This window comes from Ixodes scapularis, unplaced genomic scaffold, assembly GCF_016920785.2.
Source record: "Ixodes scapularis isolate PalLabHiFi unplaced genomic scaffold, ASM1692078v2 PGA_scaffold5__190_contigs__length_132052651, whole genome shotgun sequence".
Lineage (NCBI taxonomy): Eukaryota > Metazoa > Arthropoda > Arachnida > Ixodida > Ixodidae > Ixodes > Ixodes scapularis.
Genome location: NW_024609880.1, coordinates 63,107,137 through 63,179,225, shown reverse-complemented (window position 1 = coordinate 63,179,225; position 72,089 = coordinate 63,107,137). Strand labels below are relative to the sequence as shown.

General features: G+C 46.6%; 2 protein-coding genes across 2 annotated transcripts in view; both read right to left on the bottom strand.

Moving 5' to 3' along the window:
* LOC115311482 (sepiapterin reductase) overlaps window positions 1-4,342 on the bottom strand; it is a 16,645-nt gene extending 12,303 nt beyond the window's left edge. The window contains exon 1 of the mRNA XM_040211676.1: window positions 3,784-4,342. Coding sequence (XP_040067610.1) covers window positions 3,784-4,342 — 559 coding nt within the window. The remainder of the gene's footprint in view (window positions 1-3,783) is intronic.
* A 15,254-nt stretch (window positions 4,343-19,596) lies between these two features.
* LOC120840902 (sepiapterin reductase-like) lies at window positions 19,597-38,875 on the bottom strand. The gene is made up of 3 exons (XM_040211675.1): window positions 38,296-38,875; window positions 23,645-23,788; window positions 19,597-19,715 (listed from the first exon to the last, which is right to left on the bottom strand). Exons 1-3 carry the CDS (start codon window positions 38,873-38,875, stop codon window positions 19,597-19,599), a joined length of 843 nt encoding a protein of 280 aa, XP_040067609.1.
* Window positions 38,876-72,089: the final 33,214 nt, after the last annotated feature.

Below are 72,089 nucleotides of genomic sequence, written 5' to 3'. Positions count from 1 at the left end.
CGCCCTTGGTTGCTTGACTGGCCGTGAACCAGAGGAGAGGTGGTGAGCTCAGAGAGCGGTCACGGCTGCCGCACTCCGTGTCGACGGCTCGAGAGGGCGCCACTAAAGCACGTGATGGATAGGCTGTATGAAGCCGGCAGCCAGAGCGGCTCGCATTACATTTGCTGCGCGGTTAAACACTAATTCGGCATGACACTTCATTGCCCACAAACGACAGCAAACACGGGGTAAAGATCAGTTCAGAATGGCAGCCACTCCGCGCGGCCATACCGCCGACAGGCCAAACCCCAAGCCAAAGCTGCTCGCCGAAAGCCTTGGGAACGTTCGGAACTGGTCGGATCCTCCAGTGCGTACGACGGCAGCGCCGCCGCGTACATCCGGGACCTTTTTACGCTCGCTGTTCGTTGTGACTGATCCCACTACACCTCTCTAGTATGGGCCGCCTTTTCCACCGCTTTATTGCGAGTATGTCGACGGGTAATTTGATGTTTCCGTACTATTTAAACTGCATTTGTTACTTTTCTGATCTAAAATAGTGAACAAAAACTACTTTTATAAATAATTGAAACGGTTCGCGCCACTTATATTTCGCATTTCGACAAAAAAAAAAAAAAAAACGTGTTTAGCGGCTCTGACCACTAGTAAGCCCAGGACCTAAGACGTCACATTTCGCGCGCTTTTGGCACCGGGGGTCGCCCCCGACGGTGGAGGAGCTTTCCGCGTCGTCCGTTTAAAATATGACGCACTGATATTTAGTTACTCTCTCCGTGCCTGCTTGCTTACCCGAACCCCGAGGGACGTGGAAACCGCAAAAAAAAAAAAATTACACCATCTTCCCGAGGGGAACCATGGGGTGATGCGGAGCATCGTTCCATCACACTTCATCGGAAGAACGAAGTGAAGTGGAGTCAACAGCGGTGAACTGAACGCGCGCAGAAATTGGTTTGCTCTTTATGTTTATACAGCCTTGACGGAGGTGCGCCTCAACGGGTAATCGGTCTCTTAGCTGTAGATGAGAAATTTAGCCAGTGCAGTACAACCGCTAACCTGGGATTCTTAACGTGCATCACGCAGTAGTCATCACACGAACGCGCGCCGGTACGAAACTCATCCAGATCAAAACGGGCGGGGGTGGCGGGGACTCGAACCCAGAAGGTACCCAGCGCAAGTTTTCGCTCCACGCTCCGAGCTGCGACGCGTTAGCCCACTCGGCCACTTCCTCCCCTTGAACGCGCGCAGCGCGCTATCCCTGCTTATATTCAAACTTGAAGGAGAAGAAACTAGAGGAGGAGAGATGCGCCGGCGCGCGCGGTGTGAGTAGAAGCGAACGCACGCGAAGTGCACGCAGCTGGTAGCTGCGTGCACTTCGTGCAGCTGTTGAAGAGAGAGAGAACGCATGCGCAGCTGTTGGAGAGAGGGACGCAGCTGGTAGCTGCGTGAACTTCGCGCAGCTGTTGGAGAGAGAGAGAACGCACGCGCAGCGAGGAGTGTTGCGCATGCTTTGTGTGAGTGCGGACTACGACGCCGCGGGACATAGCCCGAGCAAGAGATGCTCCGCATCTAAAACGGTAGGCGCTTAAATATGATTGCAGGGCTCCTTTAAGCACAGTGAAGTTAGAGCGAACGGTCATCACGTACGCGAAAGACAATGGGAACCACGCTACTGCAGAGCATCTGCGATACCGTGTGATATGGTGGCGAAGACAGCGGGAGTAGGTATTCAAGGGCGCCGTGACCCTTAAAAAGTGTACGGGACGGCGCAATAATGCAAAAGTTGGCATCCGGGACTCGAGAAGAAGATCTGTGAGTTTGTATGCAGCTAACTGGACGGGGCCACCCAGGGCTCGTCGAGTCGTAGCGAGAGCAACTGGTTGACCGTGGCGCCCGCTGAGAATTGACGGCGAACGGAATAATTTTTTCTAGGGTTAATTTTGTAATTTCGGAACATTTCCCGAATGTACCCCCCCCCCCCCCCCCCCTTTCTTGAACATCGAATGGACTAATTATGGTAGCAATGAGAAATAAAGATGGAATGAAAATCGCCATTGGGGTCAATGACCCGCTGTGATCTGACCCTTCCCAATCGTGGTTACGTCCGACGGAGCTCTGGGTTCCGCGGCACGTTCGACATGGGTCCGGATACGTCCGACGTAGCTCTAGACTCCGTGTTTCGGATACGTCCGATGTACCTTTGCACAGTGAAAAAAAAAACTATTATTTATTTTTGGTGTTTAAATGTATAACGGTTCCTGGAGAAACTGTCCTCCAAGTAGCGCGCTGGGATGAGCGCCAGAAGTTATCGAGCTCGCCACGGCGTAGCTCCGTAGACGCCTGCCGGAAGTCGCGGCTTTGACTGCATTCAAGTTGATCGAAAAGCTGTTTCTCTCCCCGTGAAGCTTCGCTTAACCTGAAATACCCCCCTACACAGGTTAATTCAAAACAATGCAGCCGCACGCGAACAGCACAAATAGAAAAACACCACAACGGAAATACTGGTTACGACGGGCCGTACGGGGAAGCAAACACATGGCTTGGAACCGCATTGGAGCGGTTTGAATTATTGGCTTTTGAATAGTTACGTCATGAGCGTTCCATTTTACTAAGAGATTCTACCCCTGAAACGTTCAAGTTACTTCTCAGAGGTGTGACATTGCTGGGGAAAATATCAACATGTTGGGAACATTTTTTTATTACTTAGGTGGTAACCGAGAAAATTCGTATACCTTCGAAACGATAAAAGGCGGAAACGCAGAGCACAGATGTAATGATCGGGAAAGTGTGGTGTTATAATGACGTTTGTATGTGTGTGTATGTGTGTGCGCTCAATGTATATATGGAGCTCATGCCTAATTATATGTGTGAATAGTGAAGTTTTCCGAAATGGAATGGTGGCGTGAAAAAAGAAAAAACTTTTTTTTATGAACATGAATTGGGCGGTACCTAGCGCCTCCTGGCCTAGCTACTTGCAATTACCCTTCTTGACCCTGTTATCTGGTGGCAAGTGATTTAAACTTTTTCCCGCCTCGCAATAATTTCTGGTTACCTTGCGACATTTGCCTCGAACTTGCTCTTTTGAGTGAGGTTTAAGGTTTTGCGAATGGTTTACCATTGCTCCGTGATCTGCGGTTGACGAAGGAACTTGAGGTATAGCAAAGGTAAGACGTAAAGTGCGCGAAGTAACTGGGTATCGGTTGTCTCCTTTTAACATCGTAGTGCTGACGACGAGAAGACTGACTGACTTCTTTCGAAACGCAAGTTTCTTTACCTGCGGGGGAAGCCACCTTAGGAAATAGATGCAGTTCGCAGAAAGCTCGTGTTACACTTTTAATTGTTGCTCCTCTAGCCCCGTGCAATTGATGTGTCGTCCTCGTTACGCCTTATTCAACTCGACTTGCTCGATTCGGGGCCGCCATAATGGGATGAAGGCGACGGAGGAACTTTGCTCCCTTGCTTTCGGGACGAAGGCTTCTCCCTTTCTAAAGAGACATAGGTACCAGAGCGTTCCTCCCTTCATGGAGGACTCTAGATACCTTTTTTCCTAAGAGTGAGCAGCCTTGATTTACCCTGTCCCCTCTTTCTTCTCCTATGAAATCTATGGTACATGGGAATTCGGTGTTTATTAGATAAATCCAAATTGACGAAAATTTTACCAGCGGGTGCTTTTTGGAGTTTTTCGGATTTATCCGAAAACACGGAACTATGGTTTTAATCTATTCGGGCCTTTTTTTATTTAAATTTCATAAATAAATAACATTTTAGTGTGCCCGAAACCTGAAGACTTACCTGTACAGTATAGGCCGACCTTCGGTACTGCCATGATCCCCCCGATGGACGAGACGTTGACGATGGTTCGCGTCGGACCCGAGTCAGAGTCATAGCGCCGGAGGAACGCCGCGGTCAGCGTCATGACGGACGTTAGATTCAACAGGTAGTAGTCGCCGATCGCTCTCTCGTCGTCGTATGACACGGCATAGTCGGAGCAGTTTCCAATCGTCGCGGCGTTGTGCACGAGCACAGCCCTGTCCGGATCCGGGAGTCGAGCCGACGCTCGTTCCAGAAGGTCCTGGTAGTCCCGGAAAAGGGCCCTGGAGTGGTCGCAGGTCTCGACGCTCACGTTGACTTCGCGTCCCAGAGCTGCGATAATCCGCTTTGTTTCTTCGAGACCGGCCGTGTTTCGACCCGTAATGACGAGGAGCGATCCTTCCGCGACGTGTTCGGCGAAACTGGCCGCTATGCCCCTGCCAATGCCTCCGCTGGCGCCTGTCACAACGATGAGAAACTTCTTTCTCAAGAATGCAGTTTCTCCGCCTGGGCTTCCGCGAGAGCACGCTGCCTCAGCCATTTCCGCTCTCTTCAGCTCCATTCCAAAAAGGGAAGCCCTACTAACACTCGGAGCGATATACAACTGCTGCTATATAATTAAACACAGTCCAGCTGCGACGCTCACATGCAGAAACACGTCAAGGCTTTGGGGGCTGTTGTTTTTCACCAGAAGCTTTCATAAAATGTGTAGCGGTACGATCGCTGAACTGCTAAATCATATCATTTCGGCAACCTGCCGTATTTTTGGAATAATCTAACGTTGCATTACGCAAGATGATTGAAGAGTTTCAGGGACGGTGTCACCATCCTGGCGGCCGGTCGCCGAAAAAGAAAGAGGGGGACAGGTTCGCTGGGCGTTGGCTTTGTGTAAATGCGTTAGCCGCGAATGTAGGCTTGTAAACTTCGGTAGCAAGAATATTACGCGGCTATAGTGTTCCAATACGAGCAATAGAGGTGACACGATCTGCTACGACTAGCTACGACCACCGGCCGCAGCGACGCTGGCGTCGAAGGAGCGCAACCTGTGTACTATGCAGCCAGTCGCCGTCGCCCCACGCAGATCGTTTGGCATTCAGGGCTTTCCGCCCTGGGTTCTTCATTTGTACTTGGAACCAAGTATTATATCTTGTGCTTGTGTACGTGCTCAGTGGCTGGACATTGACCTCACAGAGCAGTTCTTCAGACTCGACAGCGACTCAAAGTTGACGGCGGAGGGGCTTGCAGCAACGCTTTCTGTTGGTGCAAGGTTCAGTTGACCCCTCTGCATCATTACAGTAAGGCAGTCTCAAGCCACAACAAAGAGCAGTGAATATGCAATGCATAATAACAGACACCAGTGTCCAGGCGTATAGTCCGCAGAAGCCAATTTGAGACTAAAAATGTTTTTGTTTTGTTTAGATAGTTTGCATTTGGTGTATATAATCCGCAGGGCCTGATTTCCGCGCCCAGTGCAGAGTCCGCCAAGCCAGTGCAATGTGTCTTTGTTCTTTTTTTCCTAGGTGGTGTTTTCTTCAGAAGTTCTTCGGCGAACGCTATTGATCCTCAAGAACTGCCCTTGAGGCCCATATCCAGCCACTGAGCACACGCACAAGCACAGAAAATAACACTCGGTGCCAAGTACAAAGGAAGCACCTGGGCGGAAAGCCGTGATTGCCAAACGAGCAGCGTCGGGTGGCGGCGACTAACTGCGTTGCGCCCCTTCGACGCCTCTATCGCTGCGGTGGGTGGTCGTAGCTAGACGTAGCGAGGTGGCCTTCACTTCAAGCAAGAAATCTTGCCATACCGTAGTCAAGATATGTGTGCAAGTGTTCGACGATGTGGGCTCTCTCACGTTGGTGCAGTTGTCATCAAGAAACATATCATATCAACAATGTTTGCGCGTTTGAGGCTGAAACTATAACGCGTACTTTATCTAAATCTAAATTTAGCGGTCTGCGGATACAAATATTTTCGTTAACATTGCTTAGATGATGTAACCATTGAGGCCTCGTATTAAATGGTGTTGCGAACTTTTCGGTTGTGTATGAAAACTTGTTTTTGCCCCAATAAAATACATTTTCCAAAGGACACGTGTCTTCTGTTGATACATATCATCCCATTTGCAGAGGCAAAAAGAAAATCAACCGTGTACATCTACTACTTAGCATAAGCACCTTTTGTCATTCATTCTTGAGCACACTCAAATATCAGCTTAGGTTGCTCTTGTTTTAGAAGCTTTGCCCTGTTTTATAAAAAGAAAAAAAAAGTTAAAAAAGGTTTACTTTTGTTCTTCTTCTGGCATTTGATACAGACTTGTTTGTCAGCCGATCACACGCAGCAGGTATCACCGGGGTACATAACTCTCGAACGACCGATAAAACGATTGCTATGACAATAAAGCTTTCCACAAGAACCAAAAGGAGACTTGTAGGGGTGCACAAGCACATCGAAATGAGATTGGCGCTGCCGGAGCTTGTTTAGACGTAAAAACAGGATGATCGGCGACCAGCTGATCGCAATATAACACCAAGGATACTGATGTTTCGATACATTGAACGCAGGATAAAGACCTCAATGGCTTTTTTTTCCATCCAACCGCTTTCTAGCACAATTAACTAGAACAACCGAAGAGTTCGCAACACCGTTTAATGCGAGGCCTGAATGTTACATCATCCAAGCAACGTCGACGAAAACGTTTGTAGCGACAGACCGATAACTTTAGTTTTTAATAAAGTACGCGTCTTTCTTTGGACCCGCGTACATTTGGTTCAATATGATGACAGCTGCACTAGCGTGAGAGCTCACGTCGAACACTTGCACACATATCTTGACTGGGGCAAGATTTCTTGCCTTCGACTGGCTTGAACACTTCATTTGTAACATCACGCTAGGTCTTGGTCGAAGCGATTATCGTCTCGCACATGGCAACAAACAAAGAACGACACGCTTTGTTTAATTTATACGCTACCGGTGTTCGGGCGTCGCAAATCTATCCCTCTCTTTTCCACAATGTTGGATCGATCGGAGCGCCCCCTATATTCGCTGAAACTCCTCAATAACCGCGAGGTCTTGTTTAACCACTGTGTCGGACGAGAAGCCATCGAGTTGACGCGGCATCCGGTATTCTAACCTTATTTTAATTAGGTCGGTTTTTGTTCTTGTTTAAACACGTGGGAAGCGTAAAGAAAAACAACGGAATAACACTTTAAAACCAATTCCCGTTGGGAAAAATTACAGGAGGACGATTAAGCTTCGCCTTTAACAGTGGAACGCGATTCCATAAACTTTCGCTCGTTCCCAAGCCGTGTAAGCGTGGCTGCGTGGCCTATGTAAAACCGAAATTAACATTAAAACAAAAAAAAAGAAAAAAGTGGCTTCGTCACCCAGTCGGTGGTGTTTTTGCTTCGGGCGCTCGCACCGTACGGACGAAGAATGGCTAGCTCCCACGGCAAGGAGCAGTGGTAACGGCCGAGTCTGACCGCGGCTTATTGATGTTTGAACGACTCATGATTACCGCGTATAGTTCTTTCCCCTCTGCCACCTCGAAGTTTCTCTGAAAATACCGTCTTCCTCCACTGCAACGTGACCGGTCGTCTTTACCGGGCGGACCACGTAAGGGTAGAACTGGAACGAGTAGACGTGACGAAAGAAATCGCGGCAAGTGGTGCACACCGAATAAATCATTTGTAGATGCTGACACCTCACAATGCGGCGGCCAAGAAACGGATAGTGCACTCTCAAGAAAAAAAGGGTGTAAAGTGTGTATCGTTACACCCTTTGTCTTATACACCAACTCATGTTTACAAACAAACCGGAGTGCCCCTAGCGGACGCCACCGGCGCCGCAAATGCGCGATGGACGGTGGGCAAGAAGCCCGCCGTCACCCATAAACAAACCATTGAATTACGTTGTTTTCGGCGTCGGTGGGAGTCCCCGTGCTCTTTTTCGCGTTGGAATTGTTGATTCTACGTCCTCCTAACAATGTGTGACTACTTGAGCGGCTTCAGCAAAATTAAAGAGGCAAATCTTTTCGTGAATAATGTGACTTGCGGCGATTCATTTCATGCGGGCGCCGCCGAATGGGTGCTAAAGTTGCTAAAGCCTGACACCCACGATGAGATTCTGCTTGCTGTTTTCAGTCGCGACGTCGCTCGGGCTGCAAAAGCGTGGACCGTAGCTGAGATGGTGGACGTCGATGCTGAAAACCGCAAGTAGAATCAGGCATTATACACGTTTTCTTGTATCTAGTGTCTACACTTAGCCTACTTACCCCAACCAACCTTCAAAAGTGTTTTGAGGCTTGCACTTACTCCTTATCGCAATTACCGGGTCAACGTTTGGTTTACGGGCCGCGGTCATTTGAGCAAGCTGACGACAAAAAGCGGACAAGTTTGAAAGAGCAGACGACAGTTCGAACGGATTCGCAATGGAGTGCGGGCAAGAAGCACCGCGTCCCGCATCAACAAACCATTGGAATGTCACGTTGCCGGCGTCTGTGTGAGTTTGCTTACTCTTTTTCGCGTTGGAGTTGTCGATTCTACGTCGTCATAGCAATGTCTTACCACTTTAAACGCCTGAGCGAAATTATCAAGGTTCGTTACGCCGCTAAACTTTGCGTAAATAATTTGACGTGCGGCAATTCATTCGCATGAACGCCGCAGAATGGACGCCAAACCCATGATAATATTCTTCTAGCTACTTGCGGTCGCAATGTCGCTCATGCTGCAAAAGTGTAGAAGGTAGCTGCGAAGATCGACGTCGATACTGAAAATCGAAAGTGGGAACATACCAAGCGTAACAAGTCGGTGATGGCCACTGGTACCAATGATAAACATCTTGTATCTACTGTTTAAACCGAGCCAACTTAAGTCTTTTGAGGCCTGCAACTACTTCTTGTTTCAACCACCGGGTCAAAGTTTGATGTACGGGCCGCTTTTGTTTTAACGAGCAGACGACAAAAACCAGGCTCGGAAGAGCTGACGAAAGTTCGAACGATCAGGCGGCCGTTTGAATTTGAAGACGAACTGAACCCGCGGGTGGTCCGGACAACTTGGCGGTTTTCTCTCGATCATGTTGGAACACAACAACTACATCTGGCGAGCACAAAGTGTTGCCCTCACAAGCAATGGACCTTTTCCGAGAAGCGTTCTGCGCACGGGCGAGCGCCCGACGCCAAGCGGTGGAAGTCGGCACGAAAAATCGAGGAAATATGGAATGAGGCTGTAGATCGACGAGTAGAACACGTAATTGCAGCATATATATAATTGTGTTACACAAAAAAAGAAAGTGGACGAAAACAAAAACACGACGTTTGGGGTGACGCCACGGATTTCCCTCTTTAAAGTCGCGTTGGGCACGCGACGCAGCTCAGAGAGCGAAGCAACTGGTAGCGTAGCTCCCGTTATCGATTGTTAGCGCAGGTAGGTCACTTCCTCGATTTTTAGTTCGTGCAGCCCCCGCCTGGTGCCGTCGGTATTTGGAAAAGGTCCATTGTAGTTCGAAATCGACAGCGTCCGGTTTGCCCTTTTCACCGCTACTATGCACGTTCTCGGACGAACGGAGGGGGCAGGAACACATGAAAACTGATCTTCAAACCTTTCCAGACTCTGTTGGTACAGCCCTGTCGCAGCATTTTGACGAGAAGGCAGGTTTTTGGTCTGGTTTCTCCCAAAAGAACGCAGGAATGCATGTCTCGCACCGCGACTTCTAACCTCCACTCCAAACCGGAATTGTGACCGACGCGCCACCACCGCGGCGTGACGTAGGAGAGTTGAGTTCGTGTATAAAGGATGCGAATTTTCACGCGTATTCATCACCAGAGAAAAGTGATTAGTGTTAGCAATCCTGAACGCTCGCAACGTCTATCTGATCACGAAATCATATTTCTACGTTGCTATATCGGTGCTTAGATTACATCGTCTTTTATAATCGTAGAAAAGGCGTGTGGCGATATTTGTACTATTGGCAAAGTCGTGTATTAGAATCATGATCGTCCAAGACGGCGTACTGCATCCTTTTCTGGATTTTTGTTTTTCATCCACTGTACCTTGCAAGCCTATCATGAAAAAAAAAAAAAAAAGCTTTAGGCTATAAAAAAACTGTCTGTTTATACTCTATTACGGCATTGAGTGGTAGTACGTCCTCTTTTTAGAGGCGCCGCTGAAACAGCTGACGGCGGCGTAGAAGCGGTCGCCGTGCTGACGACCCGCTACGCTTGTTGCAGTGGTTGCAGGTGCGCGCGGCGCAGAGCGGTCGCTTCGGTTACAACGGACGCAGTAAAGGTAACGCGCTCGTTGTAAATTTCTGAACCAGCGTTCCCCGTCCTCCCGAGGCGAAAGTGAACGTGGCGAGATCGTTTTGACACCACGTTCCAGAGGTTCGCCGCTATGGCAAACGTTGGTTTGGTTATGACTTGCCCCAACCGCAAATCGAAAAACGACCGAGAAGGTCTGCGTTTCGTCGTCCTAGGAACCCGAACATGACTCCGAAGCGCTGCTATTGTCCACATTGCACGTCGGAGTGGCGGCATAGGAAATCATGCCCAGGTCGGCTGTCCGCCGAAGAGTGGCAACCTCTAACGGCGTCAGGTCCTCGAGCGTAGAGAACTCCGGCATGATCGAAGCTCGAATGACAAAAAAGTTCGGCCGGTGCGGCCACCTCGGGATCACTGCGCGACGGAACGTCGTCCAACACCATTGGCCCGAGATCGTTTTGATATGCGTGTGATGACCAATGAGAGTGGTTTCGTTTTCGGATGAATCCGAGGTTTGGCGGCCTTCAATCACATTTTTCTTTCTTTCTTTCTTTCCTTTCTTTCCGGATTGACCGGGAGGTGGGCAGAGACTAAAGGCGTGATGCCTGACGAGGTCTCTGTCCCCTTTACAGTTCTAACACAGCAGTGCAGGGTACATAGATTTTTGATCGCAAAAATTAGAGAAAAGAACCTGTAAAATTCTATTCGCAACTCCAGCGCGCCGCTCGCCCTCCCGCGGACGAGCGGAGAACTAGAAGAACGGGGACGGGAGCAGCGCCGGCGGCGCGGAAAGGGCGGCAGGGGCTGTCGGCCTTGATGCATGAAGCCGTTGTAACAAAAAATTGAGCGTGTTAAAATAGGAATTCTTGTGCTCCACCTCGCAACAGCGTTGCACGAAGGACCGGGATGTCTAATTTTATTAGGGACTTTTCGTATATTGCACGCTGCGGATTGCTGGTCGTGTGCATAACCGCCAGCTCGATCTGCACTCAACGTGACTGCAAACGCTCCCGCTCAAAATGTAGAGCTCTAGTGTTCGGTCTATAAAAAGTATGTTCTCTGCCATAAGTAGGGAAAAACTGGTAGCGCAACGATATGTCGAGCAATACATGTCGGAAATGGGTTTGCGTGTTAAGGCTGTAGGGAACATGACGATTTATTCCAAGCACTTTTAAAAGATAGAATACAGATACAGAATACAGAAAGATAACACAGACGCGCTTAGAATGCCCGAAGCATTCTAAGCGCGTCTGTGTTAGCCAGCCGTCCGTGACGAGAGCTAGGAACGGGCAGTTTTTGGGGAGAGGGGCCACAACGTCGCAAATAACACGGTACAAAAAAAAGTGTACGGTATATTAAAATATGCATGTTGGTAGAGAAATAAATAAAACCCCTAAACCCCTAAACAGGCCGATTATGATAATAGGCTATTTTAGCATAGCGTTACCGCAAGCTACCGTTGGCCACCATAAGCAAGGCAAGGCAACGCTCCTGACACGCGCTGAAAATTGTGCTTCAAAGGTGCAGCGCAAGCCTCCGGTTGTAGTTCTACACCGCACGGTAGCCTGCGATAGCAAACTTCCTATAAATAACCACAGGGGAGTTTGATCACGTGTTGCAATACACTAAAACCAAGACGGTGAGCAGCGAGTTGCGAGCATGTGACACGAAGGCATCAATACTGTGAACGCTGCTCTTCTGAAGCTTGTCGGTCACCGTGCGCGGCTCACTTTTTAGAGCACTAATGGCCATGGCAAGGAGCAAACACGATATCTTCATCAGCCTCAAAAATATTCTGCCACAAACAGTGACGTGGCCAGTGAGTAAAACGCCCTCGCCTACCACAAAGCTTCGCAAGTCGAGGTTTTTGCCACTTTTAAATATCAGCATGCTCATTTTGCTAACGCGCATCAACATCTCCGTCACATGTAATATGATCCTGCCCTAACCACTTCGCGTTGTCAGACGAATAAATCATTTTTATTGCACTGACCAGCGTCAGCGAGCAGGCGCACGGGAAACCCTGGAGAATCTATCCCCGTCTCTTCCGCCATCTTGGAACTACCGCCCCGCCACCTATAGGGCGTTGGAGTTGCGAATACAACTCAAAAGAAATAAAGAAATAAATTAAACAAATAATCACCGTATGACTATATTTTTTGGTTTTTAGGGACACTTAGGGCGTCTAAATTCAGTTATCATCATCAAAACACGAACTCAAAAACCACTTGAGTGCCCCTTTAATGTAGGGAGCCCAGAACGATTCAGGAGTTCAGTCACCGAGACGTTTCTACCATAGGCGTGATAAATTAATCGAAGCGCCTTCCTCTGTACGCGTTCGATGCATTCGGTATCAGTTTTAGTGAGGGGGTCCCAGACTACGTCACCTGACTCTAGTAGTGGTCTTACAAGGGTTGTGTAGGTTGCCGACTTTGTTTTGCTAGTGCCAAGTTTAAGCCGGTATCGTAACAGCCATAAACTTTTTGTAGCCACCGAGACAATGCAATTAATATGGTTCTTCCAATTTAGATTTGAAGTTATAATTATTCTTAGGTACTTAAATTGCATAACTAGGGTAATTTCAGTGTTATTAATTTTATATCTGTACCTGAGTGGTTGTTTTTTGCGTGTAATAGTCATATGTGTGCACTTAGCGGTACTTAAACTCATTTGCCAAGATTGACAGTATCCGGAAACGGCTACTAGAAAATCGTTTAGAGTTACCTGGTCGCCTATTTGAGTATGTAATTGAATATTTACAAGTGAGTATGCTAAGTTGACACAAGTGAACTATAATGCAGACCATTTCAACACCCGTATTATGAGAAACCATGGTACGCCCTAAAAAAAACAATGCTGGAGATGTAGAGGGGACGCTACAATCCCTACAACACTACTAAAAGAAAAAAAAAAAAGTAAGGCGATATCTCAAATGGACGGCCTTAGTTTCGGAAAAAGAAGTCGAGATTGAACCGGGCCGACGAGGCGCGTGGCCGTCAAGATACCTAGTTTCCTCCTCTCTTCGCTTCGCTCCCTCAATGCTAGGGATGTCGCGAACCACCCCAGGTTCGATTTCGATAGGTTTCGATATTTGCGAAGCGAACTGAGGTTCGATTTCGAAAATTTTCGATATTTTCGTACCGACCGAGGTTCGAATTCAAAAAATTAGAAAACTTTCGATCACAGTGGAGTTTCGAATTCGAAAATTTCGAAGCTTTCACGGTTTCTAAAATTTCGGATTCGAATATTTCGAATATGTTTTTACTTCAGGTTCGATAAATTCGAATATTTCGAAATTCTTTGGAAATAAAATTCGAAAACTTCGAACGCTTCGAATTTTTATAGACATGAAGTTCGAACAATTCGAAGATTTCGAATTTCTTTCTGCAAAAAGTTCGAAAAGTTCGAAGGTTTCGATTCTCTTTTATCGCTAAATTCGAAAAAGAAACAAAAAAACTTCGAAGATTTTGATTTCCTTTCTAGTCCAAGTTTTCAAAGTTCGAAGTCCGGTTTTCAAGTTCCTCCACAGTTTGTTTCAAATAACGTTTTTACGACTCACTGGTTTTCACAAGATCAAGTTTAGAAAAGTTAGGGTGTGATATCTAGATTCTCCGAAGTTGGTCAGGCAGTTAAATGAGACGACGAGTGTCCCGGATGTGCTGGAATATTTGGTAGTGCAGAGTGACGTGTGACCATAGATCAGTAATTGTGACTGCCAGCCCGGGGGGGGGGTATTTAACCTGCATCACGCAGTAGTGATCACACGAACACACTGTTTTACGAGACTCATCCGGTTCGAAACGGCCAGGGGCGACCAGTAGGTTGAGGCTCAGAAAAACCTTGTAGCGACCTGGCAAACTACCTCGCCACCTCTTGCACGCTGGTAGTAATCCGATCGAACGCCGCCCGAATGACGCTGGCATTTAGTAAGTTAAGTTTGTAATTGTCCTGGAGGTTTATTTTCTGGGACGGAGGAATCGCCTCGCAAAAAGCCGACACAACTCGAGGTCGAGGAGCGTTCTACCATACGAGTGGCGTCGGAAGAGGAAAAACGGGAGGAAAGAGGGTGGGGTCTTCAGTTTCCTTCCCCCCTTCCAGATATTTCGGACTGTTAAAGAAAACAATACGGGGAAAGAGGACGTGGTCGAGCTAATTTTAATCTGAAATGTATGCATATGTATAGCTACTGTTGCTCTTCACTGCATAAAAGATTGCGTAGATGGTCATTGTTAGAAACTCGTCAGAAGGCACTACTCGTCACATGCTTAGTGGTTCGGAAGTTCAAAGCTACGTCTTTTCAACCTAAATACCTGTGCCAATAGTTAAAAAAAAAAAAGAATAAATGCGCGGATAAAAAGCTGGAGAAAAAAAAACTATCAAGAATTCGCCGGAAGTGTTGTATTCTTGCATATTCAGAGGTTCAGAACTTCGAAACAAGTTCCTTTTACCAAAATGTGTACAGGCTAAAAGCAACACGTCCCAGGAACGTGAAGCGAAAAAAAAATGTTTTCTTTTAATGACGTGCTGAACTTGAACACTATTATAAATCTTCTCCCATGAGTCAATTGCGTGAAAAAACAATAAATACATTATTTTGGATTCTGCAGATGGCAATGTCCGTGGTGTTAATTTAAATGCGATACCTCAAACAACTTAGACGAAAATAAATATCAAGTTTAGGGCATAATTGCATGTAGATACAAGTTTGGACATTTCTTCGAAGCTCACGTTGAATAACAATAATCACATCTTAAGACGGCACTTACCTCTTTAAAAAAGAATAACATCTCCACCATAAATAGCTTCGGCCACAGCGCGCTTCAAATCTGGCACAAACGATAATCGTCAAAAACCCGTCGTCCTTCCTCGCCCCTTCGGGAATTTATTTCTTTAAAACTAAGCACGCCAAAACATTGAAACAAACGGCATTGTCTTCCGTAAGGAACGCAGCACCGCGTGTAAAAGTTCGAGAAAAAAAAAAATTACGAATGTACCTCACTACTTGAATTCAAAAGAAACCGTCCGCCGGTCTTTCGAAGTTCGACGAACGTCGAACTTTTACCTTAACAGTTCGAAGTTCGTCGAACTTCGGACTTTTCAGGATTCGAAAGGTCGAAACTTTTCGAATTCTCTTGATAAACAAGTTCGAAAGTTCGAAATTCATCGAACTGTTTGGTCAGTTAAGTTCGGAAGTTCGACAAGCATCGAACTTTGCAGCGCAATAAGTTCGAAAGTTCGAAAAAGATCGAATTTTCTAGCATAATAAGTTCGACGTTTCGAAAAGCGTCGAACTTCTTACCTTAACAAGTTCGAAAATTCGACTTTCGTCGAATTTTACGATGTAGACAATTCGAAAAATCGAAATCTTTCGAACCTTTTGAACCGCTCGATTCGATCATCGAAACTTCGATTCGAAAAAAGTTCGCGGCATCCCTACTCAATGCCGCGAGGCCGTTCCCTCTCCCTCTCAGAGAAACATGACGTCAACATTCCTGCCAAATGCGCCTCTTCTTTTGAAAAATACGGTCATCCGTTCGATATATCGTTGTATGAGTGATGTTTTGGCGTTTGTAACATCCCGTTGCACGCTTTTGCCGCGTGTTTTTGGGAATCCAGATTTCGGTTCAGCATCCCCTAACGGTATTCCAACGCCTCCTCCCTTTGGATTTCGGTCTTGGCGAACTATTTCGTGTGAACTTGGTGTCACTGCTGAGTCGGGAACGATTTCCTGAAGTCACGTCTTGGTGACGACCTTGACGTCTGGGTTGTAGGTCATAAGAAGACTTTCGAAATCTTAACTTTTATTGACAAGGCTTCTGGCGTTGAGATTCAGCAAGGAAAACGGTTTTAGATTAGATTGTTGCGTTGGTGTTACGAAGTGCTTGTGATAGATGGACTGATGAGAACGATCATTAGTTGGAAACTGGCGTCATTGCGCAGGAACTATACTCTGTTTCACCTTGTGTTGTACCGCAGGAAAAGCTACAAGCGCGAGCTCCTTGCTCTAGGGCACATCTCGGCGTCACATGCTCTCGTGCACCAAGGGCAGCTGTCAACGCTATGAGGTCGCGCTTCTAGCCTTCGCTGCGGTACGACATAAGGTGGAACGGACTATAGTACTCTCTTGTTCCAAGTATCGTCCCACTGAAATAGCTTTCCGTTAATGCGTATTATAAAAAAACAAAAAAAAAAAACCTTGTCCCCGTTTTATTTTTTGTTCCTTTGCACTTTCCCAGAGCTGTATACGAATTGTCTGTACACGAGGCGAAAAATCCTCCGAGTTGTTGTACACTGTGTTCTTCCATTTTTTACAGTTCTTTATGATCCGAGTCTTGTCCCTTCCGGCAACCAGTTTAAAAATAACTGGCCGGCATTTATTACTGACCGGTTTTCCTATTCTATGTATGCGTTCAATAGCAACGTCACGCACTTCTAGTAACCTTGCAGGTATATCATTGGCAATTATATGTGCTTCCGTGGTTGCTGTTCCGCATTGGGTTCGCTAACACCCTAAACTATAAGGTAATTCCTCCTACTTCTGTTTTCCAAGTCGTCTACTTTTCTGAGAAGACTCTACTGTACTTTGAAGCTCGTCGACTTTACACGCGTAACGAGACGTAACGAGAGACGCTTGACGAAAGACCGTCTAACTTATACTGTCCATGGAGGTCAGCTTATTAGTTGTTTCATTTAGTCGTGTTACAGTGTCAGAATTACTGTTTAGTTAACGAATGTCCTCAATTTCTGCAATGGTTGAATCAGGGTTTGGCTCAACATCGCCAAATAAGGGGAACAAGTCAACAAGACAATCGCACGCTGTACCAAACATAACAACCAGCGATCGTGGGAACGGTAGAAGCAGAAAACACACGTTGTTGCTACGGTAAGTGAGAACCGGACGGTTGTCTCTCACCTGAACGAAAAACAGGAGGGGATTTGTGAGACCCGTTGTCCCACAGCTTTCGCCGCACCCACTGATCGGGGACAGTCGTGCAGCCGAATATATGATATCGTGGAAAGGTGGCGTAGAAAAATGTGGTGCACTCTGCGCCATAAGCGTTGAAATCCAGCCGAGGCATATGTGGTCGCTGCCGAGAATATCCTTGAGAAGAAGCATGATGTTCTGCTGCGTCAGTATTGTTGGACCCGTGGGGCGCCTCACTTGAAGAGTGCTCGGGACTGACGAAAAGAAATAATCTACCACCCGCGAGGTATAGTTCCTCCATTTTCGTAAAAGAGGTCCGCGCCTACCAATTTCAATGAATGATTCGGGAGCGGTGTATGTATAGCAGGGGCTCAGTACCAGGCTTTCGGTGCATCTGACACATTGGACATCTTGAGACGTAGTCCTCAACACTTTGGCTGATTCTAGGCCACCAAACTGATTGGCTGGCTCGAACTCTGCAACGACCTACGCCCTGATGACCCCTGTGCTGGCTTTCCAGCACTTGGTCCTGCATGCTCGGCGGGATAAGGATGCGACTTCCCCTAAGAAGAAGTTCCTTTGACTACCGTGAGATCTTGGGACACGTTAGCATCTTTCTGTACTGCAACTGGCAGTGACACGCCCCTGGACCACGTCGCAGAACAATAGTTTCTGACTTCCACCGTAGTTGGATCTCACTTATCCTCTCCAGCATCTTGTTAGCAGCCAGTAGAAGTTCTACGTTGAGTAGCTCGTATTCCGTCAACACTACTTCTAGGCTTCTTGGACTGCTGGTGTCCGTTATTGCCCCCCCCCCCCCCCCCCCCCCCCCCCTGTTCAACGTTACTAGAACACCCTGTTGGGAAACTCAGCGTTGAAACCTGGGCAGCTGGCGGAAAACAAACGGAAAAAAGCTCTTTTTGTAGTAACTTTAATTGGAGTTTAGTACAAAGAGAGGGGCGCATGTTGTTTTCTATAATCTTTATAGTTTGCAACGTTTTGCGGCACAATTAATAGTTTTTATACAACCATGCCTCAGCGGTGATTTCAGGAAGCGCGTCCCGAGCTGGGGTGCATCTTAACTTCGGCAGTAATTCGCGGCGGGTTCGTTTGGGATACGAGGGTGGCACCCCTGAAGTCCCTTCCACCGTATATGTTTCGGCATAAAAATGGACGATTAAAGCCAAAACAGAAGTCACAGCGGACGCTATCGAATACAGTGCTCCGCGCAGTTCCCCGAGTGGCCGCTGCGGGAAAAATAGCGGCGTTGCAATCGCCATTAGCTCTTTTCCCGCGTACGGATCGGTGCCACTTTTTTAGAGTCTATGGCAGTTTCCCCACTGAGGGGTTGTAGTAACATTGCCCCCACCTGATTACACGAATTGGCAGGGTACATGTCATGCACGCTTAGACCGGGTGTACACGTCCAGTAAGCTCACTATTGACGTCACCGCCTACAGGATATCCCCGGCAGCTTTCTCCGACAGTCACTGGTCAACGTGAGCCTAGGAAGGGTGGACAAGCAAAGAAAAAAGCAATTTAGTTGGAGCTTGTGGAAGTTTAACGAAAGTCTGCTGGATGACGAGGCCATCTGTAAACGTATAAAAGACACCATAGCCGAAGCAGCCCAGGATCAGGACATTGACGCGATAGTTTGGGAAGACATATAAAATTATGTGCTTTGAATACAGCAAAAGAAAGGCCAGAATGAGACGAGAAGAAAATTATGCTCGGTTACAAGTCCTCCGAACGGATTATTGCCGAAGAGATTGTAACGCCAGGTATTTTCACCGAAGAAATTCGTGACTGTAAATCGCGCTTAATTGCTGTCATGGAACTCGAACACAAAGGTGCGATTATCTGAAGCAAACTTCGACCCCTAGAAAAAGAGGAAGGCCTCTGCAAATTCTTTTAAACTGAGGAGCGACTGCTAGCTCAGCACAACAGAATAGACACCCTCCACGCGATCAAAAGTGTGTTCACGTGCCAAAAATGATATCGAACAAGTATCTGCACGAGACTTTCGACAGCTTTTCACCACATTCGACCACTCGTGCGCACTGGAGAGGAGATTGAGAGCATGGGAGGCTCTGGAAGATCGCCAGGTTTATCGGCCCTGCATACGTGAAATTCAGAGTATCGGTAAACTAGCTAAACGTTCGTGTAGTCGGAACGTTTCATGTATGCAACACAATTGCCTAGCAATTTTTAATCCTCCACACTTAGCTGTCGCTGTGCACCAGCGAAGAAAGGATGACGAACGTGATGTCGAGAACATGCGGGCGGTTACGCTGGCTCTCCAAGATTTTTTTTTAATGCGGACGTTACGAGGCAGCTTACAAAATGAACACTTTATTTTCTTGACACATCACACGTAGAGAGAGAAGGAAAGATGAGACAATATTGAATCGAGGTTGTTCGTGACGTCACTTTACTTCTACTTCTTCCTCAGATGTTCATCACCAACACCTGAGGAAGAAGCTGAGGTAGAGTGACGTCACGGCTTCAATTCAATATTGTCTTTAACTGATAGAGCAAACCAGTGACCGAGTGTGACTTTGCCCCATCCGTTGGCCAACACCGCGCGCGGTTCAACCTGCTCAAACTCGATCCAACGTTAGGGAGCCTCCGAGTGTCTGACGTGATCCCCCGACTTGAAGTTTCCGTGTTCGAGGATGCGAATCAGTCGACCGGCTGTCACCTCCGGGCTTATGACAGTGCCAGTTTTGACTTTATCTGTAGAAAAGAAGAGAGGCGTTTAATGTATAGTATTCATAACCGATGGCTCTTAATTCGCTAGCATATTTATTATAGCTCCGTTTCACTCCATTTCTGACAGAAGCCCACCGGTACGACCCAATAGAGCCGACCAAACACTGCCAAAAGTACATCGTCACTGGGACTCGTGGTTTTTGTGCGCTTACCATCCCCGGCTAAACCAATCGCGCACATAAGACAACAAAGCGCGAAGGATCATGGGGCATTCACTGTTCATGGAGGTTAATGGCTATACGCTTTCAAACGGGCGGTAGCTTGTGCCACCTAGCCTTAGTTTAACAAGACAAAGATAGCGAAGTCGCACAAAGACGACAAGCGCCGTGACGATGCACTGTTGGGGCTCTTACAAACGAAACGTCTTGGTTGAGCTGAAAATGGGTGTCTTGATCTTGTGCACTCTAGCCGAAACTAGACCGGATGATTTTGTTTTCTTCTAAAGGGCGCGATTTTACGAAACGCAATTTCAGTTCCGGTAAGCCGTGAGTGGTCATATGCTGCAGGTGAACGCTTTCCGCGATTCTTCGTTAGCGTCGCATGCACGCGTGGAGGGAGATCGAGAAGGAACTGCTCATTGAAGGAACAAAAAAAAAAAATGGCAACCATAAGGGGAGCTTGGCGCTATAATTTCTAAGCACCCAGTGACATTAACAAAGACCTGGGGAGCACAGAATGTGTTCACTTCGCAGAAATTAACGCCACGCAACTCGAAGTTACTTGAATTGGTCACGCCACGTCAACTTCCCTCGCTGAATTTGGCGGGGAAACGGATGTCACGTGGCTCGATGTCGCGCGGCGTTGTCCCGTGACGGCTAGTTCTCCGTTATATTTAGCGAGAAAATTGACCTCACGCGACATCGGTTTCGCGCTAAAGTTCGCGAGTAAATAGACGTCCCGTGACGAGGCCTCATGACGGTCACGTGACTTCTGTTTCCCCGCTAAATTTAGCTGAGAAACTGACGTTACGTGATACTAATTTTTCCGCTGAATTTTGCGGGGAAATTGGCTTGACGCTCCTTCGTGAATATCCTTCGTGGCGGTTTTCACGTGGAATTACGGCTTCTGAAAGACAATGTGTGTTAAAGAATACTTTCTTGCGTGTCCGCTCTGGGACAATGGTTTGCAAGTCTGCAGGGTTTTAGGTCGTGAAAAGATAATTCTATAAATAAACCAATGAACCATTGAAACTTTTCACAACGGTGTCTTTAAGTGGTGCATTTATTAGAGTTAAATTTTCTGAGCGTAGATCTCAGAAGACTACTTGAAGCCTCAAAAACAACTAATTTTTTTTTCGTTTTGCTTTTATAGACAAAGACAAACGGCAAAAACTGTCGGGTTGACACTGTTAAGGACGTTCACACTCTTGCGACCTCTTAAAACTGGGTTCCTTAAAGCCTCTTACAACGAGAGGACACACTGGCGCCATCTATTGGTTAGCAGTGTAAACTTGGCGGTCCGGCATATTATCTATTTCTCTCGCGCAATATCCGTTCTTTCTTGGCTGGACAAACTTTTCGTCAACGTTATAAACGGGCCTTCCTTATTACGCACATTTGACTTCGGAAATACTGCAAAACCTTCGCTCTTGTGAAATGCAGCTCCAGGGTCACCGCATAGATGGCGCCAGCGTGCGAGTGTGTTCTGTTGTCCTAAGAAATTTTAAGAGGTTTTAACAAGTCTCGTCTCTCTCGGTCGTACCCGGTTGCAAGAGTGTGAACGGGCCTTTACTCCCATATGGTACCACAGACGCTCCGACCTGATAGATCTGCTTTGGGGCATTCTTCTTAAAAAAAAAGCTTTCACGTTTTGGCTATATGTTGTGTCGTCTGCTAGTGACAGCGCCAACCAAACGGTTTTTAAAAGCCCGTTCACACTCTTGCGACCGAGTACGACCGAGAGAGACCAGACCAGTTTTTAAGCCTCTTGCGATCTCTTCGGACCAGCTCCGCTGCTGCGCATTCGGTTCTATGAAGTCGCAAAAGGCTTAAAAACCGGTCTGGCCTCTCTCGGTCGTGTTCGGTCGCAAGAGTGTGAACGGCGCTTAAGGCGAAAGCATTAACTGTCCCATGAAACGAGCCGACGTCATCAGCTTTGAAGTCGCGCCAAACGGCACCTAAACTCCTTTCTTCAAGTGAAGCCGCTATGTCCCAGCTTTGAAACCCCGCGAAAAGCCTAGCCAAACAGTACCTATAGTTTCCCCGATCTTAAAGGAACGCAGTGAAGCAGATGGATTTCGGCTTCGGTCCCACTGCCTGGCGCGCGTCATATGGTGAATTCCGCTCGCAGATCTCGAGCGCTCCAAAAGCGCTCCATTCGGAGCGCGCATATTCCGCTCGCAGATCTGGCTCAAGTTGGTCATCTTCCGCTCGTAGATCTCTGGCAGCGCCCGCTCCACGGAGCGCCCCATACTCCGCCGAACTTGCTCTGCGGGATTTCACGGATCTCTCCGGAAGTTGACAGAGCGGCCCACGTGATTTCCGTCCAAATCGGCGGTGCGCATGCGCGGCGAGGTTGGAGAGATCGGCGGGCCGGTCGGGTCGTGGAGTTGGATCTGTTCGGGTGCGTCGGTTGTTTACTCTGGATTGTGACGGCTCGAACGCTTCCACCTCACGTAGATCAGAGATAAAAAGCCGAGAATGTGGAGCGTGGCAAATCGTAAGCGCTGACATCTGTGATCGTGAGAGGAAGAACGAGAAAAAGAACGACAGAAAAGCCGGAGGCAGGCGCAAGGTTAGGCCTATACATTCTGCAGCCAGTGATTGTTTACCTTTTAACACAGCATTCCGTCGGCGTTTTCCCGTGAAATAAAGCAAGAAGTGGTTAGGCAACGACCGCGCAAGTGATGGTTTGTTACCTCCCTGTTTATTAAAGTCGTACTAGAAATCTGAACTCCACCGCTGGCAATCGCTGTCCGTGCCCCGCCGCTTTGAGGCGGCCGAAAGGTATGTGACGGTGCCGAACGCTGACGTCTTCGTTATTTGTGACATGGGCGCCGTGGTACGTATAATTTCGCCCGGCCTGTGTCGCGTGTTACTTCTGCAGCTAAGCAGTGACAGTCGTCACTGGTCGTCGGAAAGATCAGCCGGCTGAAGCGTTGGTGGGCTGGTCAATTTCGAGCAGCGGCCATTTTGTACGGCGGAGAGAGAAGAGGTGTGGGGGAGGTCGCTCCAAGAATGCAAGTTTATCTTCCCCTGGTCGATTCGGAGCGGGTCCCACGGAGCGGAATTTCGCCTCCCTCGCGGATTTTGGAAAGCGCTCCAGATCTACGAAGGAATTCACCAATAGTTTCAAGGAACGGGGGCTTCCATTCGCCGCTGCGCGTCAGTTTCAATGACCGCCACCCCATGGCGCTGCGTGTCCGCGCCGCGAGAGCGCCGCTCCCAGGTTAGAGCGGCGAGGAGAGCTGAGAGAGCGCGCCCTCGCGCGACGCAAATACGCCGCAGTCTAAAAAAGGGGGGAAAGAACAAGCACGGCTTTCGCCTTCACAATTCATAAGAAGTGCTTAGGTGTACCTGGAGCCTTTTGTTTACTTACACATTATTTTATAGGACCTGCACTCATAAAATTTAAGTCGGATAAATGTACCGCCTAAAGACATTTTCGTGAAAAGTTTTGAATGCCCTTCGTTCATTTTTATGTATTTATTTATTTATTTGTACACACTGCTGGCCCGTGGGGCCGTGGAAGGGAGGAACAAACACACACACAAAAAAAGAATATGATTCATACCTCCAACAGAGCTACGAACAATAAAGTAGTTACAAGATTAAATAAAAAAAAATTTTTTTTACGCCCGGATAATGCTTTGAGAGACTCAGCAGGTTTTTGCTACTTGTGCACAACGCACATTCTGCGATTCTGAAAAGAGCAGTCAGAGGCGCGTTCGAAACACCTTAACTTCGTACCTTCATACTGGGAGCCAAAGAGTTCTTTGAGCATGGCTGTAGCCACCGCTCCTGGATCGTAACTGCAGACGGTCACCGACGGGTTCTCTGCGGCCACCACTCTCATGAACATCTCCCGGGCTGCCTTGCCTGCAGCAAAGGAATCGACGGCTCGAAGAACTCGTGGCGAAACAACGAGCCATAGGCGCCGATTACGAAAAAAACGAGGGTGCCAGAGCGCCCCTCCCTCCCCTGCCCCCCGTCCTTCTTCCGAGCTCTTCGGAAAACCAAGCACCATCGCCTCCGGAACCTTAATTAATCTCATCTGTGGGCCCCTGCCCGTACATATCGATAGCTGGCGCCCAGTGTATAAATAAAACTTTCACTGACCGCCCTGCTGGCGCCCAGTGGCTAAATTAAAATTTATCTTCTAACCAGCTGTAGTCACTGAGTGACCAGAGCTGTTGAGTGGATTTATCTTTGTAGCCATTCACGGCAGTCCTGTTCGAAGACCCTACGTAGTATTGGCAGAGATGATAAAGGCTAGTGCTTGAAATTCCTTCGAAAGCCATCAGATGTAGTTGCGAATGACGACAGTGGCACGTCTAGCGGCCGTGGAGCCTACGAAAGTTGATGACAAAGTGTGTTTTGTAAGCCCCATTTGTTTTTCCCAAACGTCGAAACAATTCATTGCGGTCGGTGGGCTTGAACCATGGAATTCACTGATCACGACTGCAATGACAGATAAGCTATAGGATCACAAAAGCAGAAAATTGTTTAGGTATCATGCCGTCAGCATGCTTATCCTGCATATCCTACGTTATCCAAGGGATTACACACGTTTGGGACGTCTCTCTCAAGAGACGCCCCAAACGTTTCCCGGGAAGGTAAGGGGCCTGGGAAATTGAGAACTTTCCGCCTATGCAATGAGCCGAGTCCGTGGCTGCAAATCTCCGACGGCGAGCTTCCGGAGTGTGGAGCGATTTGGCGCCGTGCCTTCCACACTTTCAAGATTGCCGGTCTTCGCAGACCGTAAGTGTGAGCCCGTCCTGGGCATCCGTATGCCTAAACGGCGCACTCTCACAAGGCGCCCGGTGAATACCCTTTATTAGCGGCGAGAGGTTTTTGGTGGCGCCCTCGTATGCTCCCTCTCTTGAAGTCATTATCTTGAGAAGAACAAGTCCGATGGTGTTTTGTAATTAGCATGGTAGAAGCCTGAAATCATCGAGCCCTGAAACCAACACTGCCAACGCCGCCGAAATGGATGTTCTTACGTTACTGTTATTTCGGTCTATGAGAAATCCTTTGCTGACGTCATAGTCAGCATTCAGCCAATCGTGGAAGGCCGACCACAGCGACGCTTTTGATCGCGCACGTCACCAATAGGTGAAGGCGCTGTTTCCAAACTTTTGGGGAGGGGATCGAGGAGTGGCCGCTCCTTAGCGGTCACCTCTGGAACTAACGCTGTGTGGCAAACAAAAACCTTCCGATAGCAGTCATTAGTGCATTCGCTACCGTGGAAGACGACGACGCAATGCTCTTGAAAGCTATTCTTTTCTCCTAAACGCACCTAGAATAGATCTAGTTTCTTCTTACGTTCAATGTCAGCGAAGTCATCTTGGAAGGAAAAACAAGCACAAGTGTGATCACGCGCAAGCGTGCCGGGCCAGCCACGTCGTGTCGGCCGCTCACGCTGTACTCCGTGGACGGCTCGACGTCCGTGTTTTTTTACAGTGAAGCTGTTATGCCCTAGGATATATTAATTGGGGTTGTGTGGATATTTAGACTGCGTGTAGTTGGTCAGCCATTTCAAAGTTGCGACGAGTCACTCGCTGTAAATGACAAATTTAGCCAGTGGAGTACAACTGCTAGGCTGGGGTCTTTAACGTACACCACGCAGTAGTGGTACACGACCGCATGCCGGTACGATGCTCATCCGGATCGAAACGGGTAGGGGTGGGAATAGACCGATCTCACCAAGCGTTCGGCGCATGCGTGACGCCGCCATAACTTTAGTTCGCAGGAGGCAGGCAGCAGTGCAGAAGACGGCTCGTGCCGCCTCATGCTCCGCACGCGCACAGCTCCAGCGAGGTTGTCGCACGTGCAAAAAGACTAAAGCTTCTCGATGCATGGCGGCAGCGGTGGCGTAGACAAACTGACTGGTGAGGTCGGTCTACACACCGATCTCACCAAGCGTTTGGTGCTTGGGCGAGGCAGCCATAACTTTAGTTCACAGGAGGCATACGGCAGTGCACGAGACCGTTCGTGCCCAGCACGCGCAGAGTTCCAGCGAGGTTGCCGCACGCGCAGAAAGACTAAAGTTCTCTCGATGCATGGCGGCAGCTGTGGCGTAGTCAAACTGGCTGGTGAGATCGGTCTATTGAACTCAGGGGTGCTATGTTGCGCTTAATAATCTTATCGGGAAGGGGGATTGGTGGCCGAGTGGGCTAGCGCACACCAGCTCGGAGCACGTGGAGCGAAAGCTCGGGCTGCAGAACCCAAAAATCCTGGGGGGGCTATGTTGCGCTTTTTGCACTCCCAGGAGACTAGGGAGAAGGAAGTGACGTCAACGATTAGAGCAAACGCAGATTTGATGTTGTCAGAAGAAACCAAAATCAACATACAATCTGCATTTGCTGCGTTGTTGACGTCACTTCCTTCTCCCTAGTCTCCTGGGAGTGCAAAAAGCGCAACATAGCCCCCCCAGGATTTTTGGGTTCTGCAGCCCGAGCTTTCGCTCCACGTGCTCCGAGCTGGTGTGCGCTAGCCCACTCGGCCACCAAACCCCCTTCCCGATAAGATTATCTAGGGCGGCGCGGGGACTGCATTTCTTTCTCTATATCCGGCCCTGATTGGCTGCAGGATCCTTAAAAGCCAGATTGCTTTTGTAATAAACCCACATCGTCTTCCAGCAGCAGAGAGTCTTTCTGTTCCTCGGCAGCCGTTCCGTCGTCGAAACCGCCGGAAAGGTAACAGCCATGAGAACGTAGCACAAAATTGTCGACTCGAGTAGACGGCTGCGCGTGATCGGGAAGCTCAGCTTCCTTTCAAATTCCAAAGGTGGACCGTACTTCTTCCTTCAAGTTGTCGTTGCTAGTCAAAGTCACTACCATATTGCCGAGGTCTTGAGGCTCTGATGGTCTGCGAAGCATTTAGCGCGGAGAAACTGCCCGGCGGGGATGAAATAATTCGCCTCACAGCACATTATCGTGAGCCTCGGTTCACCTTGAACCACTCTCAGGAGCATACGGTCTCGCAGTTCTTTTTAATATGCAAAATCAGTTCGATTGATGGAGCCAAGCTCGACGGTGTTCGGGAGGTTTTGAGTCGGCAAAGGTTTGCAACTATACATGGCTTGCACTGACGTCGCATCAACCGCCACTGCTCCGTACCATGTTCCTGTGCCCGCACCTGCTGCAGCATATATCGCACCTCGGCAAGCCTTGCCGGGAAGACAGATTCAATGGTGCGAAATGTATGCGGCCGAAAATACAAAAACAGAGCATGGTAAGGAGAAATGGCGGCTGGTACGGTGCCATATGACGTCACGTGCAAAGCATACAGGTAGGTGATAGCCAGGTGGTTTAAGTCGGCGCTGGTTTAACGTGCTAAGAGACGGGGAAGGTGCTACGTGTTGCAATCAGTTCGGTTGCAGTCGGTTGATGGGCAGGTTGGCCCCCAAGCTTCAATACCATCATCTGAAGGATTGGCAAGAACCCAATCTCTCTTGGCAAGTTAACGCCAAGTTCAAGGATACTATGTCACCAAAGTTGCACGAGGTTTTACCTGCTCGCATTTGTTGAAAACAGATTGGCTGTGTGTATGTTTATTAAGCCTAAACTTAGTGTGCCTCGACGGGCGACTTGTCTCCTAGCTTTAGATGAGAAATTTTCCCAGTGCAGTACAACCGCTACCCTGGGGTCTTTAACGTGCACCACGCAATAGTGATACATGACCGCACGCTGGTCAGAGTGTCGAGCCGAAATTTTTATCGGTTCGGGTTCGGGTTCGGGTTGGGGTTCGGGTTCACGGCTTTCGGTTCAATTCCAGTTCAGTTCTGTGGAGAAACGATAATGGTTCAAGCCGGTGTAAACCGGTTTGAACCGCTAAAGTGAGAACATATTTTCCGCGATGTTTAGGCAATAGGCACTATATACCGTCATGGAATGACTAGCGTTAAAGTTTCTTTTACCGTTTGTGCAATCATCTTTTCTATTCCGTATCAAAAATTAGAAACTGCGTTATTGAATTTCGACGTAACAGTAAAAAAAGACAAAAAAACTTGTTTAACGTACAATACGTCGTGTTGATACGACTCAACATTCATTTGTTTACCTCAGTCACATGATATATTTTACCTCAGACGAAAGGTTGTCGTGAAGTGAGGTAGGTCACTTATAATACCAATAGGGAGTTTTAGAATAGTGCACGCTAAAGCTTTGCGTACGCAAAGAATAGCGTCGTTGCCACTGCGCATGCTCCGAACGCAAACCAGGTTTTGCGCTTTGCGTGCGTAATTTTAGCGTGCGCTATTTCTTGGAAATAGCGTGCGTACGCAAAGAGTGTTTGCGCTTCTCCAAGGAGGATTCGTGATGAGAACTTGGCTAAAGCCAAGACGAGCACAGTTAAAAAAATGGCGGCTTCCAGGATTATGTTGGCGGCTGCTTTGGCGCGGCGTCGTGAGTGCGACGTCGGCGGCATCCTAGCGACTGCGATTTTCAATGCGGGACGACATTGCACGTGGTTTGGCAACGACCCCCGGCAACTTGATGCTTGCGACGCGCGAACATTTCTCGGCGAAGGTACGATGTGCAAAGGCCAGTACACGAGACCTCTCTTGCCGAGGCGACGCAAGCGGACGCGACCGGTCGACCGCTCGCGTCGCATTCTCACGTTTAAACGAAGCTAAAATAATACTCTGGACCAAAAAACTTTTTTTTTCTTAAGTTACAGCATTTCGTGAGTCAAATAAAAATTGTGACTGTATCTTGGTGGCGTCGCAAGCGCGAGACGCTTGGGCTTTGGCGTCTCGACGGAGAAACGCTATTCTAAAACTTTCTCGCGTCGCATGCGCTAATACAAGCGCCAAATGTAGCGCTAGCGTGCGCTAAAATTGCGTACGTTATTCTGAAACTCCCTATTATTTGGTACAAATTTGCGTCGCAGTCTTAAAAGTTGAATAACAGTAGTGCTCTTGAACTAAGGTATCAATTACAGTGCATAAAAACATGAAATCCCCCCCCCCCCCCCCCATCATCACCGTATTTATCCTGATATATAGTTTACAAATTACGTTTCACAATATATATGATGACGCAACTGAGCTAAAGGCAATCATATTTTTAAAATGTCTAGAAAGTTTTAGGATAAGCCCTTTCAGTCTACCTTCGATAGAAACTCTGAGCGGCAATCACAACGCTTGTTTTCCTAACTCACAGTGATGCAGTCGAAGAATCACGCAGAACAAAAGTTATCAAAATTGTTAACCCTAATCTGTACGTACCTTCGAACTCGAATCGAAGGTGGCCTAATATAGAGCGTACCCAAGTGAATTTTCTCTTACGGGAATAAACTGGCATGGCCTGGTTGTTGAGGTTTGTTCTGAACAAGATGCCGGTCAATTTAATATGAAAATAAGCGTCATTCTTAATAAATTATAATTTTTTGTTAAACAGAACAAAGCAGTGTTTGATGCTCTACTCGACATGGCAGCAAGTACCGATGGTCTACTCGACGTGTTCGCTCTCTTGCTGTCTGCGTGCGTAATGAACATAGTCTCGCCACTCGCCACCGCGTATTTTCTTTCTGTCCAGCGTACAAACACATACAATTAGTGTTCATCACATAAAAGAGGAATTGAAAAACTTCTATAGTATGTTGGAAACGTTGTTTATGTGTCAGGAACACATATATACTCAAATCAACTGCAAAACCTGAAATTTGTTAGATGCTCTCTCAGATGACTGATGCCCGTGCCTATCGAGGATAAAAACGCTGGTAAAGATTAGCAGAGCATTTTTCAGATAATATGGAGGGGGGGGGGGGGTACTTATGATGTAGATCTTTAAGTTTATCTGGGGGGGGGGGGGGGGGGGCTTTATTTCTCTTGTCAAATATTCAGTCAGTAATTAAACATATCTTTGTCAACAAGAAATTCGACTGTATGAAATTCACCTAATCGCTTATGACCGACAAGAGAGGACGATGCTCGAAATTACTCCAGCTGGTGCGTCACTCCGCGTAAACGTGTTTTTTTGTTCGCTGTTTAGCAGTGGGAAGCACCGGGCCGGGGGATGCCAAAAGAATTGTGCAAACACGATAGACACGAGGGATCATATACGAAATGCGCAGCAGGATAGATAGTAAATGGTATTCTTTTAAATAATCCCGTACAGAATGCCTTACTGCAAAACAATATACATAGAGATGCATGCAATGGTATTCTTAATTATACATAAATAGCGCGACGTACAAATATTCTGATATTTTTAATATAAATCACATTTAGGTACCAGCTGGTATCAGCTCCAAACTTCGCGAAATACGGTTTCGGGTGGCTAATGTTATATTCGGTTTTACGTGCGCTTGTTTGGGACATTACCATTACAATTCTTTCATCAGTCATCCCTTAAAGAGAATATTTCAGGCAGTCTATTGAAATCTTATCCACTTTTTGCCGACTCTTTCAAATCCTATCCAGTCATGTCGTGCGCTCTAACATTTTAATAGGTTGCCTATCATCGCGAGACTGCTATATATGCATACTACAGATCTTGAATATCTAATTTTGCTGGTGTAGCGAACATCGCATTTCATAGAAAACTGAACTACTGTCGAGACGGTTATAACGAAGTCAACGGGAATAGTAAATCACTTCGCTATATCCGGTATTTCGTTTTAACCGACTTCGGTTAACAAAGTGCCAAAGAGAATGGGAAATCGTGATCGCTTCTCTGTGGCCGCTATTTCGTTATAACCGAGTTGGTTATAACCGGTCTCGACAGTATTTAACATGGTTTGCACGTGACGTTATCGCAGTCTAGGCTGGAGATTAGTGCGATTTGTTTTTGCTGAGAAGATAAAATCTGGTGTGGAAAAATGCACTGTGCAGAAGGTACGCGCTCAGCAGCAAAGCCGCTACAATAGACCCTTTCCGGAATTCAGCATCATCTGGTGGCTCAAATGGCAGTTTATATTTTACCATACTAATGGCGGCAATGAACCTGTAGTCTGCAGTATTTTCTCGGGCACCGTCCCTTTCGCAAGTCCGACAAAAGACAATGTGCGCTTCACTCACTCTAAGAAACAATTTGAGGAAAAGGGTAGCAATGGCGCATTTTCTGCCCTTCTACTGATGCGCCTCTAAGCGGACACGACAAGGGAGGAACGAGACGTTTTCTCCTTTTTAGGCAGACGGGAGAAAGCTTCCGCCCTCCCGACTCATGTTCTTTCGGTTTTGTTTTTCGAGCACGTCGCACACGTTGTTTAATAAAAAGTTGAGTTGATTGAGCTTCAGCGGCAGCGAAGGCCGCCTGTAATTCCGTCTTTCCGTCCAAACGTGCACAACATTTCGGTTGCATTTACATTTTTACCACTAATTTATCGAAGGAGCAAACGAAGCCGCTAGAAATAGCAATGTTCCGGAGCAGCGCCGGCTGCGCAGCGCTACGTACACTGGGCTAAGGTGGCCGCCTCCGGATTGCGAAACGACGACATTTCGACGTTGACAACGTTATGGAAACCGCGGAAACTGCATCCCAGACAGGTAGGTTTTGCTGCCGGGTGCCTGGGCGCCTTCTGTGCTGAGTTCGGTTCTGTTTTCCGATGCCGAGCGCCAACCGGCAATCAACGTGGTTCTGTATTTCTGCGTCTCGGCAACTTAGCGGCCACATGGCGATGGCAGTGTTGTGCGTTGTAAACAGAAGACTGGAATTAACGCCGATGCGACCGTGTGTTCGGGTATCTGTGCGTGGTGTAACAACAAGATGAGATGACGTTAACTGTCGGGCATTGATTCCGGTGGTCGGGCGGTTATCGAGAGGGGCGGGGGGTTACAGGTTGACATTCCGATTTACGTGAAAGAGTTTAGGATCGCTTCGAAGATTACGGTGCAATCGATCGACCTGCGGATAGTCATGTAACGCCGGTCTGAACCGTATATCGTACATGGCCAATGTGACTGTCGTCTGCGATGCCCCGTTGTCTCTTCCCCGAGAGCGATTGCGCTCTGGGGAAAGGACTGAACAGTATGAAAATATGACGGAAAGTACGTATACTTACTGTTTGGAATTTTCGAATTAAAAAATGATAATAAATAAAATCGCAAAAACAAAACAAAAAAAACAGTGTGTCTAAAGGAACGTCGAACGTACCCGGAACGTCGAATCTAAAGATACGTCGACCATATTGCAAGCACCCTAATTCTGCACAAGAAATGAGAGATCGGAGACATGCGACGTCTGCTCTCCATCTGGGCTGAGCGTCCGAAGCGTCGCTTGTTTCCTTTCCCCTTCTCTTTCCACGTATTAACCACGCTTTTAGTTTTGTGCCCACCTTTACGCGCTGGCAACACACCACTTTTTGGTCCCTAGCACTCGGTTTCGTCATCAGATCTTAGATGGCGGCAGACAAGGGCACTTGCGCTACCGCGCAGGCGCCAGTAAGGCTATATGCTTCTGTTTCGGTTTCGTCCCCATTCGTTCGACTTCGTCGTCTGACTTGCAGGCGCGCCTCTTTTTTTGTTTACGCGGTTCAGTTCATTTGTTCAGGCGTTCACAACTTTCCTTTGCAACATGACTGAAAAGAGGACTTTTACTTAAAGGGGCACTGCAAGGACGTTTTTTTACTGGTTTTTAATTTGTACCGAATCTGAGCGCACTGAACTTAAAAAAAAATAAAAATTCTTTTCTCAAAATTCGCATTACTTTAAAAGTTTTAGGCACATTAGAATTACAAAAAACAAGCAAAAAATAGCCCCATTCATGACGCCCTTGGTTGCTTGACTGGCCGTGAACCAGAGGAGAGGTGGTGAGCTCAGAGAGCGGTCACGGCTGCCGCACTCCGTGTCGACGGCTCGAGAGGGCGCCACTAAAGCACGTGATGGATAGGCTGTATGAAGCCGGCAGCCAGAGCGGCTCGCATTACATTTGCTGCGCGGTTAAACACTAATTCGGCATGACACTTCATTGCCCACAAACGACAGCAAACACGGGGTAAAGATCAGTTCAGAATGGCAGCCACTTCGCGCGGCCATACCGCCGACAGGCCAAACCCCGAGCCAAAGCTGCTCGCCGAAAGCCTTGGGAACGTTCGGAACCGGTCGGATCCTCCAGTCCGTACGACGGCAGCGCCGCCGCGTACATCCGGGACCTTTTTACGCTCGCTGCTCGTTGTGACTGATCCCACTACACCTCTCTAGTATGCGCCGCCTTTTCCACCGTTTGATTGCGAGTATGTCGACGGGTAATTTGATGTTTCCGTACTTTTTTAACTGCATTTGTTACTTTTCTGATATAAAATAGTGAACAAAAACTACTTTTAGAAATATAGAAACGGTTCGCGCCACTTATATTTTGTATTTCGACAAAAAAAAAAAAAAGTGTTTAGCGGCTCTGACCAGGAGTAAGCCCTAGACCTAAGACGTCACATTTCGCGCGCTTTTGGCACCGGGGGTCGCCCCCGTAGGTGGAGGAGATTTCCGCGTCGTCCGTTTAAAATATGACGCACTTATATTTAGTTACTCTCTCCGTGCGTGCTGGCTTACCCGAACCCCGAGGGACGTGAAAACCGCAAAAAAAAAAAAAAAAAAAAAAAAAAAACAATTACACCAACTTCCCGAGGGGAACTATGGGGGGATGCGGAGCATCGTTCCATCACACTTCATCGGAAGAACGAAGTGAAGTGGAGTCAACAGCGGTGAACTGAACGCGCGCAGAAATTGGTTTTCTCCTTATGTTTATACAGCCTTGACGGAGATGCGCCTCAACGGGTAATCGGTCTCTTAGCTGTAGATGAGACATTTAGCCAGTGCAGTACAACCGCTAACCTGGGATTCTTAACGTGCATCACGAAGTAGTCATCACACGAACGCGCGCCGGTACGAAACTCATCCAGATCAAAACGGGCGGGGGCGGCGGGGACTCAAACCCAGGAGGTTCCCAGCGCAAGCTTTCGCTCCACGCTCGGAGCTGCGACGCGATAGCCCACTCGGCCACTTCCTCCCCTTGAACGCGCGCAGCGCGCTACCCCTGCTTATATTCAAACTTGAAGGAGAATAAACTAGAGGAGGAGAATGGACCTTTTCCAAATACCGACGGCACCAGGCGGTGGCTGCACGAACTAAAAATCAAGGAAGTGACCTACCTGCGCTACCATCGATAATGGGAGCTACGTTACCAGTTGCTTCGCTCTCTGAGCAGCGTCGCATGCCCAACGCAACGAGGTAGGCCTAGCGCGACTTTAAAAAAGGAAATCCGTAGCGTCCACCCAAACGTCGTGTTTTTCTTTCCGTCCACTTTCTTTTTTTTGTGTAACACAATTATATATATGCTGCAATTACGTGTTCTACTCGTCGATTTACAGCCTCATTCCGAATTTCCTCGATTTTTTCGTGCCGACTTCCACCGCTTGGCATCGGGCGCTCGCGCGTGCGCAGAACGCTTCTCGGAAAAGGTCCATTGCGCCTGCGCGCGCGGTGTGAGTAGAAGCGAACGCTCGCGAAGTGCAAGCAGCTGGTAGCTGCGTGCACTTCGCGCAGCTGTTGAAGAGAGAGAGAACGCATGCGCAGCTGTTGGAGAGAGGGACGCAGCTGGTAGCTGCGTGCACTTCGCGCAGCTGTTGGAGAGAGAGAGAACGCACGCGCAGCGAGGAGAGTTGCGCATGCGTAGTGTGAGTGCGGACTACGACGCCGCGGGACATAGCCCGAGCAAGAGATGCTCCGCATCTAAAAAGGTAGGCGCTTAAATATGATTTTAGCCCTCTTTAGCACAGTGAAGTTAGAGCGAACGGGCATCACGTACGCGAAAGATAATGGGAACCACGGTACTGCAGAGCATCTGCGATACCCTGTGATATGGTGGCGAAGACAGCGGGAGTAGGTATTCAAGGGCGCCGTGACCCTTAAAAAGTGTACGGGACCGCGCAATAATGCAAAAATTGGCATCCGGGACTCGAGAAGAAGATCTGCGAGTTTGTATGCAGCTAACTGGACGGGCCACCGAGGACTCGTCGAGTCGTAGCGAGAGCAACTGGTTGACCGTGGTGCGCGCTGAGAATTGACGGCGAACGGAATAATTTTTTCTAGGGTTAATTTTGTAATTTCGGAACATTTCCCGAATGTACCCCCCCCCCCCCTTTCTTGAACATCGAATGGACTAATTATGGTAGCAATGAGAAATAAAGATGGAATGAAAATTGCCATTGGGGTCTCAGTAAGGGACGCTATGACCCGCTGTGATCTGACCCTTCCCAATCGTGGTTACGTCCGACGCAGCTCTGGGTTCCGCGGCACGTTCGACATGGGTCCGGATACGTCCGACGTAGCTCTAGACTCCGTGTTTCGGATACGTCCGATGTACCTTTACACAGTGAAAAAAAACTATTATTTATTTTTGGTGTTTAAATATATTACGGTTCCTGGAGAAAATGCCCTCCAAGTAGCGCGCTGGGATGAGCGCCAGAAGTTATCTAGCTCGCCACGGCGTAGCTCCGTAGACGCCTGCCGGAAGTCGCGGCTTTGACTGCATTCAAGTTGATCGAAAAGCGATTTCTCTCCCCGTGAAGCTTCGCTTAACCTGAAATACCCCCCTACCAGTCATGGGTAAGTTACTTTTAAAAAGTAATTCGTTACAGTTACAGTTACTTTCACAAAAAAGTAACGAAGTTACCGTTACAGTTACCGCAACAAAAAAGTAACTCGTTACAGTTACAGTTACTTTCAAAAAGTAACGACGTTACTTTTCAGTTACTTTCCTATAACACAAAAATTAAGGAAAAACTAATGTTTGAAAGAAAAAAAATATAGACACGAATCAGTCTGGCTTTCACCATAGCGGTAAATTCAAACTTAATAATTTAGCTGGAAAATTAGTCAATATTATGAAAAGAATAAACACAAAAATTGAACTGGATGTGTTTTCTCAGATTTGAACACGAAGTCTTGTTGTCAGAGTACTCCTTGTTGCAAAGTTTGCATACTGCGGTTAAATAGTTAGCAACCAACTTCACCACAGAAAAATACTCTGTACGCCGGCCATGCTTGTTCTTTGTTCTGTTTTCATCAACATCCCTATCCTTGTAGCACTAGCACATTGCTGGCTCGTTGACGGTTGCGCTGTGTTCGTGTACTCCTTTGATATATTTCAGTTCGTACCCGGCAAACCAGAAACAAGCCCTGCGCAAACAACAGTAAATTTTGCCTCCACCGCTGAAACCACGCCGGAGTAGTGGCGCAAATCAAAATACGAAACATGCGCAGTGCGGAGTAGTGGCGCTAATCAAAATACGAAACATACGAAGTTCCCTCCGCGTGTATTGTTTCACGGTTGATTCACCCGATTGAAATGCGTGCGCAGAAAAGAAAAAATCGCAACGGAGGTAGTGCTTCAATATACTAAGATGTAAGTGCTCAGTCACAAAGTACAAGCAAGTGCGTAAAGATAACTACATTCTTCTTTTTTTTTTCTTCATCAAATCTACACGTGGCTATATTCGGATAGTGACTCGCGAGAAAGAACGTATTCTCAAGTTTGTGCAAGGCCAACTGACACTCAAAATGACGGAACAGACACTTTGGAAAGTGCAAGGAATAGCTAGATTATACTCGTTTAATGATATATTATTCACAAAGAACTGAAAAGTAACGACAAAAGTAACTTCGTTACTTTCATCGTTACCTCAGAAAAAAGTAATAGAACTACAGTTACAAGTTACATTCTTAAAAAGTAACTCGTTACAGTTACAAGTTACCGAAAAAGTAACGAAGTTACAGTAACGCGTTACTAGTAACGCGTTACTACCCAAGACTGCCCCCTACACAGGTTAATTCTAAACAGTGCAGCCGCACGCGAACAGCGCAAATAGAAAATCACCACAACAGAAATACTGGTTACGACGGGCCGTACGGGGAAGCAAACACATGGAACCGCATTGGAGCGGTTTGAATTATTGGCTTTCAAATAGTTACGTCATGAGCGTTCCATTTTACAAAGAGATTCCTCCCCTGAGCCGTTCAAGATACTCTCAGAGGTGTGACATTGCTGGGGAAAATATCAACATGCTGGGAATATTTTTTTATTACTTAGGTGGTCACCGAGAAAATCCGTATACCTTCGAAACGATAAAGGGCGGAAACGCAGAGCACAGATGTAACGATCGGGAAAGTGTGGTGTTATAATGATGTTTGTATGTGTGTGTATGTGTGTGCGCTCAATGTATATATGCAGCTCATGCGTAATTATATGTGTGAATAGTGAAGTTTTCCAAAACGGAATGGTGCCGTGAAAAAAAAAATCTTTTTTATGAACATGAATTGGGTGGTACTTAGCGCCTCCTGGCCTAGCTACTTGCAATTACCCTTCTTGACGCTGTTATCTGGTGGCAAGTGATTTAACCTTCTTTCCCGCCTCGCGATAATTTCTGGTTACCTTGCGACAGTTGCCTCGAACTTGCTCTTTTGAGTGAGGCTTAAGGTTTTGCGAATGGTTTACCATTGCTCCGTGATGTGCGGTTGACGAAGGAATTGTGGCTTGAGGAATAGCAAAGGTAAGACGTAAAGTGCGCGAAGTAACTAGATATCGGTTGTCTCCTTTTAACATCGTAGTGCTGACGACGAGAAGACTGACTGACTTCTTTCGAAACGCAAGTTTCTTTACCTGCGGGGGAAGCCACCTTCGGAAATAGATACAGTTCGCAGAAAGCTCGTGTTACACTTTTATTTGCTGCTCCTCTAGCCCCGTGCAATAGATGTGTCGTCCTCGTTAAGCCTTATTCAACTCGACTTGCTCGATTCGGGGCCGCCATAATGAGATGAAGGCGACGGAGGAACTTTGCTCCCTTGCTTTCGGGACGAAGGCTTCTCCCTTTCTAGAGAGACAGGTACCAGAGCGTTCCTCCCTTCATGGAGGACTATAGATATCCTTTTTTTCTAAGAGTGAGCAGCCTTGAACTACCCCGTCCCCTCTTTCTTCTCCTATGAAATCTATGGGTCGCAGCTTTCACTTTTACAAAAGCACACTCCCTGCTTCCTCTAAGAAGCACATATGGCCCAAACTGGAAACGGGAACACTGACTTTTGTCGTGACCCGAAAGACCTGTTGTCATGATGAACCTTGACGAGCTAAGCGGTAAGATTACAGTTGTCAATGGTACGTGATTTGAATGAAAACTGGGGTGATATTCTCCCAAGATCATTTACCCTGTGCGCTGTCCAAACATTATCTTAAAATATCGTTTTTTTTGTCGTTTTTTTCACTGGTACATTGAAATTCGGTGTTTATTATATAAATCCGTATTGACGAAAATTTTACCAGCGGGTGCTTTTTGGAGTTTTTCGGATTTATCCGAAAACACGGAACTATAGTTTTAATCCATTCGGGACTTTTTTATTTAAATTTCATAAATAAATAACATTTTAGTGTGCCCGAAACCCGAAGACTTACCTGTACAGTATAGGCCGACCTTCGGTACTGCCATGATCCCCCCGATGGACGAGACGTTGACGATTGTTCGCGTCGGACCCGAGTCAGAGTCATAGCGCCGGAGGAACGCCGCGGTCAGCGTCATGACGGACGTTAGATTCAAGCGGTAGTAGTCGCCGATCGCTCTCTCGTCGTCGTATGACACGGCATAGTCGGAGCAGTTTCCAATCGTCGCGGCGTTGTGCACGAGCACAACCCTGTCCGGATCCGGGAGTCGTGCCGACGCTCGTTCCAGAAGGTCCTGGTAGTCCCGGAAAAGGGCCCTGGAGTGGTCGCAGGTCTCGACGCTCACGTTGACTTCGCGTCCCAGAGCTGCGATAATCCGCTTTGTTTCTTCGAGACCGGCCGTGTTTCGACCCGTAATGACGAGGAGCGATCCTTTCGCGACGTGTTCGGCGAAACTGGCCGCTATGCCCCTGCCAATGCCTCCGCTGGCGCCTGTCACAACGATGAGAAACTTCTTTCTCCAGAATGCAGTTTCTCCGCCTGGGCTTCCGCGAGAGCACGCTGCCTCAGCCGTTTCCGCTCTCTTCAGCTCCATTCCAAAAAGGGAAGCCCTACTAACACTCGGAGCGATATACAACTGCTGCTACATAACTAAACACAGTCCAGCTGCGACGCTCACATGCAGGCACACGTCAGGGCTTTGGGGGCTGTTGTTTTTCACCACAAGCTTTCATAAAATGTGTAGCGGTACGATCGCTGAACTGCTAAATCATAACATTTCGGCAACTTGCCGTATTTTTGGAATAATCTAACGTTGCATTACGCAAGATGATTGAAGAGTTTCAGGGACGGTGTCACCATCCTGGCGGCCGGTCGCCGAAAAAGAAAGAGGGGGACAGGTTCGCTTGGCGTTGGCTTTGTGTAAATGCGTTAGCCGCGAACGTAGGCTTGTAAACTTCGGCAGCAAGAATATTACGCGGCTATAGTGTTCCAATACGAGCAATAGAGGTGACACGATCTGCTACGACTAGCTACGACCACCGGCCGCAGCGACGCTGGCGTCGAAGGAGCGCAACCTGTGTACTATGCAGCCAGTCGCCGTCGCCCCACGCAGATCGTTTGGCATTCAGGGCTTCCCGCCCTGGGTTCTTCATTTGTACTTGGAACCAAGTATTATATCTTGTGCTTGTGTATGTGCTCAGTGGCTGGATATACCTCACAGAGCAGTTCTTCAGACTCGACAGCGACTCAAAGTTGACGGCGGAGGGGCTTGCAGCAACGCTTTCTGTTGGTGCAAGGTTCAGTTGACCCCTCTGAATCATTACAGTAAGGCAGTCTCAAGCCACAACAAAGAGCAGTGAATATACAATGCATAATAACAGACACCAGTGTCCAGGCGTATAGTCCGCAGAAGCCAATTTGAGACTAAAAATGTTTTTGTTTTGTTTAGATAGTTTGCATTTGGTGTATATAATCCGCAGGGCCTGATTTCCGCGCCCAGTGCAGAGTCCGCCAAGCCAGTGCATTGTGTCTTCGTTCTTTTTTTCCTGGGTGGTGTTTTCTTCAGAAGTTCTTCGGCGAACGCTATTGATCCTCAAGAACTGCCCTTGAGGCCCATATCCAGCCAGTGAGCACACGCACAAGCACAGAAAATAACACTCGGTGCCAAGTACAAAGGAAGCACCTGGGCGGAAAGCCGTGAATGCCAAACGAGCAGCGTCGGGTGGCGGCGACTAACTGCGTTGCGCCCCTTCGACGCCTCTATCGCTGCGGTGGGTGGTCGTAGCTAGACGTAGCGAGGTGACCTTCACTTCAAGCAAGAAATCTTGCTATACCGTAGTCAAGATATGTGTGCAAGTGTTCGACGACGTGGGCTTTCTCACGTTGGTGCAGTTGTCATCAAGAAACGTATCATATCAACAATGTTTGCTCGTTTGAGGCTGAAACTATAACGCGTACTTTATCTAAATCTAAATTCATCAGTCTGCGGATACAAACATTTTCGTTGAAATTGCTTAGATGATGTAACCATTTAGGCCTCGCATTAAACGGTGTTGCGAACTCTTCGGTTGTGTACGAAAACTTATTTTTGCCCTAATAAAATACATTTTCAAAAGGACACGTGTCTTCTGCTGATGCATATCATCCCATTTGCAGAGGCAAAAAGATAATCAACCGTGTACATCTACTACTTAGCATAAGCACCTTTTGTCATTCATTCTTGAGCACACTCAAATATCAGCTTAGGTTGCTCTTGTTTTAGAAGCTTTGCCCTGTTTTATAAAAAGAAAGAAGTTAAAAAAGCTTTACTTTTGTTCTTCTTCTGGCATTTGATACAGACTTGTTTGTCAGCCGATCACACGCAGCAGGTATCACCGGGGTACATAACTCTCGAACGACCGATGAGACTATTGCTATGACAATAAAGCTTTCCACAAGAACCAAAAGGAGACTTGTAGGGGTGCACAAGCACATCGAAATGAGATTGGCGCTGCCGGAGCTTGTTTACATGTAAAAACAGGATGATCGGCGACCAGCTGATCGCAATATAACACCAAGGATACCGATGTTTCGATACATTGAACGCAGGATAAAGACCTCAATCGCCCCTTGTACGTTGTTGCTGTCATACAAATTTCCATCCAACCGCTTTCTAGCACAATTAACTAGAACAACCGAAGAGTTCGCAACACCGTTTAATGCGAGGCCTGAATGTTACATCATCCAAGCAACGTCGACGACAACGTTTGTAGCGACAGACCGATAACTTTAGTTTTTAATAAAGTACGCGTCTTTCTTTGGACCCACGTACATTTGGTTCAATATGATGACAGCTGCACCAGCGTAACAGCTCACGTCGAACACTTGCACACATATCTTGACTAGGGGAAGATTTCTTGCCTTCGACTGGCTTGAACACTTCATTTGTAACATCACGCTAGGTCTTGGTCGAAGCGATTATCGTCTCGCACATGGCAACAAACAAAGAACGACACGCTTTGTTTAATTTATACGTTACCGGTGTTCGGGCGTCGCAAATCTATCCCTCTCTTTTCCGCCATGTTGGATCGATCGGAGCGCCCCCTATATTCGCTGAAACTCCTCAATAACCGCGAGGTCTTGTTTAACCACTGTGTCGGACGAGAAGCCATCGAGTTGACGCGGCAATCGGTATTCTAACCTTATTTCAATTCGGTCGGTTTTTGTTCTTGTTTAAACACGTGGGAAGCATAAAGAAAAACAACGGAATAACACTTTAAAACCAATTTCCGTTGGGAAAAACTACAGGAGGACGATTAAGCTTCGCCTTTAAGAGTGGAACGCGATTCCATAAACTTTCGCTCGTTCCCAAGCCGCGTAAGCGTGGCTGCGTGGCCTATGTAAAACCAAAAATAACATAAAAAAAAAGTGGCTTCGTGACCCAGTTGGTGGTGTTTCTGCTTCGGGCGCTCGCACCGTACGGACGAAGAATGGCTACCTCCCACAGCAAGGAGCAGTGGTAACGGCCTAGTCTGACCGCGGCTTATTGATGTTTGATCGACTCATGATTACCGCGTAGTTCTTTCCCCTCTGCCATCTCGAAGTTTCTCTGAAAATACCATCTTCCTCCACTGGAACGTGACCGGTCGTCTTTACCGGGCGGACCACGTAAGGGTAGAACTGGAACGAGTAGACGTAACGAAAGAAATCGCGGCAAGTGGTGCACACCGAATAAATCATTTGTAGATGCTGACACTTCACAATGCGGCGGCCAAGAAACGGATAGTGCACTCTCAAGAAAAAAAGGGTGTAAAGTGTGTATCGTTACATCCTTTGTCTTATACACCAACTCATGTTTACAAACAAACCGGAGCGCCCCTAGCGGACGCCACCGGCGCCGCGCATGCGCGATGGACGGTGGGCAAGAAGCCCGCCGTCGCCCATAAACAAACTATTGAATTGCGTTGTTTTCGGCGTCGGTGGGAGTCCCCGTGCTCTTTTTCGCGTTGGAATTGTTGATTCTACGTTCTCCTAACAATGTCTGACTACTTGAGCGGCTTCAGCAAAATTAACGAGGCAAAACTTTGCGTGAATAATGTGACTTGCGGCGATTCATTTCACGTGGGCGCCGCCGAATGGGCGCTAAAGCGTGACTCCCACGATGAGATTGTGCACGCTATTTTAGCGTGGACCGTAGCTGAGATAGTGGACGTCGATACTGAAAACCGCCAGTAGAATCGGGCATTATACAAGTCGATGACGGAAACTGGTAACAATGATCAACTTGTTCTTGTATCTAGTGTCTACACCTAGCCTACTTACCCCAACCAACCTTCAAAAGATTTTTGAGGCCTGCACTTACTCCTTTTCGCAATTACCGGGTCAACGTTTGGTTTACGGGCCGCTGTCATTTGAACGAGCTGACGACAAAAAGCGGACAAGTTTGAAAGAGCAGACGACAGTTCCAACGGATTCGCAATGGAGTGCGGGCAAGAAGCACCGCGTCCCGAATCAACAAACCATTGGAATGTCACGTTTCCGGCGTCTGTGTGAGTCTGGTTACTCTTTTTCGCGTTGGAGTTGTCGATTCTACGTCGTCATAGCAATGTCTTACCACTTTAAACGCCTGAGCGAAATTATCAAGGTTCGTAAACTTTGCGTAAATAATTTGACGTGCGGCAATTCATTTGCATGAACACCGCAGAATGGACGCCAAACCCATGATGAGATTCTTCAAGCTACTTTCGGTCGCAACGTCGCTCATGCTGCAAAAGTGAAGAAGGTAGCGGCGAAGGTCGACGTCGATACTGAAAATCGGGACTGGGAACATACCAAGCGTAACAAGTCGGTGATGGCCACTGGTACCAATGATCAACATCTTGTATCTACTGTTTACACCGAGCCAACTTAAGTCTTTTGAGGCCTGCGACTATTTCTTGTTTTAATCACCGTGTCAAAGTTTGATGTACGGGCCGCTTTTGTTTTAACGAGCAGACGACAAAAAGCAGGCTCGAAATTAAGAGCAGACGAAAGTTCGAACGATCAGGCGGCTGTTTGAATTTGAAGACGAACTGAACCCGCCGGTGGTCCGGACAACTTGGCGGTTTTCTCTCGATCATGTTGGAACACAACAACTACATCTGGCGAGCACAAAGTGTTGCCCGCACAAGCAATGGACCTTTTCCGAGAAGCGTTCTGCGCACACGCGAGCACCCGACGCCAAGCGGTGGAAGTCGGCACGAAAAATCGAGGAAATTTGGAATGAGACTGTAGATCGACGAGTAGAACACGTAATTGCAGCATATATATAATTGTGTTACACGAAAAAAGAAAGTGGACGAAAACAAAAACACGACGTTTGGGGGGACGCTACGGATTTCCCTCTTTAAAGTCGCGTTGGGCACGCGACGCAGCTCAGAGAGCGTAGCAACTGGTAGCGTAGCTCCCGTTATCGATTGGTAGCGCAGGTAGGTCACTTCCTCGATTTTTAGTTCGTGCAGCCACCGCCTGGTGCCGTCGGTATTTGGAAAAGGTCCATTGTAGTTCGAAATCGACAGCGTCTGCTTTGCCCTTGTCACCGCTACTACGCGCGTTCTCGGACGAACGGAGGGGGCAGAAACACATGAAAACTGATCTTCAAATCTTTCCAGACTCTGTTGGTACAGCCCCGTCGCAGCATTTTGACGAGAAGGCAGGTTTTTGGTCTGGTTTCTCCCAAAAGAACGCAGGAATGCATGTCTCGCACCACGACTTCTGCCCACCACCCCAGACCGGAAGTGTGACCGACGCGCCACCACCGCGGCGTGACGTAGGAGAGTTTAGGTCGTGTATACGCTCCTTGCACTGACGTCACATCGCATACTTTTGAACACCATGTAAAAGGATGAGAAGGAAGCTGCTTTTGTAAGAATTTTGAGTGACAGGTTAATCTTCTGGGAGGAGAATAGCGACGTCTGTGCTTATCCGGGAGGCACAAAGGAGGATTCTGATAAGAGGGGAGCGCCTCCTTCCCCTCTTTTCTGGAGGGCAACGGAAATGACGTCATGTGCAAGCCACGTATAAAGGATGCGAATTTTCACGCGTATTCATCACCGGAGAAAAGTGATTAGTGTTAGCAATCCTGAACGCTCGCAACGTCTATCTGATCACGAAATCATATTTCTACGTTGCTATATCGGTGCTTAGATTACATCGTATTTTATAATCATAGAAAAGGCGTGTGGCGATATTTGTACAATTGGCAAAGTCGTGTATTAGAGTCATGATCGTCCAAGACGGCGTACTGCATCCTTTTCTGGTTTTTTTTTTTTCATCCACTGTATCCTGCAAGCCTATCATGAAAACAAAAAATATAAAGCTTTAGGCTATAAAAAAACTGTCTGTCTATACTCTATTACGGCATTGAGTGGTAGTGCGTCCCCTTTTTAGAGGCGCCGCTGAAACAGCTGACGGCGGCGTAGAAGCGGTCGCCGTGCTAACGACCCGCTACGCTTGTTGCAGTGGTTGCAGGTGCGCGCGGCGGAGAGCGGTCGCTCCGGTTGCAACGGACGCAGTAAAGGTAACGCGCTCGTTGTAAATGTCTGAACCAGCCTTCCCTGTCCTCCCGAGGCGAAAGTCAACGTGGCGACATCGTTTGACACCACGTACCAGAGGTTTGCTGCTATGCCAAACGTAGGTTTGGTTATGACTTGCGCCAACCGCAAATCGAAAAACGCCCGAAAAGATCTGCGTTTCGTCGTCCTCGGAACCCGAACATGACTCCGAAGCGCTGCTATTGTCCAGATCGCACGTCGGAGTGGCGGCATAGGAAATCATGCCCAGGTCAGCTGTCCGCCGAAGAGTGGCAACCAGTGTTGCCAGATGGTCCCACCAAAAAACCGCCAAACGACTGGGTGGCATAGCCCAAATATAGCCAAAGCCGTAAAAAAAAAATATAGCCCAAAATAGCCGAGACTAAAACAATGAATTTTAAGCCTTATATTGATAATTTCTCACGCTCATACAATGTACATGCTACAATCTCTCTTTCAACCCTCATACGCACCACCTTTTGTGTACATTATGTTACTTGTTAATTTTTGAAAAAAAGCTTCGGAAGGATGAATATCCGTACAAAACTGTCCCTTCCTTCGTAGGTTCTCAGAAGTACAAAACACACAAAAACAGCTTTATTGTGAATCCCGGGAGATATGATCATACGGTAAAGGAACAAAATACAGAAGCAGAACAGTCATAACACTGATCCTTCAAACCAGAACCCCAATGTCTCAGGCCCTTACTAATATCCCCCCCCACCCCTTCGGCCCGTCTCCTTTTCTTTGTGAAAAATATTAGTGTCACCCATTCATGTTCACGCTATTTCTGACTGTGTTGTCCTTTCTTGGGGTGAGCAACGACTGGAAGGTATAGTCAATTGTTTAGCGGCGAAACTGCGGACGTCCCATTTTTACAAACCTGGGTGCCTAAGGATTCTCACAATGGGCACCAAAGCAGCATTTGGAGAGTTCAGTCTACGTGCAATCTGTTTGGTTTCCTCCACTGCGCTGTAGGAAGACCGCGTGAACTCTGCAAGCATTGCTTCACTGCTTAAAGCAAAAACCCCAAAGTTTGTAGAAGTTTGAAGCCTTTCTCCTTCCTCTCCCTCCTCTCGACTAGCCAAAAGAGAAACGTTTTTGTTTCGAAACTGATTAAAAGTTCGAACATTAACCACCCGAACCTCAAAGCTCGGCGTCGAACCTGAGGTTCGACAAAAGTTCGCCGCATTCTTAGAAATAGCCCAAAATAGCCATATAGCCAACTACAAAATTTTGTCGCCAACTAGAAAAAAATGTAGCCCAATTTGGCTATATATAGCCCAATCTGGCAACACTGGTGGCAACCTCTAACGGCGTCAGGTCCTCGAGCGTAGAGAACTCCGGCATGATCGAAGCTCGAATGACAAAAAAGTTCGGCCGGTGCGGCCACCTCGGGATCACTGCGCGACGGAACGCCGTCCAACGCCATTGGCCCGAGATCGTGTTGACATGCGTGCGATGAACAATGAGAGTGGTTTCGTTTTCGGATGTATCCGAGGTTTGGTGGCCTTCAATCACATTTTTCTTTCTTTCTTTCTTTCCTTTCTTTCCGGATTGACCGGGAGGTGGGCAGAGGCTAAAGGCGTGATGCCTGATGAGGTCTCTGTCCCCTTTACAGTTCTAACACAGCAGTGCAGGGTGCATAGATTTTTGAAATTATACTGAAAAAAAAAAAAACACTCCGGTTTTCTCGGTCAGGTTTTGTGTTCTTTTGTAGTGTTTTCTCTACGGATCTGTGTAACACATTCTCTTAACATCATGTCCTACTTTCCCCGGGGGTTCCCAGCCCTAACACGCATTTTGTGTTAGGCGATGCCAAAATCAACATTCCAATATTCCGCACATCACAGCGGGTGACATAACTGCAGGCAGACTATGGTCTGTTGCAAGTTAAGAAAAACCCGGCAAGCTCGTCCCCCGAGAGCCCTTTACTCTTTCTACGTACATTAGCGGTGCGAACGCTGGAGAGAAGGCGGGTGGCACGAGGAAAACCAATCACGGCCAGCAGAGAGCATCATGGGAGGGGCTTGAACTGCTATTCTAAATCTGCAACAGGTAAAGCGGGGGATAAAAAAAAGAAAACGGTTCTGTTGCGCAGTTTTGGGTGCTTCTGGGCGAGTTCTGGACAAAGCCTCCACGTCAATCAATTGACAACAATAAGATGTCTCGTATTTGTTAGGGAACAAGTTCTACTGACAAAACAATAAACCCGCCGCGCTTTCCGCTGGTGTCACTTTTTCAGTGTTTGCCAGCAGTGGCCGTTAGATTTAGAAAGCGATAAGGACCAAATGGATTTATTTATTGAGGACGCGAGCAAAATCCTTAAAAATATTGGTTCAAGAAACCAATGTCTTGAGCCAATTATTGAAACAAGTCAGCGACCATCGAAATCCCGGCGCACCAAACCGTACGTTTCGAAGAGTGTCCGAACTCTGCTTAAGAGATAGGGCTAAAAAGCGTGTCTTTTGGTGAGCTAAGCTCACTTGCAAACTAAGAACGACCCTACGTTGACTCTCGGCGGACTTTGTTGCAATGAACTGTACCGCAGTTTTTGGCCTTCAAAGTCGCCGCCCTCGAGTGTTGACCGCAAAAATATTTGCCTATGAAAGTTCAATCTTGTACCCGTTTTGATATATGAGCACAAAGTATATTCGACATCATTCTCGGAAAACGACATAAAAGTTTTGTTCCCGGAAACTAGCAACTTGAATTTTTCCTTTCTCTTTTTTTAGTTACAAAAGTAACAAACGCACTTGTTTACCAGCCAGCTGTTGTTTTCTTTTATCTTAGATAGCTTTTTACGCACAAATATCATAGCACGCTTGCGTTAAGGGTGACCGCTAGAGTCAGAAAATAAGGATTTTCTAAATTTCGTGTGTTTTTATTTTTATTTTTTTTTTTTTAATTTTAGTCTGTTCTGAAAGTTTCCGTCAACAGCTGCGCTATACATGTACGCTCGACCTAACGTTCGAGGAGCACCAGAGCACAAAATCCGACGTGTTTTTCCTCGCCGAAAAATAAGTTTAATCATGTAAACCTGACTTCTGGACGAGTCGAATAGAACCCCGGTCGTTGAGTAACTGCTCACTCTTGTGGGAGTTAAGTTCTACGGGGTGAGTTTCCCTCATAACACGCCAGGCATGCGCGAGAGGCGCGGAGGCAACCACTATTATCAAAACGAGGGATCATGAACTTTGAGGCATCGGACGTTTTCACTCGTCCCATTTCAAAATTAATCTAGGATCAATTAATAATGAAGTATTTTATTTAAATAACATTAAGTTGATTTAAATCATTCGTTAGAAAATAGCGATTCTAAATAACTAGATTTTCAAACGAGACAATGAATTGATTCATTTGTCCGATTACTGACAACAATGCGGACGAAGCAATTACTCTAAATTAAAAGTACAATTTGATTAACAGCTATTTATTGATTTAGACCCCGCCATATTAAAATAAAAACTGCTCGATTGTTTTCGTTAGCTAAACGTTTTGAACTTCTTCAACGCTTCAACGCTTTGAACAAGTACTTTTTTTCGTTTTCGTTAGTTTTGTTTCGCGTTCTGATTAGATTGCATGAAGAGATTACTTTTCTAGTTTTAGGTTTCGTTCTTTCGGAGTTCTGACTTGTTCACAATGCGCCGAGAAACTGGGTGAGAAGTGGAAAGAGAGAGCGCGCGGGGACGGCAGAACACCGACCTCTGATTCAAATTAGTGCAGTACGCCGGCTTCAGGCGTCAATGGCTCTCACATTCGAACGCGTTCGACGAGTGCAGCGAAGACAAAGGCCGCTAGCTTTAGGTCCACCCCCTAATCCTTCCAATCAGAGCTCGGCGTTCTGACGTCTCCTCCTCTCCCCCAGCTTCTCGGCGCATAGAGCGTAACGTAACTGTGGAACGAAGTGGAAGCTAGAAGGAAAGCTGAATGCTCCAATTTGCTCAAAAGCCAACTGCTTTTTGCTCGTGCTGAGGAGTATCTCCCTTCCTTGGCAACTCTTTGATTTCAGTACAAAACAAATGCGCAGCAAAGTGATCCAATGATAGACGAGCGGTAAATAAAAAAGTATATCGGAATGACTTTGAGAGAAAGGTTTGATTTAATTTATCGTCGTAAAACCAGTCCGACTTTAAAAGATCTCGGTTTTTATTCTCCACCCTTCTAGTTATACGTGCAAGCAACAGCTTCCAAGCGCTTCCTCGCAGATGTGGGGTGCGTTCACTGCATACAATGATATTCATTATGTTCCAGTCACTATAATCAAGATTGTCGCTTGGCAGCACAGCGCAATGTAATTTGGACTGGTTTCCACAAGCAGTAGTCAATATTTTCTGTTTTAGAGCGATAGCGCTCACGGGTTCTCCTTTTCTTTTATAATAACGGTAATGTCAACACACACTACGTCACACCCCATCCCACATCACCATGGCACACCACACAACGCAGCATCCCATACCGCAACACACACCGCAACATCACTCGACATCTCAAGTCAGATTACGTCGATTGACGTCGTACGCCAGATTACATCACCGTCTCGTGTGCCACACGTCTCTCATTCTCTCTTTTTTTTTTTTTACGACATTATTTCTTTTTCTTTTTTTTTTGCGAATCAAGACGAGTGAATTACTCTCCAACTTTATAATATCAGGTGCACTCGTACGGTTCCTCCAGATGCATAGGCCGTATTGAGAGCACGCTTCTTGGTGCGGATGGAATTCTTTGTTCGTGTGTAATGGTGATGAAGAGCTGTAGCTTTCGACGTTTCTTAAGTTATGATGAAACCGAAAGGGCCGACTTGCCTTGAAATCCTCCTGCTCACGAAGTCGTTTCGCACGAGGCATGGAGCAACGGGGGAGCGCGGACTATCTCCAACTTCTATGCTTTCAGAAAAAAAATGTTTGTAGTAAAAAATGCTAAAATTAATGAAATAGGCAAAATTATTTCCATGTTCATTCGATGGGATGCGCACCTTGATCACAGTATTTAGAGAAACTATATTTCGAAACATTTGTGGGGTGAAGGATGGTAATTTCAAGGCAGTGTATAATAAACTATGTTCACTGAAATACAGAGTTCAATCAAACCAAAGTGAACATAACAAAACGAACAGATGTGATAATATAAAACAATCTCAGTGATGTAAGGAATATTAAATGAATTGTAAAAACAATTGCAGTGTGAGCAACGGGTGGCGCTGCGCTCACGCACACCTTGTGTACTGAGCAGACTTGCGTGCTTTAGACTAGAAATCACCGCGGATGAAAAGGTAACTGTGACTAGTTATTTCAGAAAGCAATTTACAGGCTTTCTTGATTGTCTCATTTATGCCAAGCGCCTAGCCGCCTGCGTTTAACGGCAAAAAAATATCCAGGACGTCCTCCGCTTCAACTTCAATGTAGCGGTGAACATTCAAAAACGCTAGTCCGAGCAGCCCTTTCGAACTGGACGCTCTCAGGTATGTTTTCAACCGTCGTAGTGAAGAGAACGAGCGCTCAGTTTGAGCCGTTGTTACGGGCAGAGTCGCTAGGATCTCGAGGAGTCGATGGACGTTCTGAAATAGAGCCTCCGGACAGAGGGCGACCGCAAGTAGCGCAGACCTGATGGGCGTTTCACGTTTTTACCTTTTGCATTGGATGCCTAAAATTTCCCTGTTTTCGGCGAAGGTTCACTCACTTTGCCCGTCTCGATGGTCGCTTACGGGTGTAATGAAGTCCGTCTTGCTTTCTGCTTTGCATGTCGAGGTGGCATCCGATGCACCTCATTATTAAATTAATCTGCTCGTTGCACGGAACATAAGAAATCCCGAAGAGACAAGCCTGCATATTCTCACTACGCATATGCGCGAGGGTAGTCAAGTTCCTTTCCACGTTCGGCGTGTGGTTTGCGTGTTTGTGTCTGCTGTGTCATGTCATTTCTCCGAGTGAAGGAACGACGAGTTAAGACTAATGACTTCTCATCACCCTGACTATATGCTGCTGCTAATTTTGAACCAGGCAGCAAGATAAAGCGACATAGCAAAGATAAGACTTTCTCTCCTTCGGCATCTGGTTTTGTAGCCCATAGAACATAGAACATAGCTTTATTGACAGAATGAACATTTTACAAAATACAATAGCGAGCCGGAATAAGCCTCGAGGGCTTGTGTACCTGGCTCGGCAGGCGATAAAATCAGACAGATTACATAACAAAGTAGATTAATTGAAAGCAATTTACGTTCTGTAACACACCCGTTCTCTGAAGCCTCAGTGCATATTAACCTAAACCGAAAAGATACACACACCAAACAGCTTAGACATAATGCAACCGCAATATTTTTTTGTTTGTTTTTTTTAAAGGGGGGGGGGGGGAAGAAAACAAAAACGAACAAACAAAACACTTTAAAATTGGATTTCATTCCTCTAGGTTCCGTAACGCATTCCTAAGTTTTTTGTTTTGCTTTTTCTCAGTGTTCTAAGGAGCGTTGATTCTGATAGGCGGTTAAATACATGCAGCACATAATACACTCTAATACGCTCACCATACCAAGTTCGAATACCTCAAAACGAAGAGATGACCTCATTGGCCGGTGTCGAATATAAGGGGCTTTAATTTTTTTTTTTTCGGTCAGTCTGTTTATTTTTTAACCGGACAGATCTCTGTCGAATATATTTACATTCACAATAGGAGTGCACAACTACCTTCACAAATTGGTACATCTTGCCGAACTGAATTTACAACACCTATTCAATGATACTGTGTGCCCCTAAAGAAGATTTAGCGCTTTTAACCGCAAAAACAAACAATGCATAGCCCCAGCGCTCTGCCTCCGCTCAAATGTAGCTCTAGCACTCCAGAGCAGGCGACAATGTTTCAGAACTTGCCATCTTATTCGAAAATTATAAGTGATTTTCAGAAAGTTTCAGTGCGAAAGTAAGGCCCGTTCTTGTATAGCTCATGCCATTCGTCTCCATGTATTTGTGTGCAGCCATTTCGCTATATAAATATTTCCGAAATTCACTTATAACGTATGAAGCAAATAACTACAAGCTCTGGAACTTGGTCATTTTGTCCAGACTCCTTGCGCTAAATGTGGGTACAAACTGAGCGTTCGGCAGTGCACAGTTTAATATTGCAGTAAAGAAATCACACTATTTTTGGAGGAGTATATTGTACAAAACGATGAGTGTGCAGTCACTTGTAAGAAATGTAACATGTGCAGACATCGCTTCCAACATGTGTGCTGTTTTTGAACATAATGGCACACTTCGCTTAGCTAACAGCAAACAGTACTTGTACCATCATAGTGATGTACGGGACACGTGCATGCTATTATTGTGGCCGCTAACATGTCCCGTACTATTATGGTACATGTTACGTAATTCAGTAATATGGTGCATGTTGTGGCGACAAGGTTAGCATGGATATGCCCCGTATACTTAATCGTTTTTTTTTTTCTAACAGTGGAAATGAACCATGTGAGGATGTTGACACCCAAGTCCGGCGCGGCGAAGAAGCAAACTCTGGAGGCCAAGGAACTCATGGTAAAGAATCTTAAGGTCATTGTCATCGATCCCTGCGACACAGAGGTGCGCATTAGGGTTCATTGGGTGCCGTATCACGTACCCGACAACGCCGTTTGGACAGCTTTGGAGCCGTTCGGCAAGGTTGCAGAAATTTCAAGGGAGATATGGGGTACCCCAGGATTTGAGAACATCGAGACGGCCACGAGGATTGCACTATGTCTCTTCAGGAAGGAATGACGGCGGAAGCGATGCCGCACCAACTCAAGTTCTTCTGTGGAAATACGCTGGAGACTGGTTGTCTTACAGGGGCGCGCCCCGCTTTGCCTGCGGTGCAAACGCACGGGCCACATCCAGAGAAAGTGCAGGGTGCCCCGCTGCTCAGAATGTTACAGCCTTGGGCACGAGAGCGAAGATTGTGTGAGGACCCATTCCAGGGCGATAGCTGCTGTGGTTGAGGACCACACGTGCCAGCACACGATGGACGAGTTGGAGGCAGAGGACTCAAATCAAGTCTCTCCAGCGTCGGCACAGACGCCAACTTCAACGGCCGCTTTCGGTAAAAGCGGAAAGTCTGGAAGCCGACAAGGACCCACAGCCAAGTACGAGTGAGCTTGTCGCGACTGCAACATTTGACCAGGCAACCAAGACGCGGCTGAAGAAGAACGTAGGGACAAGATAAATCAAGAAGGCGGCGAACCGAACCGAGAAGAGGATGATGGTATGGACGTGATCAGCCAATCAAGCGAGCGAGGCCTCGACGGGGATCCGGGCCCTGCGAGCGGCGCAGCCAAGAAAGAAGGGCCGAAAGAGGAAGCCATCAAACGCGGCCGTTACGCTCCGAGAACGCCTCGGACGGATGGTCGAAAAATCCTGGACACTGTCGAACTTCGCAAGACTTAGGTTTGTCCCTCCGTAGCGTTACCATGCGTCTTTTCAAAGTCACGGATAGAGTCGCAAGTCAGAATACCTACAGGCAAGTCTGAGCATTGTCACAGTTTAGAATAAAACACTATTAGAAAGACAGGGAACTTCACAGAAGCAGTTGCTATTGGAACGCTGAATATCAGAGGTCTCAGCTCGTCAAAGGAACAGTACAAGCTAAAGCGTTTATTGTTTGAGGAGCATGTAGCTATTCTTGAAGTTTTGGGGTGTATTATATAGGACAGAGGGTGTACCGATACGCTCTTTTACGCCCTTTTTTCTAGAGTATGAAAGAACTGGTTTTTGTCGAGGACTAAGAAGGTTTTTGGACTGTGATAGTGTAATGGACCTTATTCAGATTCGGCCGCCATCTATCGGACGTGGTGCCAACCTTTCTTCCGACGCCATCTTTGAGGCGACTGGCAGAGCGCTGTGGCCGTTTGCAGCGTGTGAAAGTGGCGCGCAGCGACCACATGACTGCTCCGTTCCGCTACGTATTCAACGACGAAAAAAAATTAAAAACAACCGATGCAAACATTCGTATTGTGTTGTTTTTCTTTTTAACGGTATCATAGCCATCGTTTGAATAGCCGTGGCGCTTTCCTGTGCTATTCATGCACCCTAAAAGAGCACCCGCGCATTAGTGTTGTATATTTTACAGGGCTCCTAAAAATTTCCTTAATATATGACACTTTCCACGATGGCATGAAGGGCTCATGATATTTGTATGTAACATCCGGGAGCATCTATTATTTTGTGATTTTTGGGGAGCTTGATGTTGGGTAGCATCGTAGCTTCGCTCGCGCAGAGGAACAACGAGATCCAGTCAACATCGCTCAGATGCACCGTTTTGCGCTTGTTTTTTTTTTTTTTTCGCTCAAGCAGGTCTTTCACAACCGATTGAAGGCTGATCCAAAGTGCAGAAGAGCCAGACGACCTAACAACTTCGTTTCGCACATCAATGATGAAGGCAACGGTGCTAAAAAGCAAAGGTGAACGCTCGCTTACTTTACGCTGTATCATTATTATCACGTGACTCTCACATTTCGAGAAACATTTTCGAGATGTAGTCGAAAGCATAAAAGCGGGCTCTTGGCTGCTACCCTGGACCTGTTGGCGAGTTTAACTGTCCCGCTTGCTCGCTTCCCAACAGAACGGGCTCGCGCTGCGGGAGAAGCTCTTTTATTTGTAGCCAATACTGCAAGCAACCACTTTTATGAGCACGGGTCATATTGTATTGCGAGTAAGCATGAAATTCAAAAGCGCTCTGACCTATGTGACCGCATTACCTAGAAAAGCACATTAAAATGTCGCTGATATTTTATTCCTGCATTTTCTCTAAAAGGGCCGAACAGTATATATGCACAAGTTCTGAATTTATTTGTTAGTATTATTATGATGATTATAAAAGTAAAATGTTTTACTTTCCGTGGAATGGTGCTTTCCTTTTTTTTTTAATACGTTATATTTTGCGTACTTGCACCGCGGCGACACGCCGGCCATTTCCTTTTACGCTTGTGTGCCTCGCATACGCTTGTGTGAGTATGCTAGTGTAGATATTCAGCGTTGTTTTTATTTTTTACCTACAATAAAAATACTATCGTAAATTCATGCTATATCACACGCACCCCTTATAATTTTGTTTTGAGCTGTTATTTGGAGACCTCCCCAACGAACTGAATACAAATTTATTTAAAAATTTAATTTAATGTTTTTGTGTGTGTGTGGAATCATATCTGCAATCTTCCTAAGGTTAAGACAACGGGGATCGAAGATTAAACGTTCAACGCACCCATCACAGAACTCTGCAACTCGGGTCTGCACACGCCAGCTGTCAAGGCGCACTGGGCGGAGAACTGCTCGCATTCTTTAGACCCGCAGCCGCGAGGGCCGAATAAAAACAAGCTATTACACAGGGGCTGACGGCCCTGCTAAATATATCATACAAACCTTCCTTGTGCGAACAGGCATAATCAGCTTGTCAGGCAACTTAACGCGCGATTCTAAAGCAAGTGCGTGAGTCGGCCTGCTCTGGTGCTGGAATGAAGCTCATTTTTCTAAAAAGAACTTCTTAGTGAAACCACTGAAAAAAAACTTGCGCTTAATATTCGTAACTTATTCTCGAGCGACTAACACCATCAATATAAAAAAAAGAACCATGCACGAACGTTACGCGGTGAGAGGGGTTCGTACTGCGGCGGGCGTCGGGCGACGCGGACGGTGGAGCCTCAAAGATGGCGCCGAGCCTCTGATAGTACCCGCGGCCGCCGAGAGATGGCGCTAATAATGAATAAGGTCTATTGTAATTTAACTGTGATTGTGACGCATCCGAAAGAAGCCCCGCATATAGAAGACATGACAAGAGCACCAAGCGTCTTAACAAAATAACGGAAGAATTTAATCTAAGCGATGCCGGAAAATTGTGTCAAGAAGAGAAACAGATGCGATTTACACATTTTCAGTCATCTTCGCACGCGCGCCTTGACAGTGTGTACTTTTCAGATGTCATAATAGATGAGCTTTCAATATACAGCGTAAAGCCTTTATTTTTAGTGACCATTGTCTTCTAGCGGTCACGTTGGGAGGACGCCGGGAGGGACAATAAAAGTGTCTCAATTGTAGTTGCCTTGACCAGACAGTCTGTGAATTCATATGCGCGGCAGTAAATAGGGATAGATGCTGCGGTCTATGGCATGACGCTCGGGCCACAACACCCTCAGAGTTTAAGGGCGTTAGCTGGAGTTGTGTACCGGTCAAATGTCCTGAAGTGGACTTTAAGCACTTTCAAAACAGTAAGGCGTACTGGTCGGATGCTACGAAAAAGAAGATAGATAGACGTCAAAAAAGATGGTGAGCTTAGCATTAATACCAGCGTAATCAGCTTTATTAAAATCGCGTATGACTTTAGACATGGGCGATTTAACTAGAACAGGCAGTGTGATCAATATATTCATTATTCTATGATCGCTAAGACCAGGCATGTAAATAGTAGATAGCGCAAGATCGGGCGATGATACAAGGACTAAATCAAGGAGATTATCATCACGGGTAGGCTTGTTGATCATTTGACTAAGATTTAACAACATGCAAACGTCAAGAAAGTGCTTGGAATCACGTGACGTAGCTGTGAGTAACTGCCAGTTGATTTCAGGAAAGTTGAAATCACCGAACAGTAAAAGATTCGCTTTGGGAAATCGTATCGTGATTTCGTTTAAGGCAGTATGTAGTTTATTAACAAAAGAACAGTCAAAACCTGGGGGCCTATAGCACACTGCAAGAAGCGTTTTTCTAAACTGCGATGAAAGACAAACACAACATAGCTCGAGATCGCAGGATAGTTGAACGTAAAATGAAGGCATTTCTTTTTTTATGGCCACAAGGACGCCACCACCACGCTGCCGAGGCCGATCGCAACGATATACAGAAAAGTTCATGTTCGAATAAAAAAGCTCATCGTCGTTAACGTCCGGTTTTAACCAAGTTTCCGTAAATATAGCTATGTCGGAGTTGCAGTCGTCGAGAAGACTGCATATTTCATCTTTCTTAGGCAGGAAACTACGAACATTTGTAAAAGTAACAACATGAGACTGCGATTTTCTAGTTTTGTTCCGACAAGTGCTTGGTGTCGGGAGGCGTTTTTTTTTTATTCCCATTTAGTTATGCTTCAAGCTCCTTCACGCAGTCACTAATCGGATCGTAAATGTAACGCTTGTTATGAATGTGAAGTTTATCAAAGCGGATTTTAAAGGGCACGTTTTGCGGCTCTCCAAACTGGTATAACTTGCCGCGCGCTAGGCGAACTGATTCAGAAAAGTCTTCACGGACGGCGAAAGTAGTATTTTTTAGTTTGTGACCGGCCGCCAAGATTGATTCCTTATCTTTAAAACGTAGCAACTTGACAATTATAGGGCGGGATTTGTTTTCAGTGAAGCGTCCTTAGCGACGGGACCTTTCGAGGTTGGAAGGATCCAGCTCGATGCCCAATCTATATAAGCAGAAATTAATAACAACTTCTTCGGACTTCGCCCACGTTTCACTCTGGGAATCCTGTATAATACCAAAAAAAAAAAGTATACGTTTAATCGACGGAGACGGTTCTCGGCGTCGTCGCACCTCGCTTTTAATTTAGAAAGTTCCGATGGGATGGTATTCAGAGGGCTGTTAGGTGATTGTGGCTGAGCTGATGCACTCTTCAGTGCCATGATGTCATGCTCAATGTTAGTAATCCTATTGTTAAGAAGTATGGCGCTGTCATCGGCCGCTCGCTGATCACGTTGCAAATATGTAATCGCAGCAAGCATATTTGCTTGGCCTGCTTCAAGACGCGTCAGCGTTTCCAGAATGGTATTGTTTACGGGGAGTTAGGGCCAGGGTTAGTCTCAATATCTCCCGAGATTAAAAGCAAAAGATGGGAGATCATTGCGTGGTATGCGCAATTGAATAAACATCTCAAAATATTATTACGGTACACTGACAAGTCGTAGGGGCACGACATCACCATAAAACAGCAAAAACCGTTAAGAGCGTTAGCAGCGTTGCTAAGATAACTAACCTGTAGCAAACGGGGAGTTTGCCTGACAGTTCCAGCGGCAATGTCGTGCCCCAACTGGGAGGCGGATCGGGCGGGCTTTTGTAGACCCTCTTCACGTGGATCACATGACGTCCCCGGTTGCCAGATCCTAAGGTGGTTGGGAGCCAGGGTCAGCTGAAGTAAATGCGGGCAGGGTAATGGCTGATCGAAAGCCATTCGGACTGGCGGCGGGTGAATCCAGGTGGTTGTGTCTCCACGGTGGTCGTAGAGTGGCGAGCTGGCGGGTAGAGCCACCGCAAAGGCAGCAGCCAGGAAGACCTGTAGCAGACGGGAAGTTTGCATGACAGTTCCAGCGGCAATGTCGTGCCCCAACTGGGAGGCGGATCGGGCGGGCTTTTGTAGACCCTCTTCACGTGGATCACATGACGTCCCCGGTTGCCAGATCCTAAGGTGGTTGGGAGCCAGGGTCAGCTGAAGTAAATGCGGGCAGGGAAATGGCTGATCGAAAGCCATTCGGACTGGCGGCGGGTGAATCCAGGTGGTTGTGTCTCCACGGTGGTCGTAGAGTGGCGAGCTGGCGGGTAGAGCCACCGCAAAGGCAGCAGCCAAGAAGACCCGTAGCAGACGGGAAGTTTGCATGACAGTTCCAGAAACAAAGCTACATGTTTTTATATGCTGACACAGGTGAACTCATTTTTTTTATATTTTTACTAAAGATATGAACCACGTAACTACATTGCGGCACTAAATTACATCGCAATCCGTTAAGAAACTGATTCGAGCGTTCCCTTCAAAAGGCGCGCCATTGGGGTTGCCGTGTATCATAATTAACATTGCTTACTCGCGGTCTATAAAAGAGCGAATACAAACTGCCCGAGTGCCGTCAGGTCTACAACCAAGCGATCGGACGCCACCAAGCGGGAAAACTGGGAAACAGCCGGAACAGGTTGCTTTGCGCCCTTCCGCGTCTCTGGTGGCTTTCGCGGACACGTGTTGTCGGCGCGGTGGCGAACAATGTAATTTTAACGAAGGTCCGAAAATTTAAGTTTGCCTGAGTGTTCATTAGTGTGGTGAAGTCTCAGTAGATTGTTTCCTTCCATCAGGTGTTTGAAAGCCCGTTTACTCCACAACACATGGTCGCGTGCTTTCGATTTCTTGGATGGGGAGGGATCACCGAAACACGTTTTGATTTCTTATTTGTCTCGAATCACATTCAAAGTGACGACTACTTGGTAACTGATAAGTGGTTTCTTTATGAGGATGTAGAACAGTGGACTGAGGATGACAGACGATGTGTTTCACTGGAGGGAACACCAATATTGCAGTCAAGTAAATGGGAAGGTTCGATAGCTGCTTTTCTTGAGTTTCGTTTGCTCGATTAGCTTCAAATTTGAGCCACCCACGCCGGTCGGTGCGTGGGCTATTCATCTTGGGTGTTTTCAGCCGAAAAAGCCTCTGGACCATACCGAAGGATTTGGGCTGATTTCGCAATTACTTGATTCCGGAAAACCTGCTCGCTGCATACAAATAATGGGGGAAATTCTCTGCCTTCAGAAGGTGGGGGACGCGTTTCGCAAAGTTAGAAGCCGTCACGGCATTATAATCTATCGCGCCTCCAATATTTATATTATACCCCCGTCGAAGCCAGCAGCAATGTACGTCTACATTGCTCAGGTTGACCGGTAACAAAAAATACTTATTTTCACCGTTCAGAATTCGAAGTCAAGTTCGATGCAGAGAGGTTCTGCGTGAATCTCCGACGAAGACTCTCTTCAGTTTGTCCGCATTCGTCTTCGTGCTACCGGCTAAAACTATTTGGCTGAGCTTAAGTAGTATCTCCCTGTCTGTAAAATATACTTTTATTCAGCAGTTCACTTAATAGCTAGTCAACTAAGCTCATATTTCAACCCGAGGAATATACTAATATCGTTTTAGTGGGACCATACTACGTAATATAATACATAACCCGCCCGTCAAAATGACTTCTCGATTGCTACTAAAACCTGAATTGAAATATGAATATCAGCTGCTTAGTGGGGCGCCAGCGCGTTAACATTCTCCTTGGCTCAAGAAGTGCTTGCTTAATTTTCGTAATTTTCCTGCAGCCTGTGTTGCTGACCGAGCAGACGACTGGAGTTGTTTCTTTAACGCGGATACACACAAAAGCTCGATGGGGGGCAGATAAATCGCATGGTCGAGGCATGCGAGTTAGCTGAGAATTACTCTTGGTAGAACAATTCTGTTGTCATCGCCGCTTTCCTTAGCTGATCAAAACTGATTAGAGTCTATAACCGTCTCTCTGGAGCCCATAGTTTCGGTTTTTGAACGAAATCTGCAAATCGAAAGTTTGACATGAAAAAAAAAAAAAAAAAAAAAAAAACACCGGGAAGACAGAACTATGCTCTTCAAGTTTATGTGCACCGGCTACACTTAGCGCTCTCAGTTAAATTAAATATAAAATTGGGCATTAAACAAAAGAAAATGTTAAATTGAATGCGCCACCCGTTCAGGCGGCCCGGCCGGGCCGACGCGACTTGGACCCGGCCGCCATATTTTTTTCGTGGTGGCGCCCAATATAGGTCGCTGAAGTCGCAAATAGCTTTACGTCGAAAAAAAAAAAAAAAAACACGTCAACTTTAGGTAAAGCGCCCTGTCTGCGTGTTTCTTGGTCCTGGTCCTACGTCTTTTTTTGCGCTGTTCCCACCAAACAGTATGTACCCCAAACTAGCCCAGCTACATGCCTTGTTTAGGTATAGGCATGTTTATGCCGGCCGCAGGGAGGCAAGAGTGCTTCCACAAGACCTACAAGACGTGATCGTGTAATGCTGGCATAAAGCGGTGCTGTAGCTTTGATTATGCACTCTACCGTCTATGCATTCGTTTGTGAGCGTCTGATTACGTGCGCTAGCAGTGCATTTGAAAGAACAAAAATAAATTCAAAATCAGCAAAATACAGTTGCAGTTAGGCTCTACCAAAACGCCAAAATTATTTATTTTCGTTTTTTTTTTGTGTATTCTTTCCCATATTTATTTTGATTAATGTAGTCGCTTGTGATAGCTTAGCGTTCATGACCAAGGTGAATGAGCGCGGCGATGCAGAACCGAAACGCCATTTAAATATTTGATAGTGCACGAAACGTAAAGGGCTCAAAACTTAAAGGTCAGAACCAATAATTTAATAGCGAAAATACAGCAATTAAAAAAAAAGAATGCCGTTATGCGTTGCGACAAGGTCAAATGTGTTGCAACGTTTAATGCTTACTTTGAAAAATAATGAACAATCGATAACCTTTACCTCAAAGCAAGCATGTTGTGGAGAGATGCTCCGGAGTGCGCACATCTGAAGCTTTTATTTCCGGATTTATACTTTTGCTTTTCTATTTCTTAAAAAGCTGGTTAGTGGGGGATTTTGCAAGTAATACAACACAATATCGTTTGGTATGTTACCAAATTCTTTTCATCCAAATATGAAGAGAACACATAAAGTGGCAAAAATAACAGCGCCGAACGGGAGCAAAACGCAGTACCGCAATTCGACTTCATGTCTCCCTTCCCGACAGTTCATTCCGAAAAGCTAGGCTACATGGCCAATTCCGGCACTTGGTGCGTTTATCATGGGCGTCACATCGCGTGGCTAAAGAGGCTATCGCAGCTAAATTAGACCTAAATTAGGGATAGTTTACAAATCTAGGTAGCACTGCGGGTGCTGCCTTCTTACCCGTTCGGACTGCGCTAGTCGCAAAAAAGTTCCTTCATGCAATAAAGAAAAAAAAAAAAATTTTTGTCTTTTGCTCAGTTTATCTTTGAACGCTCCACCTAGAAACAATGAGGCTGGGTTTGGGGGGGGGGGGGGGGGGGGGGGGGGGGGGGTTGTGCGCCTTCGACTGTTCCGTCTGTGTTTCGTGAGCTTGGGCTGATACATGGAAACAGAAATGTTGTCGTAGATGTTTAGATTGCACTCTGCCCATACGTCCCCGGAACGCATTTCTTTCTCGCAAGGATCGCACTTCAAAGTCAAATATAGGCGAATTTTATTTTAGATTACCCAAATTACACGATGTATGGGAATACAAAAAAGCCAAAGAGATATGTCTTGACTTTTAAAGTGTAATATATATAAAAGGAAAAAAAAAGAACAGTCTTAGTTCCGCCACCTAAATTATTTCATGGGGCACAGATCTTTTATTTTATTTGCACGTTCGACCAACCCATGATACCACAACGCGGTCCACAGCTAATCGCTGTTGCCGCAATACACTGGCTTCGAGCGCTAATTGAGGCCATCTTCTTTTGCGTGCAACCAGGGGGCGTAAACCAATAATAAATTCAACCATGCGCAGCCATAACTAAAGTCCGATTCCAATGGGAAAACAAAAAGACACAGAAAAACTTCCGCACATACGGGATTATAAGTGTGAGTACTTCTTTCTATGAGAGTACAACGTTTGCTTGGTATTGGGGTTTAGTTGAGTTTGCGATTTGCCTCCGCTCTCATTCTTTATTCAGTTCAGTAATATCGCGACATGATGTTTTGAATGTTGAATTTTCGCAATTATATTTTCCGTCTTCTGGACACGGAAGCGCTTCGTGCATGCTTTATTTGATCGTTTGCCGGTTTCCGCGTGAAGCAATGTCACCTGTATATGATGATCGCTGCAGTCGCGCCTTAAATAAATTAGATTTTTCTAGCCAAAAAAAAAATAGTCATAATAAAGGATGGGCAGTATTTAAAATACAAGTATTTCAAATACGTATTTTAAATACTTTTTGAATTTTGCTTTTGTATTTAATTACAAATTGGGTAATCTATTTGACGTGTGTATTTAAATACTAAAACGTAGGTATTTCAAATACAAAGTTAATTAAATACAATTTTGTGGGCGAAAATACATCTTGTTTTTATGCATGTGGTTGTAAGATATAGTCTCCATCCCTTATTCGGCCATGGGGCTTTTTAATTTTTCTCCTCCAGCTTTATTTTAAAGGCACTCTCCAGAGCAGGAAGAAAACTACGTTCTGCACCGAGTACAGTGTCTCTCAATCAAGCACAAGTGTTTCGTGACTTTGTGATTACGGTACTAGCCCAGGGCAAGAATAGTGACGACATCGACGTTCATAAACAGACTGGCTAAATAAGTGCCTCTGACAACTTGTGATGCTTTCCAGCCTGATTTCCATCCATATTTTTGCCTGGAACATCCTAAATGCGCGGGTCGTCCAGACGTTCGTAACTGGTGCGAGTTGCAACAATAAAAAATTCTCTAGCGAGTGCTGGGCGTCTTGGTCGTCTCGGTTCTTTCTTGGTCTATACCAAGATGTAATCGACAAAAAAAAAGCTGCTTGAAGCTCTATACTTTTTTCACCTATCACGTCCAAGCTGATTACATTTTTTTGTGATTATATTTCTATCACGTTACTATCGCACACTAACTACCGAGTCTGCGATGCAAAATTAAAATGAGATACCCAGAAACCCGTTCCAGGTGCCCTGAAGTCGCTGACGCAAATTTTGAGGAATGTATTTGGAAAAGTATTTGGAGGAGACCAAATACATTGGGTTGTATTTGTATCTTGTACTTAAATGCTTTTTTGGAAATGTAATTAGATTTGTAATTAAATACATTTTTGACGAAGTAGTTTGTATTTGTATTTTGCCCATCCCTGATATATATATATATATATATATATATATATATATATATATATCAGTCGTAATGGATACCGCCATGTATAAAACAGAAGCCCTGCGTCAACTCAGTGACCAAAACTTTTATACCGCCCTAACTTCTGATCCGACTGCTAACTATGCAGCTACCATCGCCCGGGTCCTAAGGCGCATGCACAAAGAGAACAAAATAGACGACCACCTCTTAAGCTTCCTACTCCCACCGACTGCAAACCAGGACGCTTTTATCTTTTACCCAAAATTCACAAACCAGGAAACCCAGGCCGACCTATTGTCTCGTCGAATAGCACTGTGACTGAAAACTTATCAAATTTTGTAGATTACCTCATTAAAGATCTCCCCGAAACTTTTAACTCATACATCAAAGACACGACACACTTTCTAAATATCATTTCTAATGTCGACTTTCCCCCAAACGCGCTATTGGTAACCTTGGATGTATCCTCACTCTACACCAACATACCACATGCCGACGGCATTCAGGCCACCGCTTCCACATACAACCGCAAAAAAGACAAGCTTGTCAGCTCCGAGACTCTCTCAAAACTTTTGGATTTAATACTAAACTTTAATCATTTCGAATTTGACGACAACCATTATCTCCAAACTAATGGCACAGCAATGGGCACAAAAATGGCGCCAAACTACGCGAACGTATTCATGGGAGTTTTGGAGGACAGTTTCTTGAGACAATGCGCGCTAACTCCTCTCTTGTACAAACGATACATTGACGACATATTTATAATTTGGCAGCACGGCCTTAGCGATCTACTTTGTTTCATTAAAAATTTTAACCAGTTTCATCCTACTATAAAATTCACAAGCTCTTATTCCCTCACAAGTATCAATTTCTTGGATGTCTGTGTGAAACTCGTAGATGATGTATTAAGCACCACACTCTTCCGAAAACCAACCGATTCACAGCAATATCTCTCGTTCAAAAGCTCGCACCCCCGACATTCCAAAACAGCCATCCCGTATAGCCAGGCCCTCCGATGCCGCCGAATCTGCTCAAACGATGACGATCTAGACAGAAATTTAGAACAACTCAGGGAGGCGTTCCGGGGACGTGAATACCCAACGGCCTTAGTTGATAACGCGATAGACAAGGCACGTGCAAAAGATCGTAATTTAATACTTTCTCCGGACACCACGCGAAATGCCCCCAAAAATCCTGTGAACCTCACACTCACCTACAGTAATAACCTCCCAACCATCCGCTCGATCTTAAAGAAACATCAGTACTTGATAGAGCAATCGACTAAACTCAAAGAAATATTCCCCGACGCGCCCAGAGCGGTTTTTAGACGACCCCGAAACATTCGTGACAATCTCGTGCATGCAAAACTAAATAAACAAAGTCATTCAAAACCAACGGGATGTAAACCATGCGGAAAATCTCTTTGCAAGATATGCCGTCAAATGCTTTCCACTAACATTGTATCTAGCACAAATTCGCACTTCCGTCAAACGATTAGCAGCGATGTCGACTGTGACTCAGACAATGTAATATACCTCATTGAATGTCACAAATGTAAAGAGCAGTACATTGGACAAACTAAATCCACGTTTCGTCAAAGATACAACGGCCATAAGTCCGACGTTAGGTGCAAACCCGACCTTCCAGTATCCAAACACTTTAGCCAGAATGGACATGTAATAACGGAGGCAAAATTAGTCATCATACAGAGTGGCTTCAAGAGTCAAACAAATAGAGAAATTCGCGAGTCATTCCTAATTCATAAATTCCAGTGCAAAATTAACAAAGATTTGGGCACTCTGTCAACAATACACAGCTTAAACGACCACCTGCCGCGACATCCCCGCCCTACTTAATTCTTTTTTTTCTCTCCTCTTTCTTCCTTCTTGGGTCTGGACGTACCAGCCCTCGGGGACAAGGAGAAAGAGGGCCCCAGACGACCCGGTCACTCAAGGACGCTACGACTCACTCACTGCACCGTAATTACCCGGGAAGGCAGCTTCCGAACAAAATCCACAACCTTAATCCCTCACCGCGACATAAGTGGACTCATACCCCCTGGCGCTTCCTCTCCCGGCAAGCTCCTTCTGCTACCAATGCACCGGCGAACAGAACCTACAATTGTCATGCCTCATCGCGTCAAGATTGGACTTTGCCCTCTGTGTTCCCCTTCCCTACGAGCTCCTCCATACCACCAGTGCACCTGTGAAAAAAACCCAGAACCGCCTCCCTCATCGCGACAAAATTGGACTCGTCCCCCCCGTGCTTCCCTTACCCTACAAACCCCTTCGAACTTTCGCGTTAACTAACCCTCTCCCTAGATATTTTATAAAACTAACCTACCACGCCATATGGGCTCCCGTCCTGAAGAAGGCAGTGCCACTGCCGAAACGTCGACGGACGTCAGGCCCTTTTCTTATTTTTATTCATTTTTTTATTTTCAATTCTTTATTTTATTTTTCATTTAACAATTTATTTTTGTAAGTTCTTGTGTGTTAACTTTGACTTTTACTCCGTCCTGTTTAGAAGTTTCTTTCCCACGTAATTAGCGTTCTTGTGCCTAGTCTTCATTATTCCCGTAAACTAATACAACTTTTTTTCGGCACTTCACCCTTTTTTCTTGCGTGACTTTTTTTCGCCATTAAATTAGAATTTTACTCTTTTCATCCTACGGCTGCTGTGTCTGCGCACATCACTTTTGCCTATATATATATATATATATATATATATATATATATATATATATATATATATATATATATATATATATATATATATATATATGCAGGGATCGGCAAAATACATGCAAAAATGTATCAAAATACAAATACAAAATACATTGTCAAAAATGTATTTAATTACAAATCTAATTACATTTCCAAAAAAGCATTTAAGTACAAGATACAAATACAACCCAATGTATTTGGTCTCCTCGAAATACTTTTCCAAATACATTCCTCAAAATTTGCGTCAGCGACTTCAGGGCACCTGGAACGGGTTTCTGGGTATCTCATTTTAATTTTGCATCGCAGACTCGGTAGTTAGTGTGCGATAGTAACGTGATAGAAATATAATCACAAAAAAATGTAATCAGCTTGGACGTGATAGGTGAAAAAAGTAAGAGCTTCAAGCAGCTTTTTTTTTTGTCGATTACATCTTGGTATAGACCAAGAAAGAACCGAGACGACCAAGACGCCCAGCACTCGCTAGAGAATTTTTTATTGTTGCAACTCGCACCAGTTACGAACGTCTGGACGACCCGCGCATTTAGGATGTTCCAGGCAAAAATATGGATGGAAATCAGGCTGGAAAGCATCACAAGTTGTCAGAGGCACTTATTTAGCCAGTCTGCCTATGAACGTCGATTTCGTCAAATTCTCGCCCTGCACTAGCACAGTAATCACAAAGTCACTCAACGCTTGTGCTTGATTGAGAGACACAGTATTCGGTGCAGCGCGTAGTTTTCTTCCTGCTCTGGACAGTGACAATAAATTTGAGGGATGTATTTTCGCCCGCAAAATTGTATTTAATTACAATTGTATTTGAAATAACCATATTTTAGTATTTAAATACACGCCTAAAATACATTACCCTATTTGTAATTAAATACCAATACAAAATACACAAAGTATTTGAAATACTGCCCATCCCTGATATATATATATATGGGTAAATTACTTTCAAAATGTAATTTACATTTACAATTACTTTGCTTCGGAAGTAGTTTAACAACAATTACAATTACTACTACGTGAAAAGTAATTAATTAGAATTACAAATTACTTTTCAGAAGGAATGAAATTACTTTACAATTACTTATTTCTGAAACCGACCCTACTTGGGCCATATAACTTTAAACGAATTGTATAGAATGCAACGTATTTGTTCATTCCTTGCTCCAATGTTTGATGAGGCTTGAAGGGGCACTTACACCCCAAAGTTCGTATTTTCTTTAGTGTCTAAAACGATGCACGTTGTAGTCATAAACACGCAAAACAAAACAACAAAAAAAAAAAAAAAACATCGCGAAAAAAAAAAACTTTCCACGCGCGCGCGCGCCTTTTCTTTTTGACGTTTTCCTCTCCCGCTCCTCGCCTCCTCCCTTCTTTTCATCTGTGACGTCAAGAATCATGAAATTTAGAAGCTTTGTAGGCGACATTTCTATAACATTTAATAATGGCAATCGTAAAACATGTTTTTTAACGCAATTGCTAACGCACTATGGCCCTTCTTTTTGAGATACCAAATATCGGAGTCTCTTGCGAAGTCGCCTTCTGGATTTTTATCCTTCCTCGGAAAACATGGAGGCGCTTGACGCATGTAGCAGAGCGTGATCGGTGAATCGGGGAATCGGACAAAGTGGTCTTTTTTAGGTGCCCGACGACCTCTGAAACTTCGAAAAGGAAATCGTCAAACGGTCAAGACAACTGGGTTTGGTGTCTGTGTATCGTAGTTTCGGTTGTGACACCGCCGATCACGGTCGTCTGCTCTAAGCACTGATCTCTATATCTATTTGCTGGATCGCGTTTGACCAGCTCCCCCTATGGACGGGAATGCCGCCACGGTCGGCCATCTTTTTGGCAGAGTTATATTCTCTCTAGCCATCATAATGATATGGCGGACAGCGCAATGGCGGCAGGCTGCAGTAACATAGCCGTGGATCTAGTACACTGTACCGTGGGTGATATTTCGTGCTTGATAGAGGTTGTTCGACGAAGCAGCTTCTTGAAACCCGGCGTGAGCGGTAGCCTCATCTTTGAGGACCCTGCAAAAGTTCTACGAAAGCGCAGCACCGGGGGAAAGCAGCGCAGCTCGCATCGAAAGCTGACTCCGTTCCGGCTTCTGCTTTCGATGCTTCTTTCTATGCGACTTTCGATGCGTGCTGTGCTGCTTTTCCCTGGTGCTGCGATTTCTTTAAACCTTCACCGGCTCCTCAAAGATCAGGCCACCGGTCACCCCGGGTTTCAAAAAACATGTTTCGTCAAACAATTTCCATCAAGCACGAAGTATCTATTTTGATGGCAGCTGGCCACCGCAACTGCCACAACACTGTCTGCCATGGATGGAGGAGGAGGAGGAGGAGGAGGACACAACTTTATTTACAATCTATTGGATTTGTAGGGTCAAGCCGATACGTGGAGAGACGGCCGCGTGTTGTCCAGGGCCCATCCCATGTCCTCCTTTACGATGAAGCAGAAGAGGGGGAGGGTAGCAAACCCCAGACCACGGCGGCTTCCTCGGTCCAGTAGCAGATTTCCTTCAGGACGTCCACTTCTGAGCTGTGCACCAGCGCGTTCCACTGCTCCGCATCATTACATGCGAATGACATCCTGTCCTTAAAGGGGGAATTTGGACACTCCCACATAATGTGGGATAGTGTAGCTCGCGAGGAGCAGAATTTGCATACTTCCGAGTGTAGGTCCAGCAACCAGTGCGAATTAAGGGCAGGATTTAGATACGTGTTTGTTTGGAGTCGTCGCCAGGTCCATTCCTGGCTCTTGGTTAGCGATTTGTGTCCCGCAGGAAGGGTCCTGCGTAATAATCTATATGATTGCGTAATTTCTTGGTACGAGGTCAGTGTGTCTTTGTGACTGACCGGCTCGTTACCTGTTCCCGGCATTGCCCCCCGTGCCTGGTATGCTAGCTCTCGGGTGGTGGTGTGGGCGGCTTCGTTTCCGGGGAGGGAGGTATGAGCCGGGGCCCAGATTAGACTGACCATGTCGTTAGGAATTTTGGAGGAGCGTGTTAGAACTCTGAGGGTAGCCTCAGAAACACTGCCGTTCGTGAAGTTAAGAATTGCGCGCTTAGAGTCCGATATGATTGAGTGTTGGGGGCAAGGAGGGCTATGGCAAGAGCGACCTCTTCCGCTGTTTTCGAAATGGTTCGGATAGAGGCCCCGAGAGGGAGACCCCATGACCGTCGGTGGCGACCATGGTCATGGCCTTTGGGTGGGGATAGTCTGCAGCGTCCGTGTGCACGACGCCCTCAAGCTGGCCGTATCGTTTGTGGAGTGCCGCACTTCAAGCTTTCCAGCGCTCTGGGTGGTGTTCCTGATGCATGTTTTTTGGAATCGGAGGAATGTGGAAATTGGCTTTGATGGCATGTGGAAGTGTGTGTTTCGGGTTTGATGAGCTCTCGTGGTGAATGCCTAGTTTCTGTAGAATGGCTCTACCTGTATGTGTGGTAGTGAAACGTGTGTAGTGCGAGAAGAGATGTCCCTCAATCATTTCTTCTACCGTGTTGTGTAATCCTAGGGCTAGCAACTTATCGGTAGAGGTGGTGGTGGGGGGGGGGGGGGGGGGGGAGGCCTAACGCCGTTTTGTAAGCCCCCCTGATGATGCGACTGAGTTTATCGCGTTCAAGTTTCAGTGGTCTCATGTATGGAGCTGCATACATCACTCTGCTAATGACGAAGGCTTGGATCAGCCGGAGCAGATCCGCTTCCCCCATCCCAGAGTGACGGTTGGCTATGCGGCGTGTGAGAGCGACTTCTGCTGAGTGGCTAATTCTAGCCTTCCAATGGTGGTGACTGCTGAGTGGCTAATTCTAGCCTTCCAATGGGTGGTGACTGTGTGTCTCCTATGTTGTGACCGTTGGATTGAAAGGTCATTCCTAGTATGCGGATGTTATCTCTCGCTGGAAGGGGTTCCCCCTCGAGCGAGAGCTCCATTCTGTATGGTTGGGGTTTTGTTGTGTTCTTGCGAAGTCCGCTGGGCCGCACGATCATGTATTTCGACTTTTCCGGGGAGCACGCGAGGCCAAATGTTTTGAGCGCTCCGCTAACAATAGCTATGCCTTGCTAGAGGATGCCCTCCACCTCCTCCTCGGACACCGCATCCGCCTAAAGCGTGATGTCGTCCGCGTAAAGGCTGTGGGATAAGCCCTGGACGGTGGCTAGTTTGTTTGGGAGTGTGAGGAGGGCAAGATTGAAGAGAAACGGGGATAGCACAGATCCTTGTGGTGTTCCCCTTCCTCCCAGTGCCATGGGTGGTGACTGTGTGTCTCCTATATTAAGGGTTGCTATTCTGCCTGCGAGGAACGCTCACAGACAGACAGAACAGTATGTAATTGTATGTTTTGGTGCCTACCCTGATACCGTTTAACGTCTGCATGATATTTGTTTGGAGGATGTTATCAAAGGCCTTTTTGAGGTCGAGGCCTACTATGGCCCTGTATCTCCTAGTCTGTTCTGGGCCATATATATAGTGATTCAGCTGCAGGAGAATGTCCTGCGTGGAAAGACTAGGGCGAAATCCTATCATTGAGACAGAAAGGAGGCGGGAATCCTCCAGATAGTTCTGCATCCGCGATAGGGTAACGTGCTTGATGAGCTACCCCACGCATGATGTGAGGGAGATTGGCCTGATGTTTTTTAGTGTGAAGGGTTTGCCTGGTTTGGCAATAAGATTACTTTGGCGTGCTTCCATTCCTGCGGTAAGGCGCCCGCCTCCCAGCACTCATTAAAGAGCTGGGTCAACGCCTGAATAGAAGCACCATCCAGGTTTCTAAGAGTTTTGCTAATAATTTTGTCCTCTCCCGGCGCCGATTGGGTACGTATTTTGTGTAGGGCTGCACGGACCTCCGATTCTAAAATGGGAGAGTCTAGATCGGCGTTGGGAAAGCCCGTGTAGTCCTCTAGCGTGGTGGTGGGTGGGGGGGGGGGGGGGGGGGGTTGTGTTCAATGTACATGGCCCGTATAGGTTTTGGAGGAGCGTTTGTGTGCTTCCATCGCATTGATAAAGAAGACGGGAGAGATTCTTCCGCTGTTCCATTTTTGTGTTGTTTGGGTCGAAGAGGTGCCTAGGGAGGTGCCAAGTTTTGGCGTTCCCCAGGCTTCCTCGCAAACTATCGCAAATCTGGTGCCAATGATGGCGCGTAGGGTATTAGCATAGTCCTCAATTTCTTGATCCAGTTAAGCGATGCGTAGCTTGAGTTTGCGATTTTTTTTTCAGCGTTTGTGTAGGCCGTTTCGCGCTTCCCACATGTGCAGTAGGTGGGAGTTTACCTCTTGCAAAGACATTAGCGAGTTTCAGAATAGGGGGCCCCACAGCTTTGGGTGCCCCAAACAGCTTGGGGCGTCCCACTACTCATGCACAGAATTTCTGCGCATGCGCAGTTGGCCGCCCTAAGCAGTTTGGGGCACCCAAAGCTGTGGAAGGCCCCTATTCTAAAACACGCTATTGGCTTTTCTTGAATGACGTACGTAGTGTCGCTGACGTCTGTGAGCAGCGCGCGCGACCATTCCTCGAGGGACGCGATCTCCGTGGAAGCCATACTAAGCCTATTCTGGCGAAATTGGTCGCAATCTGTTATTTGTTTGGGCACTGTTTTTCTGGGATATTCTGAAGTCTGTAGGAAGATGCTAATTAGATAATGGTCGCTGCCCAGACATTCCTGAGTGTTTTGCCAATCTGCGCGTGGAATGTTTCGGGTGAACGCTAGGTCGGGTGATGTGTCGGTACAGACGCTATTTTAGCACGATAGGCACTCCAATTATGCTCAGGATTATTACACACTGCCCTCGAGACTGGATATATAATTGAATAAATATGGCGGTCACGGTAGTTCCCGCGCAGCTGTCGATCGAAAGAGCAGCGAACTTTGACGTAATACCTGGTTCCTCCGCCGCTAA

Coding starts and splice junctions, on each gene's coding strand:
- LOC120840902 (XM_040211675.1), bottom strand. CDS start 38,875: ATGGAGCTGAAGAGAGCGGAAACGGCTGAGGCAGCGTGCTCTCGCGGA. Junction 23,789..38,295: donor GGTCGGCCTATACTGTACAG/GTAAGTCTTCGG, acceptor CCTTTGCTGCAG/GCAAGGCAGCCCGGGAGATG. Junction 19,716..23,644: donor TGAAGGTACGAAGTTAAGGT/GTTTCGAACGCG, acceptor TCTTTTCTACAG/ATAAAGTCAAAACTGGCACT.